The sequence below is a fragment of the Gordionus sp. m RMFG-2023 genome, chromosome 3, assembly GCF_954871325.1.
Source record: "Gordionus sp. m RMFG-2023 chromosome 3, tfGorSpeb1-WG-v2, whole genome shotgun sequence".
Taxonomy (NCBI): domain Eukaryota; kingdom Metazoa; phylum Nematomorpha; class Gordioida; order Chordodea; family Parachordodidae; genus Gordionus; species Gordionus sp. m RMFG-2023.
In genome coordinates this window covers 2,724,966-2,796,972 of record NC_088777.1, presented here as the reverse complement: position 1 = coordinate 2,796,972, position 72,007 = coordinate 2,724,966, and the positions used below count along the sequence as shown (strand labels likewise).

General features: G+C 26.9%; 2 protein-coding genes and 1 long non-coding RNA gene across 3 annotated transcripts; all 3 read right to left on the bottom strand.

Annotated features, from left to right (window-relative positions):
* Positions 1-13,911: 13,911 nt before the first annotated feature.
* LOC135927686 (torsin-1A-like) lies at positions 13,912-23,911 on the bottom strand. Its single transcript, XM_065463841.1, has 6 exons — positions 23,621-23,911; positions 23,438-23,578; positions 23,267-23,391; positions 23,047-23,222; positions 16,846-16,970; positions 13,912-15,124 (listed from the first exon to the last, which is right to left on the bottom strand). Exons 1-6 carry the CDS (start codon positions 23,868-23,870, stop codon positions 14,793-14,795), a joined length of 1,149 nt encoding a protein of 382 aa, XP_065319913.1. The 5' UTR covers positions 23,871-23,911; the 3' UTR covers positions 13,912-14,792.
* Positions 23,912-40,855: 16,944 nt separating this feature from the next.
* Positions 40,856-49,731, bottom strand: LOC135927590 (torsin-1A-like). Its single transcript, XM_065463676.1, has 6 exons — positions 49,498-49,731; positions 49,315-49,455; positions 49,149-49,273; positions 48,929-49,104; positions 43,649-43,773; positions 40,856-41,972 (listed from the first exon to the last, which is right to left on the bottom strand). Exons 1-6 carry the CDS (start codon positions 49,691-49,693, stop codon positions 41,671-41,673), a joined length of 1,065 nt encoding a protein of 354 aa, XP_065319748.1. The 5' UTR covers positions 49,694-49,731; the 3' UTR covers positions 40,856-41,670.
* A 2,485-nt stretch (positions 49,732-52,216) lies between these two features.
* On the bottom strand, positions 52,217-52,429 carry LOC135926325 (uncharacterized). Its single transcript, XR_010571836.1, has 3 exons — positions 52,393-52,429; positions 52,305-52,344; positions 52,217-52,256 (listed from the first exon to the last, which is right to left on the bottom strand). It is a non-coding gene; the product is annotated as an uncharacterized LOC135926325 (long non-coding RNA).
* Positions 52,430-72,007: the final 19,578 nt, after the last annotated feature.

Sequence of the window (72,007 nt, the reverse complement as noted above, 5' to 3'; positions counted from 1 at the left end):
TATAGAAATTTGCTTTCTGTCTATTGGGAAAGTTTTTCGATGTTTTCCCATAAACTTAAAAACGTAATACGTAACACCAAACCCATAAAATAAGATAGCAAATCCTGGTAATATTAAAACTATTATCACCCTAATTAAATCATAGGTAACTGACCAGGGTAGGATAACTCCCTTAACGCAGAAATTTTTGCCATTAATATTTCTATAGTTAATGCGATTTGATGTGCCACTAAAATTCTCATAGTAATTCAAGGGGTTATATTTATTCAGTGAAATTGCACTACACTCGATAACATCGTACCAGAAATAGCTAGAAAAAGATAAAACATTTGATATTAATATTAAAATCAAAGGCATAAGTTTCACAAAAGTACTCCTCCAATTCCTAGTGTTTATGCCTACCAGATGACCAAGATTGGCCATAATTTTATCGCTCATATTGGAATTACATATTTCTTTATGCCGGAATGGTTTGTGGAGGTTCATAAATCGATCCCGTAAAAGCAAGCAAAGAATTAGGATAGATGCGCTAAAAAATCCATTTATTATTGCAAGGGTACAGCCAGTGTAAAAGTAAAGCCATGCATAGTTGGGTGAATACTCAGTATTGCTAATAAATTTTCTGATATTTTCGCCAATTCTACAAGCGTCGCAAAGAGATATTGTCAAATTGATCCAAGCTATGTAAGTCAGGTAGTAATAGTAAAGATCACTATAAGTTATTCGTCGACGTTTTCTAATGCATTTCGTAACGTATAACCCTATTCCATTGCCCATAATCCCTAAAAATAAAAGGACAGGCATTATCGTAATATTTATTATAGTTGATACATTCCATATTAAAGTCCGATTCGAAGTGCCATTTTTTACGGGACATAATTTTATTAATTCCCTGTCATTTAATATAATTATGTTGCCATTAGAAGAATTTGGCATCAGAAAATGGAATTGTAAATATTGAGTTTTTTTAAAAAAATTTGATTTAGGTAAATAAAGAAATTTCTTAATATTTCTAATCAATGTATAAACACAGATATAATTTATTACTCTTAAAGAAATAACACGCCTATGATAAAAAATAAAGGAAGGAAAGAGAGTGAAATTATAATTTAATATATTATAAATGTATATCAATTAGTGATAATTAATTTAGTTTATTTTATTTTTTTAAACTATTACTTGCTTATATATAAAATATAATTTATAAATATAATTTCTCACGTCTCTGCTTGAATATTATAGGGTTCTAACTTCTAACTTTCATATCATTTTTTATTTAATCCCCTTCATCTACATACCTATTTAACAACCTCGTCAAATATCAAGCTCAAGTAGGAATAAAAATTTTTTTTAAAAATACCAATAAAAACTTATTCAAAGTGTCAGTATACAAAACAATAATATATATCGATAATTTCTTTTTTTTAAAACAATTTTTTATATTACTGTTTAAATGTTCTGTCTCTCTAGTTAAGTTTAGTTCAGTCAAATCCTTTCAACCTGGTCCACTTTAGTCCGGTTCATTTCTTTCAGTCTGATCCTTACAAGGAATTATGGCATTAAATGTCTTATTTAGAAACTTATTATTTTTCGGCCTCTTCCTTTTATTCATGCTCAGGTTACAGTCATCCTAATTCTATTCTCTCAAACATAAATGATAAAAATAGTGAGATGTTATGGTTTAATAAAATAAATATGATAATGAAAAATCAATCCAGACAGATTTTTAATCCTTTTTTTTAAAAAAAAGTAACTTATTTTATCCCATTATTAGCTGTTCTGAAGAGAAAACTAAACATTTAGCAGTATTTTACAAATAACTTTATTCTAGGTTGAATATAATTCTAATTTGAAGAATATATATATAAAAAGTAGATTCGTCTACAAAATAGTATCAAGAATATTTGATTTTAAATTTAAAAAAAAGAAGATAATTCACATTTATCCAATGCGATGCTAGGTAATGGGAGATAGTTAATTATAAGTTGGGACTAAGACCTCATTTAAGGTAAACGCGTTATGTTCAAGAATTACGTTATTTAATGCACGTATGAACCAAAAATAAAGAATTTTCCATGGAAACTGCCAGCAATGCAGTATTTAGTAATTGGATCAGTTTCAAATCGGTTATAAGTCAAATCAGAATATTTTTAAAATTTTAATTGGGATAATGTTTTACACGTATTTATTAGATATATAAAACAAAAAGGAACATTTTTCAATTGATATTGGTCAATCGAATATTTAGTAAGTGGTCGGAATTTGAGCTCGGCAATTGGTCAAATCACATTGTTTTAAAGATATTTCTTTATTATAATGCTTAATACCTAAATAAATGCATAAAAAAAACAAAAATAAAAAGATTTTGATCAATAACTCCAATAATATGTAACTTACAAGTTTTCTATTATTTTACGATTCTATGCCCACTCATAAATTAAATATCAAAGAAACCTATCATTTCTATTTAATTTTTTAGGTATATCACATGTATTTTGCACCAATATATGAAATAAACGCTAGCTAATAATCATTCAGGTTTCCTAATATGTTATTTTTATATTTATGCATTTAACGCCCTCTTATGGATAAATATTTGTTATAATTTTAACGTTTAAAAAAAATAAAATTTAAGTTGTAATTTTTTACAAAAAAAAAGTTGTTACCATCATAGGCTATAGAGCATATTATTATAGACATTTTTATTTATCAGATTATCCATAGTTATGACATCATTTTTTTTTAATTAGATTATGACTCTTTATTTATCAGATTATAAAATAAAAAATCTATCTTAAATAATCCTTTTCAAATTATTTCAACTCCCATTAAAAATATTAGTCTCCCATTCCTATCTCTAAAAATGGGTTAATCCTAACTAAATTTTTTTAAGAAAAAATATTAGCAGAACATGTTTCTTAAATTTTTGATGGCTTTATTGTGAGATTACAAATTATAAAAAAACGAACCCTTTCAAATTTTATTAGCGTTATTTAATATTAAGTTAAATATGAAATATATTTTCATTAGTTTATATTTATATAAAATATAATGAATTACTTGTATATACATTAATATAAAAGCATGGTAATAATTTATTCCAAACAAGTATAAGAAATTTATTTATAAAAAGTAAGTAGTCATATAGTTGATATTCCTATATTATATAGAATTAGTTGCAAAAAACTAGGTAAAATTCCACTTTTACAGACATATTTGACAGTTAGAGAATATATTACAGTTAATATTTTTACAAATTTTACTAATCAATGAATATAGCAACTATTAGCGTTTAATTATTTAACGCCATCTATTTAATTTAAATAAAAAATGATATTAAAAATTATTCATATTATTCATCCCACATTGTCTTTAAAAGATATTTTCTGACGTCCTTATCAATATTTTATAGTTTTCTGTAAAATATATAATTCGCTATATTGGTAAAAATTACTTAATTGTCATATGATAATTGATAAAATTATGTATACTGTAAATCTACGACATATAATATTCCCCTGGTTGTATTGTGCTTTAATTTTTTTATTTATATGATTTAATTTTATCATTAGTTTTATAATTATATTTTACTTTTATTAAGATAAATAAATTAAAATTACTCACTTTATAAAAAATTATATTTGATATATTATGTTATTTAGTATTTTATGGATCAATTATTAATAATTAAAATACATTACACTTTTGTCTTAAGACTTATCTTTGGCTTACATTCCATTTATTAAAAAACATCTTTGGTTCACTTTATATATATAAATGCTTTTTTCCAAAAATGTATAAATTTATGATGTATAGTTTTATAAAAAAATGTCAACTTTTACATTCTTTCTTTCAAATTATTGTTTAAGATATATGTATACATTATTGAGGGTCAGGGAGTGGGGGGAGGACTAAGGGGGATATTTTTTATTAGCTTAAAATGATATTCACAAAAAGTGATAAATTTCTGAGGGGGGGGGGGCCCTGGCAACGTCTATGGCTATAATAAACAAAGAAAAATATTTTATTATTTTATTTTTATATATAAAAAAAAATGTAAAAAAAAAATTTAATTTGTTTTTTTTTAAAAAAGAATAATTTTTGAAATCAACAAATCTTTTGCATTTTATAAACAACATCCCTAATTAAGTTTTTACTTTTTATTATTTTTATTGAGTAGTGAAGGAGTAGAATTTATAATATTTAAATATCTATAATAATAATATTATATAATCAAAGAAACTTAAGAAAAAAATTTTCACTAAATTTCTCCCGCAATTCATCATACTTACCCCGTTTTCTTTAAAAGTCTTTGTTAGGTAATTTTTTTAAAAAAAAATTAATGAATTTAGGGTTAAATGATAAGGGGGAACAGAAGAGATAATGTTTCTTTTACTTTATATCAGAGACCTGCAAAGGTATCATTTACACGGCCGGGCCCGGCCCGTAAAAAAATTTATTCGGCCCGGCCCGGAATTGTTTTTAAAAAATATTTTACGGCCGGGCCCGAGTAAAAATTTAGGCCCGGCCCGGATTTTTAAAAAATAATAAATTATATTCGACCTGGTGGTGTATACGAAAATTCCCCTATTCGATATTTTACAGTATTTTTCGGCGAGAATTATCTATAAGAATATTATATGTTTTATCTTTTTGGAAACCAATTCTCAAGCTACCGGCCTCACACTTAACATAAATAAAACTGAATTATGTTCAAATTTAAAAGGCTATAAAATCATTGCTCCTGATGGTTTAACCTTTAATGCTACCCATTAAATGATTTCCTTCATAACATTTTTAAAAGCTTTCACAGCATAGAGCACATTCTATGCCACCTACCGGTACACCAAAGTTTATTTATAATACGCAAATGCCTATATATACCAAAATATTTGCACATTTCCCAAACATCATTTTTTTTAAAAATCAACGAATTATATCAAAAATTCATGATAAATTTTAAATATTTCTAGAAAAAATTTTAAACATAAACTTAAACCCATTCAATTGGTCACTCGCCCCGTTACCTTCTAAATTAAGCAGTTTAGACTTTTTATAAATCAATTTTTTATCCTTATCATTATTATTATCATCCATCCAGATTATAAAATATTTCTGTGATTTCAGGCTTCATATGCCCTACCCATCGTATATTAGACGACGCAATTAGTGAAGGTCAACGGTCCAGTCCTATCGGTCTTAGACCGGGACCGGACCGATTGTTGGACCGATCTTTTTGTTGAGGACCGTGGTCCGGACCGGTCTTTTATTAATATTTAAGTTTACTTTACTATTCAATTAATATAATTTTTTTGTATATTTTATTTTATGATATTTTTCTAGAGCAGTTATTTTAGATTTTGTTAATTTTTTTTTTACAATATGAAAACCATAAGTTTGTCCAAGAAACATTTTACTTTCTAATAAAAAACATAGAATATGTGTTCACTGTAATACCAAATTTAACATATCGTCAGCAACAAGTAACAAAATAATTGTTTATAATTTTTTAAGCAATAAATTAATCAAAATAAGTAGTATTATTATTAAAATATTTTGGTTATTATTTATATATCTATTTTTTCTTAAGAAACTGTCAATAATTCATTGTCAAAATAATTTAACCTTATTCTTAATAAAATAATTAGGTACCTTAAGCAGACATTTGATAAAACATAAAATTTATACTTCTAATAATGAAAATGAAAATATCTCAAAAACACAATCTACTCTTAATTTAAATATGCCCTCCACAAGTACAAAATCACTTTCTTCAATACCATTGGATAAATTCCAAACAGATCATATGAACCAAATCATTATAAAATGGGTAATAATGGACTCTCTGCCAATGAAGACTTTGAAAGATCAGGTCTTCATAATTTAATCAAATATTTAAACTCAATTGCTACAATTTGGTCAAAAAACAAAGTTAAAAATTTTTATACAGCTGATTTTGAGAAACTAAGAAATTCTCTAAAAGATATTTTAAATAAAAATAATTCTTTAATAAGCTTTACCACAGATATGTGGAGCAATATAAATAAAATTCCATTTATAGCCATTACTGCACATTATATTGATTCTTCTTTTACATTAAAAAATATTTTACTTGATATAAATCATATCCCATTTCCTCATACTTCTGAAGAAATATCCTTAGCTATAAAAGAAGTAATTGATGTATATCAATTGGAGGAGAATATACTGGCCTGTACTACAGATAATGCCAATAACATCCTAAAAAGCATGGATATTTTGCAGAATATATATAAGGAACAAAAATTTAAAGGCTTTAGATGCTGTGCCCATATTCTAAACCTAATATCTCAGGAAGGTTTATCATATATTACAACTTAGAAAAGTGTAGAGACATAGCCTTTTCTATAAATAAATCACCCAAAATAAATCAAGCATATGTACAAATATGTGAAAATAAGGGTATTACAAAATTTAAAATCCCTTATGATATCCCTATTAGATGGAATAGCTCCTATTTAATGATGAACACAATTTATGAGGTGTTTACATTTTTATCCAATTATTTTTAAAAAATATTTAATTTTTAGAACATGGATACTATAGAAGAAGTACTTTTTTTTGAATTACAAACAATTTAAAGGGGGTATCTTTACTGAGTGTAAAAAAGAAGACCTTAAAGAGGCTGTAGATTTTCTAAGGCCCTTCTATAAACCACACTTGATTTATCAGGATCCAAATATCCTACAGTTGGGATTTCCATGTTATATATGGAGAATATTAATAATGAAATTTTAAATAATATAAAAAAGGATAATAACAATACAGAAAAGAAATTCTTAATAACATGCTGGTTAAAATGCAGAAATATCTCAAAGAATTATTTTGCTATGAATCATATGTCTCAACATTATTGGATCCGAGATTAAAACAAGTTTACATGCCTAATACTCTTAATAGAATTGAGTATATGACCAAATTTTCAAAATATTTAAGGAAAATAAAAAATAAAAAATACAGGAATAACGGATTCTCAGGTATATTTTAAATATTTATTTATTAAATCCTAATTTTCAAACATTTATGCCAGGAGGAAATCAATGAATTTAGTTTTTTAGAAAGAATTTTATCCCAAAAAAGAAATTCAGAAGGGGATTATATATCTGCAGAAATCATTGAAGAAAATATATCAGAACTTTCACACCTATTTGAATGAACCTCTTGTTTCATTTAAGGATGACATATTAGTATGGTGGAAAGCCAATAGTGAAAGGTCTTTTATATTTTTTAAATAGTCAATATAATTTATTATATAGATTTCCAGTCCTCTCATTAGTAGCTAGAAATTTTTTAGCAATTCAAGCAACATCTGTCCTCTGTGAACAAATATTTTCGAAAGCAGGAGATCTTGTCACTAAAAAAAGGAATAGGCTTTCAAACAAAACAATACAAGCTTTGATGTGTATGGGCTCTTGGTTAAATAATGGAATAGATCTACCGCCTCCATTAAGTCCCTCTTCTAATTCCTCCAAGGAAGTTCTACAAACAAAGACATTAGCATTTATTTAAATTAAATATTTGTATTAATTATTATATTATTCATATTATTTTATATTATATAATACTCTTATATTTAATAAAATGATAAAACAAATTAAATAAGGTTGAAAAAAATATGTTTTTTAAACAAATAAAAAGACCGGTCCTGGACCGGTCTTTTTATTTAAGACCACGGTCTGGATCGATCTTTTTTTAAGGACCGTGGTCCGGTCCGGTCCGAGGGTATCGGTTTAGTCCGAACCAAAGACCGGACCGTGACCTTCACTAGACGCAATTAACAAATGTAAGGCTAAATTAACATTCATATACCATCAATCATTACACAGACTACACCTTTAATTTAGAAATATCTAAACCGATATATCAGTCAATCCACTTTAGATTGCATTCCAACTCCTTCAATTATCTGACAGACTTGGTGGTCATGTTTAGAGTCACTCAATAGTCGTGACCTTGGTAATCTGTTATCAGACAAACAACTAAGAGTAGCAATTGGGTTTCGTTTAGGTTGTGAAATTGTTTAGCCTCATGCTTGCATCAAATGCAAATTACCCGTCTAAACCTAAATTGTATATTTAGTCAAGGGCGACACCAACGCCACACAGTAATAAACTAGATAATAAATCGAGATTTAACATCCGCCCACATTCGAAACCACCTTAAACCCACAAATTAATCTCAACTATATGGCTTAAGACCTGATGGTATGACAACCATACCTTGAGCCCTCGGAATTTCACTAATATGGGACTATATTTATTTTGATCTTATATTGAAATAAAAAGTTATAAATTTTTAAAAAAAATCTCAAAAATAATTTCTGATTCCGACTGGGTAGGGCCTAATATTTTTTTTTTAAATTTGAGCTGAGAATTTTTTTTTAAAATAGGGCAAATCTATTTATCATGGCCGTTCATTTTTGTTATCTTATCATAGTGAGCGGATAATATAAAACACTTATATTTTTCCCTAACAATTATTTACAAAATATAAAGTTCTAATAAAATTTTTAAATAAAATTAATATCTATTGGCTCTAAGCCCAGCCTGGATTTATGGCCGGGTCGGGCCTGGCTGTTTATTTTAAAACCAAATATTTGGAATGGCCATTATTAGCTATAAAAATCAAAAATAAATAAAATATATTTTGAAAAAATCTGGACAGGGCCTGAAATATGTTTTAAGAAAAGGCCGGGCTTGACAGTAAAAAAATTTTGAAAAAATATCCGGGCCGGGCCGGGCAAAATGGTACCTCTGAAAGTCTCTATTGAAACTAACTTTTTTTAAAAAATAAGATTTCCGGTTATATCATAAAAATTTATAGGTTGTCGTAGATCAATGAGGTGGGAAAGCCATATTTTGTTTATTTTAAAAAAAAACTTTTAGGCTGCCAAAATTTTGTGTTTACCTTTTATATATCCTTAACCTAATTTACTGGAACATTTTTAATATTTTAATTTTTATTTATTTTTTATAAATAAAAATGAATTATATAAATAAACAAAATGTGGGGGCCCTAGATCCCTTATGATTTATTATCGATTCTAAGATTGTATATATTCTGATAGATTAGCTCCCCTGACACTTCTAAGCTAATGGCGATAATAAACCACTACCCTCTCCTCCAGCCGCCTCCTATTCCTATCTCATTTTACGACCCTCTTAGTTGAATTCTGACCTTGCTTGGTTACCCATGTTATAATTTTGCTAAAAATAAATATTAATTAATCATGTCCTTTGTTACTCTTCCATTAAAGAACATTATCTTCTATATTCCCCAACATGATTTTAGATGCAAAGGATGCCAAAGCTTTTCATTAGAATTATATATCCCAATTATTTAATAATAAACTACTACCTCTCATACCTCCCCCCCCCCCTCCCATTAATGCTTTATTAGCAAGATTGACACAAAATGGAAAGTAATTAATATTATCGTAATACATTTAATTCAATTTTATTTGCATATTTTACAAAGTTACTGATTATAATAATGGTCATATCAATTTTTAATATAATTAATTTTTTTATTGACTATATCAAATTGTATCTAAAGTAGCCCGACATATAAATTGGTGTGCATATATAATTTAAGAAATAACTAAATCATCTTTTTTGTACAATGAGCGATATCACCTGTATTCGCATCGGTAAAATCAGCGTTAGAGGTCCCATTGCAATAAATTGGCGCACATAATACAAGTGTCGCATTGCAAGTTCCTATATTTTCTTTGGAACAGGGATCTTTACAGTCGCTAGGCTCCGAATAATTATTATCACAAAATCGTGCGGTGAATGTTTCTATCTGGATATTATTAATTTCTTGATATCCACTGTGGCCAGCTATATAAATATAAAAGTTTATATTAATAAAGATTAAATTAATTGGGAAGTTGATTATATTGGATATACACTGTGTTCCAATTGAAATTATGCCATTCTTGTTTTTAGCAATATAATGTCAATTCTAAGGATAATTTAAATAAATTCTTTATAGATTGAAGAGTGGAGTAAATTATCAATAGTTTATTCAAATTTCATGAATTCGATTAAAAGGGTAGAAGTAGAAGGTTATATATTATATTCAAAATTGGGTACACAAATTCGAACTTTCCAACATGTCAAAAATTGATTTTTTAAAATTTATTATCAAACTTTACATTTAAGCAGACGATAATAAAAAAAAATGGTTTTTGAATAAAGATAAATTGAGTTTAATTAAAATATTAAGACAAGAAAAACGTTACAGAGCCAAAAGATTTTTGAAAGAATTTCCTATCAGAAACTGGTTCATCATTTGACTATAAAAACTTAAAATGGTAGGTTGGTAGTAATAGACCATGCACAGTGTGTACTATGGAAAATATTGATTATGTTGAAATGAAGCTATCTTATTGAGTCAAGACTACCGACCTGCCACGTTAACCCAAAGAAACTGATATTTCAACTTCAGTGCATAAATTATCCACTAAGAGCTGCAGCTGAAACTTCTTCGAAGATATACCCTCAGAGGTTAGTTCATTTTATATGGTTGACAGATGAAAAGCTGTTTAAAGCAACTCAACCATTAAATCTGAGAAATGATAAGGTCTACGACAGCCATGGCTCAAAATTACAAAAAGAAATAAAACCCGAATAAATTATGTAAAATATAATATACATCCCCAATGTTTATTTAGAAAAAAAAGGTATTTATAATTTAATATAGAATATATAAACAAAAATAAATATCTTACGTATTATTGCATTCTGAATGCTGTAGTTGATAATCATCACCTTAAAATTAAACAAAAAATATTTTGAGTATGTTAAATTTATATTTTTAAAAAATATAAATATATTTTATAAAAATTTAAGTGGCTTACTAATGAAAGAATTGCGAAAAACGTACAAGTCATACGGGACATTTTTACAAAGTAATTCAACTTTTAAATTGTTTAAAATTATAATTAATTTATTTTTAAAATAAAATGAATATAATATTTTTAAATAAAAATTATATTTTTTTCCTTATATTTATATAATAGTTAATTTGCTTTTTTTTTCATTTCGGAGAATTTTTTAATTTTATATTTAAATACGTAAAAAAATTTCAAAGAAATCTTTTTATTTTTATATTTAAAAAATAAATATATTTTATTTACTTAATTAATAATGTATTTAACTATACTCGACTTAAATAAATATTTTGTTTAACGAAAAATAAATTTAAAATCATTGAAATAATATATAAATAAATGTTTAAGAAAATATCCATTTTCTAGGAACCCATGCGTAGAGAAATAAAATAACAATGGATATTTTTGAATGAGGCGCAAAGAGGTATACTAAGTTCTCTTTCTCAAAGATAATAAAGATATATAGCCTCCATTAATATATTAACTTTCGAAGAAGTCAAAGTATTTTCTTTTAAAAGTAAGAGCATATGGTTTATCAATCATCTAAGCTAAATGTCCAGTCTTATTTTACTTTCCATAAGTATACAGTAATGGATTATGAATATAACAATATATATACTCCATCAATTAAGGATAGTTGACCAATGAAAATTAAAGGAGAAGACCTGGAAAATATAAATCTTTCGGTATGCATGATAATTTTTATCGTTCTTTCATTAGTAAATGAGGAGTCAGTATCAGCACATAATTCATCTTCAAAAATAGGAGCCGGTAATAATTAGAAAGCTTATATTGATTTTCGAAAACTATTTTATAGTTAATATTGGTAGTTATGCTATCTTCAGTCTAGGCTATCTCCTTGGGCAAACGGTGTAAAAAACTTTTATAGGGATAAGAAATCATAGCCAGGAAATACGAAAATTAGAATAGGCAACGATATTAAATTTAAACAGAAAAAATATTTGTATCTATGACTTGCATCAGGGTTAGTCCTTTCTGCACCCTGCATCATAATTACTAAAATATTTTATGGTGGTTTGGAATTTTTTCAAACTTAAATATATCAAGAAATAATGTTGGAAGGAGTTTAGCGCACTACAGATAAAAGACCAGCTGTTTGGGCAAATTTAAATCTACTTGCAAGCTATTTGAAAAATTGTTTTTCATATTTATTTTCTTTGAAGATTTTTTTAAATAATGAAATATTATCCTGGTTTTTCCTAACAGATTCACCGAATAGTCAAATATCTCTTCCTCCCTTCCTGATGTTTTTCTAGGGAATCATTTTTTTTGTACAAATAATTTTAACTACAAGATATCTAATAATAAAAAATTCAGCTGTGCTTTTAAGGTTTTTGAGGATTCAATTCTGTCTGAGATGATTAAAAATTTAAAAAAAACTATTTGAAAGGGCTTGTCCAATTATAAAAATTTAAAAAAATGCTGGAATATTAACTAAAAATGCTATTCTTTGTATATATTACGCCAATTTATGGATATTAAATCACTTTTGTAAAAGTGTAATAATTCATTATCGACCATTCCTAAATATGAAATATTATCATGCTTCTTTATCCTTATATTTAAAATTTTATTAATTGTCCTTGGAATATTATTTTAGACATTGAAAATATTATTACATGCACTAATATGACGAAAGACTGTTTTAAGAACGATACCTTTTGTTTGAAAAACTTTGTAGAGTTCATGCATAAAATTTATCTCCTCGGTATAAATAAATTTTTATAAATTTAACCTTATCTAACATACTTATTATTTAATTTTTTTTTATTCAATAACAATAAATCATAGAAATTATTACAAAGGTTGGTCAAAGCAACAATTTTATCTTCTGAAATTAATGAGTTTTAACTCAAAATATGGATTAGTATTGAAATAAAAGCATTTCAACAGGTAATAGTTTGACCAAAAAATTATCATTAATAAGCTCAGTAATTTGATGTTGAAAAGCCAACCCAACCGGAACGATGTTATTGATGTGAGACAGAACTGATCCTACTCCATGTTGAGAAATGTCAAGCAGCTAGAATTTTAGGATTATAAATGAATTTTTTTAAAATAATTTATTATTTATTCTCTGTCATTTCCATGACACATTCTTCCTTAAAAGCTTATACGAGGGAGCGGCGATATTGTAAAAATTGTTTATAAATTTATGATAATAATTAATTATTACCGACAAAAACTTGCAATTCCTTGGCGCCTTTTGGTAAAGGTGTAACTGCAAATTTAAGGTAGGTCTCTTTAAAATATTGTTCTTCGATTTTTTAAATTTGTTTAATATAATTGGTAAACTAGTCATAATTTTTTTAAAAATGTGACGACTTCAAATTACTTTTTAAGGTAATTTTACATTTTTAATCTCGATAAATACATTTTAATATTTATTTATATTATATAATTAATGTTTAAAGAAGGAAAGGGTAGTAAAGGACTCTGCGCCCATGTTTTAAAATTTTAATAAGTTATTAGTATAGTTGGGTAATAACTAAATGTTGGCTCAATCTTCAAGCGCCTACCGGAGAAAATCCATTAAAAATAAGGCGTATTAATTTACAATATTTTAATCCAAAGCTATTTTTTAAAAAAAAACCCCGAGGCTAAAATGATAGTTTTCGGCTAAAAATATAGTAATCACCCAACTATAGTTATTAAAAATTATAATTTTTAGCCGTTTTATCAGGGCCCATAAAATGAACTAAACCTAGTTAATGGCAGAAAAAACCTTAACTATCACTTCGGTCTTCGTTTTCTCCAAAAGGGGAGCTAAGAGATAGTTGGGGAAAAAATAAACTCGCACTCCAAGAACCTTTTTTAGGCTGATATCTGTAAATAAAGCTGAATTGATGGATTATCTAACTATTAATTTCCAGAGAGCAAACAACCTTAGACTTTTTAATGGGTTAAGAATTATATTTTATTAATTATTTTTTTTAAAAAAAGGTATAATTTTATATGACTATTGAGCAAAAGTAACATGATAATATATTTTGTAACTATATAAAAATATACGCTATTAAAAAAAAATAATACAATAATTGAGATATCATCTGCGCTTAATTTATAAAATATTGTGAAACACATTTAAATCTTTCGATATTATTAATTAATATTTTTTTTTAAAAAAAACAAATATATAATTTCTAAAATTAAATAATTAGAGTTTGATTAGTAAAATAAAATCAGCTGTAAAAAAAATTAATAGTTTTAAAATTGTCACTCTAATTTCTTCTTACATAAAATTAAAATAATTGATATTAAAGCATGGTCGATTTTATGATGTTTTCGATGGATGGGCCAATAGGAAATTTAGATAACATTTGAATACAGTAAAAACGAAAGGATATTTTTTGTATCGTGAAATAATTTTGGTTAAAAAAAATGTATTACTTTACTTATGAGTATATAAATATTTTTTCCGGTAAATTTGACCAAAAAATATTTTTCATCGCTATAGTTGTTGTTAAACGGCTCGTTTTGAGCCGGTATTTCAAAACGCCCAACTCAATATTTTAGCCAGAAAATTATTGTCTGTATGCCTAAGACCTTTGTTCCTTCCATGAGTAAAATCTTCAGGCATGCGTAATATTTTTCTAGATGAAATATTAAGTTAGCCGTTTTTTAAAAATCGGCTCAAAACAAGCCTTTTAACAAAACTATTGCTGGCCATTATTGGCCGTATACATGTATAACAATAACTAAAAAATTGAAAAAAACTTTGTGCTAAGGTTGGGGGTGGGTGTTGATTATTGTCGTATGCCTTAATAATGGTTACTTAATTGTTTATAATTCAAATCCTTAAAATGTTTCCAAAATCCAAAAGCATCATCCTAAATTATAACTCTCGAATTGAGCTGTGTTCCCTGCCTAACAACCTATCTTCCAGTCCCATGTACAGTAAGTCCAATTTTTGGGGGATCCTCTTGCACCCGGAGGTAGAGTAGATGGACAGGTTAGGCGGGTAATAAGTTAATTCGTTGGCAACGGACTCGATTAGCTGTTCAATCTCTTCCGGTTTCGCCCGGTTGAATGTGTACCTTCGGCCCGCCGTTTTTCGATCGAGGGCGTCGCGAACGCAAAGTTTAACGTGAGACCGCTCAAGGGGTAGGAATGGTACGTAAAGGTCAATCAGGTAGTGGTCGATAAGCGAACTTCGTTGTAGTCCACCTTTGAAAAAAATACGGATAATCCATTAAGATTAAAAGGAGGCGAAAATAATTAATATACTAAGAGAAGGGAAGGAGATAGATAAGTATAAAGGCAATATTTTGACTATTAATACGTGATGCGGGACGGGGAAATAGTTACAAACTAAGAAAATATTTTAAATTTATCATGATACTTTTAGAGCCAAAACCTAGACAAACATTAGGTCTTTGACCATATCTAATATATACCAAATCAAGTAGCCAACACCGGCCTTGGCCCATAAGTAGCTTTCTTTTATTATATCCAGGTTTAAACAATTTCTCGGCATTAGACTATATACATATTATCAAATCGATTCTCAATATCAATATAGCGTAAAACTATTCCATACCAAAGTTTACATCTGAGTAAGGTTTGGCAATCAAGTCCCATTTTCGAAAAAAAAACTACCTCTAACTCTAAGTATTAGAGATTAAACATATATTTAATAAATTTCTGTATATTTATGTCAGGAAATGTCGACAAGATTTAATTTATATATAACCCACAAAGTGTTAATTGTAATCCACGCGTCAAAAAAATGTAGTAAAGGATTTAACGTGTGTTTTATATTTTACGAGCAAGAGCGCTTGCTATTTAAAGTTTATTTCGATATCACTGAAAACAAGTAGACGGGATCTGAAGCGGATAGTTGTATTTAATGAATAAAGATTTTATTTTTTAGATGTCTAAAAACTTCATAAAGTACAAGTCATTTCAAAATGAAAGTAGATAGACTATAGCATGAAAGCTTTTGAAGGAAACAGGTTAAAAATATAAATTTATGTATTCCGATTTTTTTAGATTTTCCAATGAGAATAAACACAAAAATGTATGAATACTTTGGCGTTTCAAAATTCGTCTAAAATAACTGTTTTAAGAATTCCTTTCGCGAACTTGGTCACGTGATGTTGAAGAAGAATTTGTGAGCCAAGTTTGGGGCAGGTAGTGTTATCGGATGAGTAAGGGCAGCGTTAACTAGCAAAAGTTTGAAAAAAATCATGTGGAGAAAGCAAGGTGAGGTATGCATTAGTGGCGTCGTCTCGACGTATTATTCGGGATCGAATTAGCGGGTAGAATGAATGTGGTGGGAATCGCGAGGATATGGTTACGAAAGAACGAATCATGATAGGGGGAGGTTCGAAAATGAAAGATGGAGATCGCGAGCTAAAACTTGAACCGAGTGCGGTTCGCAGATAAAATGGATGCTTGAAATAAAGGAAAGGGGTAAAGACCGAGCGAGATAGGAAAGCGAATTGTCGCGCGCCATAAATATTTGGCCAACGAAATTCAAATTTTATCAAGAACAATTTATTTTAATCGCTTCCAATTGAAAAATGGGGGACGGGTGGCAGGTCCACTGTCGGTTCCCAAACTTTGTATCCAATGGGGCTTCGTGACCATTTAAAATAAATAAGTAACTCGAATCAGTGCAAAAACATTCAAAAATAAAGGACCAATAAATAACGGGTTAGGTATTAGTATCGGGGGCAAAAGCAATAAGCACGCATTTGAATATTTTATATTTCCGGCAGAGTCCAGTTTTTAACATCTGCAGAGCTCTGGTTGGTATATAATTTATGTAAATGATTAAAAAAAAATTTAACTTAACCTTTTTGTAATACATATTTTGTTCAATTAGGCGTTATTATATAAAAGTTTTTTAAGGGTAAAAATTAGATTCAAACATTTTCATTTACCCTTTTGATTGAAGGCCTTTTGGCTGATGATATCGCTAAAATGTTCCCGCGTCATTGATTCACGACTTTTGCCCTTATCCCAAAATTCGAGAGCGATTTTCGATATCTCGTTCCCTCCTACATTGCTAGAGCAAAAATTTAATAAGCTTTTTTTAAAAATAGTCGTGAATAGAATTTTTTTATATTTTATCATATTTTTAAAAAACATTCAAAGTTATTTGAAATAACAAGTTAAATTTAATAATTATAAAATAGTATATATATCAATGACATATATAATACCTAGTGACTATTCATTCAATAATATGCATTTTTTAGCGTCGTTAAAAGCAAATCAGCTGGACCCCTCACTATTTGGTAACACATATATTAATTATTCTCATGTTAAAAACTATGATAACGTACTTCCTTATTATCTCGATGATCCAGTAATTCTTTATAAAGTTTTCACCAGATATAGGAATAAATTAGGCTCTCGTTTAAAATTTTAATGATTAGTGTAACCAAGATGGCGTCTCCAGTTGATTTGCATTGATGTAAATTTTAATGAATGAATCGTCAGTCTAGGTATTATATATGTCATTGTTATATATATATAGACAAGAATTGTTTTGACCAACTATTTCTAGATATAAAAGAATTTACAAAAAAATGGATAATGGAGGCCGGTTGAGCCTCATAATATATTTTTTTAAAAAACAACTAACTTCACCCAGAGAACCGATAATGCGAACCTAATTCGAAAGGGCAAACTTAGAGGAATTTAACACTGGATCTATCCTAACTTTCGCAAAGATAAGAAGTGGGCGCGGACCGTGAAATTACGCGTGACCCACCGTGTGGCGTGAATGTGAAGAAATTTTAAATTATTAGGTGTGACGGGCCTTTCCAAAATTTTCCCCGTGCGTGAGTGGGCGTGAACACAAATTTCCATAAATCACGGAAATTTTAATTTTTAAAATTGTTTTTTATTAATATAAATTTGCAAATTTATAATTTTAAAAAATATATATTTTATTTATTATTTAATATAATTTAGTTTTTGTTGTGAATTTGTACGTTTAAGTTATATATTTATACATATATATATATAATTTATATATGAAATGTCAGTTAACTTTCACGTTATATCTATTTATACATATATATAATTTTATATACAAAATGTCAATCAAAGAAGTTTAAAAGGATTTGTTTTTTTCCTTTTGGATAAATTATTATTAAAATAATAAAAATTATTTTTCCACAAAGACAATAATAATTTATCCAAAAGGAAAAAACAAATCCTTTTAAACTTCTTTGATTGGCATTTTGTATATAAAATTATATATATGTATAAATAGATATAACGTGAAAGTTAACTGACATTTCATATATAAATTATATATATATATGTATAAATATATAACTTAAACGTACAAATTCACAACACGCCCACCCTTCAAAAACCACGTGTTACATTATCCAAAAATATTTTTCAATTTAATTTATAATATTTAATTCATGTTCATATAATCTTTCCCCATCATTTCTCATCATTTATTGGATATCATTGGCTCTATCTACAATCTTTAAAATATCTATTGTTTGTATAGTACAAATTGGTTTTGTTGTGTCATAATGTAAATTTTCTGTTATGATTGTACAGACTATAGTCCTGTTTATTGATTGCTCGTGTAGAATGATGTCCGTGTCTGCTCTTGGAAAGTGTAACATGTCTGTAACAGCGGCAGGTATTTCATTAGCCTTCGGTTCTCCCCATGTTATGATTTTATCTAAACGTTGTAATTTTCCATCAATCCCAAATGCACCTGGCCACATGTTAACTTCTTCTTTTATCCGTAGCATTTGCGTTCCGTTTGACATCTGGATTAAATAGTATTGTGCTAGAGTATTAAGATCATTAGCTAAACACGAAATTCCTAAACATAGCTTCCTAAATCTATTATGGCTGGAATACTTTGTGAAATTAGGTGGTATCTCTTAACTCCTCCAACTTCTATTTGGATTTGATCTAGAATTGATTTCCCACTAAACATTTGAACCTCATGTTTTTCATCACATTTCACATTCACACATGTCTGAACTTTCCCGGTTCCAAATAAAAAACAACCATTGCTCCAATCACGTCCTGTAATATCACTATTTATTTTACAAATGTAATAATTATTCTTCCACAAAGACAATAATAATTTATCCAAAAGGAAAAAACAAATCCTTTTAAACTTCTTTGATTGACATTTTGTATATAAAATTATATATATGTATAAATAGATATAACGTGAAAGTTAACTGACATTTCATATATAAATTATATATATATATGTATAAATATATAACTTAAACGTACAAATTCACAACACGCCCACCCTTCAAAAACCACGTGTTACATTATCCAAAAATATTTTTCAATTTAATTTATAATATTTAATTCATGTTCATATAATCTTTCCCCATCATTTCTATTCTCATCATTTATTGGATATCATTGGCTCTATCTACAATCTTTAAAGTATCTATTGTTTGTATAGTACAAATTGGTTTTGTTGTGTCATAATGTAAATTTTCTGTTATGATTGTACAGACTATAGTCCTGTTTATTGATTGCTCGTGTAGAATGATGTCCGTGTCTGCTCTTGGAAAGTGTAACATGTCTGTAACAGCGGCAGGTATTTCATTAGCCTGATTATATGAACATGAATTAAATATTATAAATTAAATTGAAAAATATTTTTGGATAATGTAACACGTGGTTTTTGAAGGGTGGGCGTGTTGTGAATTTGTACGTTTAAGTTATATATTTATACATATATATATATAATTTATATATGAAATGTCAGTTAACTTTCACGTTATATCTATTTATACATATATATAATTTTATATACAAAATGTCAATCAAAGAAGTTTAAAAGGATTTGTTTTTTCCTTTTGGATAAATTATTATTGTCTTTGTGGAAGAATAATTATTACATTTGTAAAATAAATAGTGATATTACAGGACGTGATTGGAGCAATGGTTGTTTTTTATTTGGAACCGGGAAAGTTCAGACATGTGTGAATGTGAAATGTGATGAAAAACATGAGGTTCAAATGTTTAGTGGGAAATCAATTCTAGATCAAATCCAAATAGAAGTTGGAGGAGTTAAGAGATACCACCTAATTTCACAAAGTATTCCAGCCATAATAGATTTAGGAAGCTATGGACGTTTAGGAATTTCGTGTTTAGCTAATGATCTTAATACTCTAGCACAATACTATTTAATCCAGATGTCAAACGGAATGCAAATGCTACGGATAAAAGAAGAAGTTAACATGTGGCCAGGTGCATTTGGGATTGATGGAAAATTACAACGTTTAGATAAAATCATAACATGGGGAGAACCGAAGGCTAATGAAATACCTGCCGCTGTTACAGACATGTTACACTTTCCAAGAGCAGACACGGACATCATTCTACACGAGCAATCAATAAACAGGACTATAGTCTGTACAATCATAACAGAAAATTTACATTATGACACAACAAAACCAATTTGTACTATACAAACAATAGATACTTTAAAGATTGTAGATAGAGCCAATGATATCCAATAAATGATGAGAATAGAAATGATGGGGAAAGATTATATGAACATGAATTAAATATTATAAATTAAATTGAAAAATATTTTTGGATAATGTAACACGTGGTTTTTGAAGGGTGGGCGTGTTGTGAATTTGTACGTTTAAGTTATATATTTATACATATATATATATAATTTATATATGAAATGTCAGTTAACTTTCAATTAAAAATTATTCTTCCACAAAGACAATAATAATTTATCCAAAAGGAAAAAACAAATCCTTTTAAACTTCTTTGATTGACATTTTGTATATAAAATTATATATATGTATAAATAGATATAACGTGAAAGTTAACTGACATTTCATATATAAATTATATATATATATGTATAAATATATAACTTAAACGTACAAATTCACAACACGCCCACCCTTCAAAAACCACGTGTTACATTATCCAAAAATATTTTTCAATTTAATTTATAATATTTAATTCAGTTTTTTTAAAAAAAAGGATTAGTTTTTGAAAACAAAAAATCTTTCGAATTTTATAAACAACATCCGAGTGAACCTATTTTTACTTTTGCTAGCTTTTTCTTTTAAAATTTACATATTCAAATCAAATTTATCAACAAGCTTATTTACATGTATATAGTGCAGCTAACAGCAAACTAGGCTACACTCTTAAACAAGATGTGATAACTAGATGGAACTCTGTATAAATCATGATACAGAGTTTCTTAAAATCATATTCCAAAATTCAGGTGTACTTGCTTAGCAAGCAAGAATTAAATCGACTAGCCACTGTTGATATTACCATCTTACGGCAGTTAGAATTTTTTTTATCAATATTTAAAGAATGCTCGGAAAATCTGAGTGCCGATTCTCATCCCACAATAAATGAAGTTTATCTGTGGAGACAAAAATTATTACAGTTTTGTCAACCCTCTGAAGGGGATACAACAATAATAGAAGCCTTAAAAATCAGGACTGGATGTCTTTTAAAAGAAAGATTCATCATGCAGCCCCTACATAAAGTAGGCTTAATTTTGGATCCCAATCTCAAAAGCCTTAAGTTTTTATCAGAAGAAGAAAAAAACGATATATATAAAACTACCATAAAAATGCTAAATGTCATAAAATATGATATGTATAAGTCAATGCCAAAGCCAACTATTAGCTGTCATAATTCGTCCTACACTCACAAGAAACCTAATATTCTAAATGAAACATTTAGAGAATTTCTAGATGATACTGATGAACCCTCACCATCTATCGAAGAAAGCTGCGAGGATGAACTTAAAAGATTCATCGCTCAGAAGACAAATAATAATGATAGTATTTTGAAGTTTTGGAAGCATGAAAATTCGTTTCCCTTTTTGAAAAAATTAAGCGAGTAAAATATTATCCGCCCCTGCTAGTTCGGCATCTAGTGAAAGATTGTTTTCTGTAGCCAATCGCTTGTTGGAGGAAAGGCGTACTCAATTAAAATTGAAAGCATATCTGGAGCAAATAAAAATTTAATTAATAAAGTTTTAAAAGATGGGAAACACTATCTCAAATTATAAATCAGATCTAGTAGTAGAAATATTACCTTTTCTTTTAATATTTTAAGAAACAGTTAAAATTCTATATACGGCCCATCTTAAACTTGGCATCATTTTTTAGAAGTGAAATTGAAACAAATTTAATAGTAAATGATAATGATAGCTAAGAAATCATTTCCCTAAAAGAAAATATGCTGTAAAATCTTGAGTTACAATTTCGTGGCTAATTTATTATAACACAGAGTATGATGATATTAGAGTAGTAAAAAAAGCGAATGAATCAAGAGGATATTTTAAATTCAAATTATTTGTCAAAATTAGCAATAAACATTAAACTATGATTCCACTTTAAATAATTTAGAATAAGAATGTCATAATCTTTTTGGAAAACGCCAATAACAATTCTAGAGAGAAAAGAAGATAGAACTTCCTAATTTATCCATGATATCTAAAAAAAAATTCTTTGTGCTTCAGCATATGACACACTTAGCGAAAGAGTTTTCTCTACCACCAAATTGACTGAATTTATGGAGATCATCATTATGTCCAGAAAATTTATATAAAATTATTTTTATATATGATAATTATAAAAACAAAATTTAGAATTTGTGATAAGTTTTCTCAATAAAGATATAAAAATATACTGAGATATCTGTAGTGTAGTGTATATTTTAATTTAATTTTTCTTAAAAAAATTAATTAGCATATAAAAAAAATGATGCTGTCTAAGTTGACAGTGGCTAAAAATCGGCACACTGCTGGCTGCCAATTGGATTTTGAAACTAATGCCACCTACATTTGTTTGATTGGCATATATGTTTAGGTATTGTTCTACTATTAAAAAGTTCAAGATGATTAGTTGTATGTAGTGATGATACAAAATCACTTCTTGCACACTATTTTAAAAATTGCTAACTCTATGTTTTAGGCAAAAAAATATTGCCTAAATATCGTTGAATATGTGTTTTACAAACCACAAATTTTTTTCTAAAATTATTACCTTAACCAATTATTGTATATATCATTTATTATGATATAATAACACTTTTGTTTTTAAAAAATAAAATTTATATATGATAAAAACCTGATAAATATAAAGATATTTTTCCTAAAATCTATTCCATCAACTAATGTATGGTATTTCAAAAATGGTTTAAAAGCATCTGTTAGATCATATGACATGAAATCCATTTCATCTATAATAAATAATTGATGAGGACATCTTGTTGTATTTCCTTTTATCCAGTTTCTAACTTGATCCTAAAAAATTTGCTTTTATTCAATACATCTACACATATTAATACAATATATAATCGTGTCAGTGATTCATGAGCAAAATGAAAAGATGCAATCCATAAATGAACATATTTACTATTCATACCTAATTTATATAAGCTTTTAGCAATTAGTTGGCTGGTGTATGTTTTTCCTTGTACATAAAAAATATACAAATATATATGTATTTAAAAATTTACCACATCCAGTCCATCCATGGATAGATATTACTAAAGGCTTTTCTGGATTTTTATTGATAATATGCGAATAAATTGCTTTATATAATAAGTCAATCGCAATGTGTTGCCCATATATTTTTGTTTTTAAATCATTATGTAGTTCTATTGATAAGATAATATAATAAATTTAATAATAATTATCACCAGCTGTACTATGTGGTATCCATTTTTCATTACAGCATTCATAGTTATTTGTCAAACACTTTAATTTATCAATACCATGATAAACTATGGAGGATGTGGCAATAAGAGCTCTAAACATTGCCACAATACTTGATAAGGGTTCAAAGGCATTTGCATTTGAAATAGAATGCAAAAATAAAATAAAATAAAATTTCATAAATAATAAATGTATCACAAAGAAAACTAACGAACATATGTCTCTACCTGGCATATGGTAATATCTGTCAACTTACAAACTGATCCCTTTTAATTTTTTCAAGAGTATATTTAGATTAGAGATATGTAAAACCCAGCCTGCCAGAAAGCTAGGCTTGCGGACTGGAACGGACAAATTTAAAAAAAATATTATAACAGGTTCGGCCAAGCAAAAATTTAAACCAATCGAGCTCTATAAATCCTATAAGAATCTTTTGGGCCTGGCAACAGTGGCGTCGCTAAGGCGGGGGGGGGGGCGCAGGGGCTCGAACCCCCTGAAAAATTTAAATAGCCCTCTGAAGCACAAAAATTTTTTTTTTAATATCTCCTTAATATCCCCTTGAACTTAAATAAATTTTTTTGATTGCCCACTGAATGATTTCTTTTATAATTCCATTAAGTAATATATAAATATAATTTTATTATTTAGAAATTAATAGGACTAAATTTTTATCAAATGAATATTATTTTAATTATTAGATTTGATTAATAAATATAAATTATATTTTCACTATATCAGCTTGCAATCAAATTCTGTATTAAAAATATAATATCAATAACTAACTAAAAATTAATTTAGCTTTAACAGTTAAAGTTTAATTGACTTTTATTATTTAAATTATTATTGAACCCTAATTAAATAAATATAATCATATATTATTTGAAAATTAACAAATTTAATATTGTAATTATCCGAGTTCAAAATGAGTAATCAAGTGTATATTTATTTTGAAATTTTATTATCATACCTTAAATATATTTTCAAGGTCCAAATAAATAAAAAGTAAGTAGACATATAGTTTATAATCCTTTACTATATACAGTTGTTTATAAAATATTAGATATATTGCCATTTTTTAGACGTATTTGACAGTTATATAATATATTAAAGTCAATCTATAGATATAATCCTCAAAAAATGTCAATCAAATTTAGCCAATAGTTTTCTTTTAAATATTATTTGTCCAATCAAAATGATTATAGCAAATTTGATCAATGGTAATCAACGTGAAAACTAAATCATTCATTCACAAATCACTTCCATAAAAACCATATTACTATCACCATATCATTACAAAAAAAATCATCCCAGGTTTTATAATTTTTAAATATGATTATTTCAAGATCATTTCCTATATTTATAATTAATAGCAATCCCATTTAGATGCCCCCTATCCAGAAATTATACCATTGTTAGATGATAAAGCCCAGGTTATATATATTTTAAATATAATTATTTTAATAAATCAAGATCATTTTCTATATTTATAATTAATAGCAATCTCATTTAGATGCCCCCCTATCCAGAAATTATACCATTGTTAGATGATAAAGCCCAGGTTATATATATTTTAAATATAATTATTTTAATAAATCAAGACATTTTCTATATTTATAATTAATAGCAATCTCATTTAGATGCCCCCTATCCAGAAATTATGTCATTGTTAGATAATGAAGCCCAGGTTTTATAATTTTTAACTATATTTTTTTTTAAATGTGAATGAAACGTAATATTTTAAAATTTATAAGTTTTATAGTTTGTCTGTAGAATGTTAATTAAATTTCTCTTCAAAATATAGCAAATGGAAAATATACCCAATAGTTTTATTTTTGATAACTCAGAAGAAATATCTAGAAATTTATCAACAAATAAAGAGGTTTATAATTTAAATAATATTTAATAATGTCTTTAAAGGGTAAAGATAATCATATTGTTATTCAATTAGAGTTAATTTATACAGATGAAGTAATCAGTTTATCTATACATTTTAAATTATACAGTTGCCAAACAAAGCTAAATTAACTCCTTTATCTCAATATAAAAATGAAGAAGATATTATTTCATTATATAATGAAAAGAATCTTAATGATCCCTTTCATTTTTTTAAATGTAGAATGACTAAAAATATGATTTATAATTCAATTTGGCCCACTACAACCAAGCAAGGAAATTAAACATCCTCTTCAAAAACGAAACCACATTGAGCTAAGAAAAGAAAACTTCTTCACTATTGCTAAACCATCTTCCTTACCAACAACAGTAAATTCTATTTTATAATTTCATTTACACGTTTTATTTCAGGTTATTTACGGCAAACTACGAGCAAGGAAATTACAACATCATCTTCAAAAACGAAACTACATTGAGCAAAGAAAAGAGAACTTCTTCACCATCGCTAAACCATCTTCTTCACCAACAACAGTAAATTCTATTTTATAATTTCAATTTACACTTTTTTTTTCACGTTATTTACGGCAAACTACGAGCAAGGAAATTACAACATCATCTTCAAAAACGAAACCACATTGAGCAAAGAAAAGAGAACTTCTTCACCATCGCTAAACCATCTTCTTCACCAACAACAGTAAATTCTATTTTATAATTTCAATTTACACTTTTTTTTCACGTTATTTACGGCAAACTACGAGCAAGGAAATTACAACATCATCTTCAAAAACGAAACCACATTGAGCAAAGAAAAGAGAACTTCTTCACCATCACTTACAACAAAGAAACTTTACATACCGCAGCGATCTTCCTCACTCACATACGGCAAACTACGAGCCATGGCAAAACATTAACAAATAATAATCCTCAAAAAACGTCAATCAAATTTAGCCAATAGTGTTCTTTTAAAAAAAATTTGTCTAATAAAAATGATTATAGGCTAATAGGTCCAAAAATTTATAACACATTTTACCATCTTCATAAGGTTATAGAAAACGTTAATGAAGGTTAAATTTTTCATAGATTATATAGTTAACTACAGATAAAATTGGCTTAAAGATATTTAATCAAACTGGGTAGAATAAAGGAGAGTTTTAATGTCATAGTATGTCTAGGAATTTAGGGGTAAAACATTTTTGTTAAGTATACTTTGATAAACATTTTTATTATAATTTTGTTAAAACTTAAATGTGTCCAAAGTATTGTTATTAATTTTCAAAATTTTAAGGATTTTTAAAACATTTTGGATGCAGCTTAAAATAAAATTTTAGTTAATTATTCAATAAATTTTTTGAATTTAAAGAAAAGTTATTTAGATAGGTTTTATATGAAACTCATGTGTATATTTAATAGTTCCTTTCTAAAATAATCATTTTTATTATTATTCCAAAACTGGAGATAGATTAGATACCAAATTTTATTTTTATAATTTTAAGTATTGAATAATAATTAACTAAAATTTTATTTTAAGCTGCGTCCAAAATGTTTTAAAAAAATCCTTAAAATTTTCACAAATTAATAACATTTTGCATCAATATTTACTTTTAACCATATATATTGTTTGACATATTGTAGATCCTTATTTTCCAGCACCTTTTAATGTTACGATCTGAGTTATTGTAATATATTTATTGTATGGTTTAAGATAAAATTGATAGATATTCCAAGAAAAATTGCAGAGATTATTAGCATAATATTTTGAAGGAATAAATAAAGAATTAAATAATTTTGTAAAAATTGTCCACTTACTAATACTTCAACTACCATTAAATAATTCAATCTATTATAATATAGTGTTGTATATTTTTTCATAACTTCATAATTGTAGAATGTATTAACTTATTATAACATTTTTGATGGAATGTATAACATTTTTGTTTTACTTATATATAATTTGACTATGATTTGTAGTTAACCTATTATTTGATAACTTATAATATCTTTTTATTTTTTCTATTGTAATTTAATATCAATTTCTTAAATTTAATTTTATAATTTGTAACTAAATAATAAATCATTTGGAAAGGTGATGGTTTGTTTAAAATTTAAATTAGGATGAACATATTTTCAGCATGGTACTTTAGTATGTATTCATGAATTTCATATAATGAGAGGTAAATCAGATATTTCCCCCTTCATTTGATGATAATTTTGAAAAATTTTCCCAATTAATATATACATATATTAGACAGATTTAATTCTTATAAACCCCTTACTATTTTTCAGGATCCAAGGAAAAAATTAATTATTCTGAGTTTTCCTGGGCATGGTAAATATTCTTCACAATTAACTTGGACTTGGACATAGCTTGCTAAACATTTTTCAAAAAATTTATTAATTTTAAATATGGGCTAGAAATTGGCCTGAAAAATTTTTGAAGACATGGCCAGGCCTGATCACAAACCAAGGCCCATGCAACTTTCATATTCTGATTGTATTTTTAAATGCATTGTGACTTTTTATATATTTTATTTCAGTTCTCAACTACCAAAATTATTATGGTCTTTGGCAGGTTTAAGAAAATTTTATAAGTGCGTGTATCTGGCTTAAGAATTTTTTTAATATTAGGCATAGGTGTAATATTTAACACAATTTATATGGACCTCAGGTAAAAGCTAATTTAAATATTATTTTTATTCAAATAACGGTATTTACTCTTAGTCTAAATGGGTTGGCCTTGGTCTGGTGGTGAGCTGGGTTAAGTTAGAATAAAAAATAGATATGGTTTTTAGTGATTTACCTATCTCCAGGTTTAGAAAAAATTTTTGAAAATTACTATGGGTTGGCCAGGCTTGAGAAAATTTTTTATAAAATTATTATAAGTTAGTCTGGGCTTGGAAAATATTTTTATAAATTATATTGGGCTGGGCTTGGGGAAAATTATTATGAGCTTGGACGTTTGATAATTTTTTTATTATTAACTATAGGTCAGACATTGGCCTAAAACAAGTTATTTTGCAGGTCTGGGCTCGGCCTGATCAAAAAACCAGGGCCCATGAAAATCTGATTTTTATTGTATTTTTAAATTCATTATGATTATTTAAATGTTTTATTTCAGTTCTCAACTACCAAAATTATTATGATCTTTCATTGGGCTTGGAAGAATTTTTCAAAATTATTATGGCTTTTTACTTTTCCTGGGAATTTTTTTTAATATTAAATATTAGGTATAAGTGATCAGTAATATTTAATAAAAATATTGGTATTATCAAGTAAAAGCTTTAAATTTATTCTTACTCAAGCAATAGTATTTACACTTAGTTTTAATGGAAACCCGGCCTGAAGAGGGCAGGAGGTAAAAAGAATAAAAATTGGATATTATTTTCAAATAACAGGTAACATCTAGCATAAAAGTAAGAAAAAAATTCCATTCCCCGTCATTTTTGACGGGCTATCTACTAGTATTATAATAAATTTTACTAAGAAATGGTTTTGATAATAAATGGTAAGCGGAAAAAAATCCCCGGTTCCCCGGAAAAAAAATCCCCAGTAAAATAATTCTCGGGAAAAAATCTCCAGGAAAAAAATTCCCCAGAAAATAATTCCCAGGTAAATAATTCTCCGGAAAAAAAAATCCCCGGAATAAAATTCCCCTGGAAAATAATTCCCCGGAAAAAATTTACCCACTATATATTGAATTGCTAAACTGCATTGCTAAAAGGCAATCAATCATAATCAATTATAAATCAATCAAAAATTTATTACGTATATTATTTTAATGATAATTTTTTAAAATATATTTAAATCATTTTTTTATTATAAATGAAGAATACTGATTAAATGATATAGTATATAATTTTTATTTTTATTTATTATTATTAGTAAGAAATTTATTTTTCTAGCTTATTAAAACAAATATACATTTTATTCAATTTTAAAAATTAACAAATATATATCCGTAAGAGGGCGTTATATGTTTTAATATGTAACATTTTAGGAAACCGGAATGATGATTGGATAGCACTTTTATTATATTTGGTGATGTTTAATTTATGAGTAGGTTTAGAATAGTAAAACATTGGAAATTTTCTAAAGTAAATATGGCTGGCGTTATTTATCAAAATCTCTTCATTTTTGTTTTATACGTGTATATTTACGTGCTAAGCATTATCCTAAAAAATATTTTGAAAATAATTTGATTTGATCGATTGTTGAGTTCAAAACCGACCACTTATTAAATATTCGATTGATCAAATTTGCTATTAAGATTAATTGAAAAGTGTTGATTTTTGTTTTATGTATCTATAAATAGGTATAAAACATAATTCCAAAAAATATTTTAAAAATATCGTGATTTGACCCGAAAATCGACCGAATGACCAAATACTGCATTGCTGGCGTTATCCATGGAAAAATCTTCATTTTTGTATTATACGCGTATATATATACGTGCTAAGCATTATCCTAAAAAATATTTTGAAAATAATTGGATTTGACTGATTGCCGAGCTCAAAACCCCACTTACTAAATATTCGATTGATAAAATTTACTAGTAATATGATTTGAAAAATGTTCATTTTTTGTTTTATATATCTATAATTACGAGTAAAACATATACGAGTCGGTTATCCGCCAAACCACGATATTTTTAAGATATTTTTTGGGATTATGTTTTATATGTATTTATAGATATATAAAACAAAAATTAACAATTTTCAAATTATATTACTAGTAAATTTGAATCTAGGAAAATAATTCCCCGGAAAAAAAATCCCGTGACCCGAATCTGCTCTGCACTATTTAGGGTAAAGCCATTTTAGCGATATTTGTTCTCATATAACCTTTATGAAAATTTGTTTTAGATATTTATATTAACAAATTTTTATGTGCCGGTTTCTAATGTCTTTTTTTTTATAAAAAACAATTGCCAAATATTTTAAATAAATTTTTATAACCTCTAGAAAAAATTGAATTTGGCGATATTTTGAAACAATATTTAGATGTATTGTAAGTTTGGTTAATTAAGTTAATTGCTTCCCTAGTAGCAACATTTGGTAGCTGGATATCTATACCTTATTTTTTCCCTGCCCATGCTTTGATTTTAAATTAGAATAAATTAGTGTTTTTAAATGGATCGATTTGAGCCGATTTTTAAAAACGGCTAACTCAATATTTTAGGCAAAAAAATATTGCCTAAGTCTTGAGGCTTCGCTAATAGATGTTTGAATCTTTATGCTATCTATATTGTCTCCAACCCCAATAACCAAGGTAAACAAGGAGGAAAGTGCATCAAAATGATATAGGAATATAACTTATGGGAGTGTATCACTCCTCACTGTAATAATTTGAAGTGTAAATCACATCACCCCTCTTAACAAAACCTTCAGTCTTGGGTAATATTTTTTTGGCTAAAATATTGAGTTAGCCGTTTAACAACACTAGATTAACAAATATTTTTAAAGTGAAAATGCCACTTATTAATTTTTTTTTTAAAATTTATATAGTTTGTTCACTTTTCATCTAAATAAACAAATTTCTATATAAAAAATATTAGTTTTGCAGGAATCCAAACTTATTCGGTGCTGGCAGATATTACTTGTGAAATTGTATGGAATAAAAGAAAAGGTTATAAAATTGACAAAATGAAAACTAAATGAAAAAATATTTTTGAAAAAAAATTTATATAACATAGACAAAATTATTAACTTAAAAATTATTCATTTGTATAAAATTTGTGCAAAATTAATCAAAGTGACAAAAGCCTAGTTCAAAAACTCCTTCCCATAGTTCTGTTATCTAGGTTTTAATAACCTTTTTATAATACATTAATAATAACATCCCGATACAAACTCACCAAATCCTTTTTTTTGGAGCACGTCTAATAGCTTTATCCAAGTCAGATGAGGACACCCGTCTCATTGAAGTAGGTACCCTTTTCAAAAGATTAACAGCTAAAATCATATTCTAAATTATAAAACACGACACGTAGCTGTCAACATTTTAAACTAATCAAGTAGCCTTCGGGATTAATCGCCACCAATAGCCTATATCGTACCTCTTTTTTAAAATTATTCCATGAAACTTTCCCCTGTTACTCAAAATTTATTGAATCCTATATGGCTTTCAGAGGTCTTTGACATATAAACCTTTTAAGATTCTGTCCCAAGAAGGCGTTCAACAAGGGGAATCCATTAAGACCTCTTTTATTTGCTTTGGAATCCATCATCTCATTTATCAAATTAAACAAAATTTAAACCTAGACCTTAATCAGTGGTATTTAGACGATAGGTGTGTCTATGGCCCCTCAACTAATGTATTTAACACTTAAAATACTTGGAACCAATTCCCAAGCTACTGGCCTCACACTTAACATAAATAAAACTGAATTATGTTCAAATTTAAAAGGCAATAAAATCATTGCTCCTGATGTTTTAACCTTTAATGGCACCCATTAGATGATTTCCTTCATAACATTTTTAAAAGCTTTCACAGCATAGAGCACATTTTATGCTACCTACCGGCACACCGAAGTTTATTTATAATACGCAAATGCCTACATATACCAAAATATTTGCATATTTCTCAAACATCATCCTTTTTTAAAAAATCAACGAATTTAAATATCAAAAATTCAGGATAAATTTAAAATATTTCTAGAAAAAATTAACATACACTTAAACCCATTCAATTGGTCACTCGCCCCGTTACCTTATAAATTAAGCAGTTTAGTCTTTTTACCACTCAATCTTTATCCTTATCATTATTATTATCATCCAGATTAACAAATAATTCTGTGATTTCAGTCTTCATATGCCCTACCCATCGTTTATCAGATGACGAAATTAACAAATGTAAGGCTAAATTAACATTCATATACCATCAATCATTACACGTACTACACCTTTAATTTAGAAATATCCAAACCGATATATCAGTCAATCCACCTTTAGATTGCATTCAACTCCTTCAATCATCTGACAGACTTGGTGGTCATGGTTAGAATCACTCAGTAGTCGTGACCTTGGTAATCTGTTATCAGACAAACAACTAAGAGTAGCAATTGGGTTAGGTTTAGGTTGTGAAATTGTTCAGCCTCATGCTTGCATCAAATGCAAATTACCCGTCTATTCGAAAGGTAGGCCATAACCTAAATTGTATGTTTAGTCAAGGGCGACACACGCCACACAGTAATATACTAGATAATAAATCGAGATTTAACATCCGCCCACATTCGAAATTTACTCGAACCCACAAATTAATCTCAAGTATATGCCTTAAGACCTGATGGTATGACAACCATACCTTGAGCCCTCGGAATTTAACTAATATGGGACTATATTTATTTTGATCTTATATTGATATAAAAAGTTTTTAAATTTTTAAAAAAAAATCAAAAATAATTTCGGTTCGGACTGGGTAGGGCCTAATATTTTTTTTTAAATAAGGCAAATCTATTTATCATGGCCATTAATTTTTGTTATCTTATCATAGTGAGCGGATAATATAAAACACTTATATTTTTCTCTAACAATTATTTACAAAATATAAAGTTCTAATAAAATTTTTAAATAAAATTAATATCTATTGGCTCTAAGCCCAGCCTGGATTTAAGGCCGGGTCGGGCCTGGCCGTTTATTTTAAAACCAAATATTTGGAATGGCCATTATTAGCTATAAAAATCAAAAATAAATAAAATATATTTTGAAAAAATCTGGACAGGGCCTGAAATATGTTTTAAGAAAAGGCCGGGCTTGACAGTAAAAAAATTTTGAAAAAATATCCGGGCCGGGCCGGGCAAAATGGTACCTCTGAAAGTCTCTATTGAAACTAACTTTTTTTAAAAAATAAGATTTCCGGTTATATCATAAAAATTTATAGGTTGTCGTAGATCAATGAGGTGGGAAAGCCATATTTTGTTTATTTTAAAAAAAAACTTTTAGGCTGCCAAAATTTTGTGTTTACCTTTTATATATCCTTAACCTAATTTACTGGAACATTTTTAATATTTTAATTTTTATTTATTTTTTATAAATAAAAATGAATTATATAAATAAACAAAATGTGGGGGCCCTAGATCCCTTATGATTTATTATCGATTCTAAGATTGTATATATTCTGATAGATTAGCTCCCCTGACACTTCTAAGCTAATGGCGATAATAAACCACTACCCTCTCCTCCAGCCGCCTCCTATTCCTATCTCATTTTACGACCCTCTTAGTTGAATTCTGACCTTGCTTGGTTACCCATGTTATAATTTTGCTAAAAATAAATATTAATTAATCATGTCCTTTGTTACTCTTCCATTAAAGAACATTATCTTCTATATTCCCCAACATGATTTTAGATGCAAAGGATGCCAAAGCTTTTCATTAGAATTATATATCCCAATTATTTAATAATAAACTACTACCTCTCATACCTCCCCCCCCCCCTCCCATTAATGCTTTATTAGCAAGATTGACACAAAATGGAAAGTAATTAATATTATCGTAATACATTTAATTCAATTTTATTTGCATATTTTACAAAGTTACTGATTATAATAATGGTCATATCAATTTTTAATATAATTAATTTTTTATCGACTATTTCAAATTGTATCTAAAGTACCCCGACATATAAATTGGTGTGTATATATATAATATAAGATATAACTAAATCATCTTTTTTGTACAATGAGCGATATCACCTGTATTCGCATCGGTAAAATCAGCGTTAGAGGTCCCATTGCAATAAATTGGCGCACATAATACAAGTGTCGCATTGCAAGTTCCTATATTTTCTTTGGAACAGGGATCTTTACAGTCGCTAGGCTCCGAATAATTATTATCACAAAATCGTGCGGTGAATGTTTCTATCTGGATATTATTAATTTCTTGATATCCACTGTGGCCAGCTATATAAATATAAAAGTTTATATTAATAAAGATTGAATTAATTGGGAAGTTGATTATATTGGATATACACTGTGTTCCAATTGAAATTATGCCATTCTTGTTTTTAGCAATATAATGTCATTTCTAAGGATAATTTAAATAAATTCTTTATAGATTGAAGAGTGGAGTAAATTATCAATAGTTTATTCAAATTTCATGAATTCGATCAACAGGGTAGAAGTAGAAGGTTTATATTCAAAATTGGGTACACAAATTCGAACTTTCCAACATGTCAAAAATTGATTTTTTTAAATTTATTATCAAACTTTACATTTAAGCAGACGATAATAAAAAAAAATGGTTTTTGAATAAAGATATTGAATTAAATTAAAATATTAAGACAAGAAAAACGTTACAGAGCCAAAAGATTTTTGAAAGACCATCCCCAATGTTTATTTAGAAAAAAAAGGTATATATAATTTAATATAGAATATATAAACAAAAATAAATATCTTACGATGCATCGAGCGGGCTCCCTAAAATTAAACCAAAAAATATTTTGAGTATATTAAATTTATATTTTATTTTATAAAAATTTAAGTGGCTTACTAATGAAAGAATTGCGAAAAACGTACAAGTCATACGGGACATTTTTACAAAGTAATTCAACTTTTAAATTGTTTAAAATTATAATTAATTTATTTTTAAAATAAAATGAATATAATATTTTTAAATAAAAATTATTATTTTTTTCCTTATATTTATATAATAGTTAATTTGCTTTTTTTTCATTTCGGAGAATTTTTTTAATATTATATTAAAATACGTAATAAAATTTCAAAGAAATCTTTTGATTTTTATATTTAAAAAATAAATATATTTTATTTACTTAATTAATAATGTATTTAACTATACTTTATATTACGACTTAAATAAATATTTTGTTTAACGAAAAATAAATTTAAAATCATTGAAATAATATATAAATATATGTTTAAGAAAATATCCATTTTCTAGGAACCCATGCGTAGAGAAATAAAATGACAATGGATATTTTTGAACGAGGCGCAAAGAGGTATACCAAGTTCTATTTCTCAAAGATAATAAAGATATATAGCCTCCCTTAATATATTAACTTTCGAAGAAGTCAAGATATTTTCTTTTAAAAGTAACAATATATGGTTTATCACTCATTGAAGATAAACCCAACCTTATTTGACTTTACATAAGGATACAGTAATGGATTATGAATATAACAATATATATACTCCATCAATTAGGGTAGTTGACCAAAGAAAATCAAATGAGAAGATCTGGAAAATATAAATCCTTCGGTATGCATGATAATTTTAATCGATCTTTCATAATTGAGGAGTCAGTATCAGCACATAATTCATCTTCAAAAATTTTTCGAAAACTATTTTATAGTTAATATTGGTAGTTATGCTATCTTCCGTCTAAGCTATCTCCCTTTTTTGGGCAAACTTTTATAGGGATAAGAATTCATAGCCAGGAAAAATACGAAAATTAGAATTGGCAACGATATTAAATTTACACAGAAAAAATATTTGCATCTATGACTTGCATCAGGATTAGTCCTTTCTGCACCCTGCATCATAATTACTAAAATATTTTATGGTGGTTTGGAATTTTTTCAAACTTAAATATATCAAGAAATAATTTTCCATTTCTAGAGCAGTGGCAAGGCCCTGGAAATTTTTATAGATGTGATGAAATTATTTCTTATTTTGCTAAATTTAGAGAGAATTTTGTTTTTCTTCTAAATTTAAAGATATATTTATAAAAAAATGTATATCCTCAAGTTGGTAGGAGTTTAGCGCACTACAGATAAAAGACCAACTGTTTGGACAAATTTAATTCTACTTGCAAGTGTAACATTTTGGTATGTTATGGAGACTGAATATGTCCATAGAACATAATGTTTCGGTCTACAAATGTAGGGGTTGAGAGAATTTAGAGCATAAAATAAATAGTATAAATAAATTACTAATACTTTATTAATTAATATAAATACTAATTTCATAATCATAATTAAAATAAGAAATTAAAATAAGAAATTAAAATTAAAATTAGAATTTAAAATAAGAAATTAAAATTAAGTTCGTAAAATCATAATCTAATCATCATCTTTCGCATCATAATTTTTCCATTATATATCCTTTTTCTTTAATCAACATTTGCATAGTCTCAATTTGTATCGAAATTTAATTCTTTTTTCTTGAGTAGATTTGAATATTTTTCGGCTTCGTAATTTTGTTTAACAGTAATTTGCCTGTCTGGCGTTTTTCTTAATCTAGTAAATTTGCATGTTACCACAATTACAACAGCAAGCTATTTGAAAAATTGTTTTTCATATTTATTTTCTTTGCGAAGATTTTTTTAAATAATGAAATATTATCCTGGTTTTTCCTAACAGATTCACCGAATAGTCAAATATCTCTTCCTCCCTTCCTGATGTTTTTCTAGGGAATCATTTTTTTTGTACAAATAACTTTAACTACAAGATATTTAATAATAAAAAATTCAGCTGTGCTTTTTAAGTTTTTGAGGATTCAAATTCTGTCTGAGATCGTAAAAAATTTAAAAAAAAACTATTTGAAAGGACTTGTACAATTATAAAAATTTAAAAAAGTATAACCTGAAATAATAACTAAAAATGCTATTCTTTGTTAATATTACGCCAATTTATGGATATTAAATCACTTTTGTAAAAGTGTAATTACCGGAAGACGATAATCAACCTCCCCCGTTGATACGTCCGAATGCTAGCGCTGCCTCAGACACGCCGTCTTTCTTGTCCGAGGACTCCGGGATTCCCTAGTGGTGGACACCTAGTCCACTATCCGCCTCCTTACCCTCAAGCACCTCCGTGAGCGACGACTCGGCTATGTCTATCATCGTGGAATTAGATAACTCTATCTATAGTACGGATGATTCTGGTGTGCCCCAGGTGGGTTCCACTGCTGCTCCCGATTTTACCGGCATCCTGGCTGGCATCAATCGCCCTGGTATTCGTGGAATCTTCACAGACGCGCAGCTGGATGCCCTCCCAACCCTGAATATTAGCACCGTGAGGCTCTCCGAGGGACCCCTCATGTCCGGCTTAATTAGAAGAGTCGCTAGACGCGGTTTTCAACCCCGACTGGACCACCTCAAGATCAACAATAATAATAACAACTTTTTCCGTCACACCGGTCCAGTCGGGGTCCATAGGAAGTATCGAGACATAATAAGACAGCTCCTAGATGCGGATATCATCGAGCCCTCTGACTCCCCATCGCAGATATGCTCCCCGCTTTACGTCATACCCAAATCCGACGGATCGCCCAGGGTTATCAGCGACTTCTCCCAAGTCTTCAAGAAATTCCTCCATTATCCCTTCAAGCTTAAATCAATACCATTAATGTCCACCAAATTGGACCAAGCCAAATATGCTTGCAAAATCGACATCCGTTCGGCTTTCTTTTCTATTTCCCTCGCGAGAAGTGTCCGAAAATTCTTCGGAATAAGATTCGATAACTCCAATTACGCATATAAAGTCCTGCCGCTGGGCGCTTCCTTTAGTCCCTACTGCTTACAATCCATTATATTGGACGCTTGCGCAAAAACTGTCAGGAGAGCTAATTACAATGTCTACCTGGATGACATCTTAATTTATGGCGAAAACGAGTTTGATGTCAAATGGCCGACACGATCCCTTCGATGTACATGGTGGGGTCTACAAATAGCCCCCGAAAAGTCAGTTCTCGACCCAACGGACAAGATCACTTACCTGGGCATACCCATCGATCTCACACCAAAAACCATCCAGGCTGATACTGCTACTAGAAGGCGCCTCGAAAAATGTCTATCGATATTCCGCAGACATTCTTACCAGCACCTGGAGCTGGGACGCGACCTAGCTGCTAAAGTCCTCGGAGTGGTCAACCAATACGCTTATACGATCACCGGCATGTCGAGGTTATTTTCCGTTACTATATCACTATGAACAACTCCTCGCTCACGCCGGTCACTGATACTTACCTAGCTTTTCGGAAAGCAAGCATTATAATAGAGACCATGAAAGAGCCACTAGCACTCCGATATTATGCTAACACCCCTGTCTACACGGATGCTTCCAACTCCCATATCGGCATTTGCTTTTGGGATTCAGAATTTAAGTCAATATTCTATAATGAAGCTTGTCTACTATTTAACGTTCCATCCCATGCCATTGCCCACATCAACGCCAAAGAAGTTCTAGCTGTAGGAATGGGTGAAATCTTAGCCCTGAGCAGTGGACAACGCCCCATGATATTCACCGACTCCACGGTCACATATTATTCCTTCAAAAAAGGAGGCTCGCGATCCCCATCGATAGAGATAGTTATTACACAAATACTACAGAAGATCGGCCTCGTGAACTTTACTAGCTTATCCCAGAATATCCAATGGATTCCATTGAAGGATAATCCTGACCCTCTCGGACATGGATGGCTCAACGAGAACACCTAGATTTATTCGGTGACCAAATTCTCACGGGCCAAATTACTCTTCAACAAGAAGAAACCTCCCTATTCGGTGAGGAATCCTCCATCAGTACCCCCTCGATCATCTCAAATGTTCCTAGCATGGACACTATGATAACCTATCACTGGGACGATATATCAATTAACTCATTAGACCTGCTAACCAATTAAATCAAAATATCATCAAAACAATATAAGCCTCAGAACGAATCCTCTCTTCTTTATTATTTATTTATATAAATACCTTATTATATCAGCTTAATATCCATTATTGTTTTCCTTTATATTTGTGATATAAAATTTTGATTTAATAAAGCCTTAAGGATGCCAAAGCCATAAAGGCCAAGGCATCCAGTTACATCCAACTTTTCCGAAAATAGGGGAAAGTTGAAAGGATGTAACGGCGAAGCCGTCATTATCGACCATTCCTAAATATGAAATATTATCATGCTTCTTTATCCTTATATTTAAAATTTTATTAATTGTCCTTGGAATATTATTTTAAACATTGAAATAATTATTATTACATGCACTAATATGACGAAAGACTGTTTTAAGAACGATACCTTTTGTTTGAAAAACTTTGTAGAGTTCATGCATAAAATTTATCTCCTCGGTATAAATAAATTTTTATAAATTTAACCTTATCTAACATACTTATTATTTAATTATTTTTACCCAATAACAATAAAATCATAGAAATTATAACAAAGGTTGGTCAAAGCAACAATTTTATCTTCTATGAGTTTTAACCCAAAATATGGATTAGTATTGAAATAAAAGCATTTTAACAGGTAATAGTTTGACCAAAAATTATAATTAATAAGCTCAGTATTTTAATGTTGAAAAGCCAACCCAACCGGATTAGTCACAATGTTATTGTTGTGAGACAGAACTGATCCTACTCCATGTTGAGAAATGTTAAGCAGCTAGAATTTTAGGATTATAATGTTTTTTTTTAAATAATTTATTATTTATTCTCTGTCCATTTCCATGACACATTCTTCCTTAAAAGCTTATACGAGGGAGCGGCGATAGTGTAAAAATTGTTTATAAATTTATAATAATTAATTATTATTGACAAAAACTTGTAATTCCTTGACGCCTTTTGGTAAAGGTGTAACTGCAAATTCAAGGAAGGTCTCTTTAAAATTTTATTGTTCTTCGATTTTTTAAATTTGTTTAATATAATTGGTAAACTAGTCATAATTTTTTTAAAAATGTGACGACTTCAAATTACTTTTTAAGGTAATTTTACATTAATAATCTCAATAAATACATTTTAATATTTATTTATTACATCATATAATTAATGTTTAAAGAAGGAAAGGGTAGTAAAGGACTCTGCGCCCATGTTTTAAAATTTTAATAAGTTATTAGTGTAGTTGGGTAATGGCTAAATTTTGGCTCAATCTTCAATCGGCTGCCGTAAAAAATCCATTAAAAATAAGGCGTTTTAATTTACAATAGTTTACCCAAAGCTATTTTTATTAAAAAAACCTCGAGGCTAAAATGATAGTTTTCGGCTAAAAATATATTAATCACCCAACTATAGTTATTAAAAATTATAATTTTTAGCCGTTTTATCAGGGCCCATAAAATGAACTAAACCTAGTTAATGGCAGAAAAAACCTTAACTATCACTTCGGTCTTCGTTTTCTCCAAAAGGGGAGCTAAGAGATAGTTGGGGAAAAAATAAACTCGCACTCCAAGAACCTTTTTTAGGCTGATATCTGTAAATAAAGCTGAATTGATGGATTATCTAACTATTAATTTCCAGAGAGCAAACAACCTTAGGCTTTTTAATGGGTTAAGAATTATATTTTATTAATTATTTAAAAAAAGGTATAATTTTATATGACTATTGAGCAAAAGTAACATGATAATATATTTTGTAACTATATAAAAATATCTATTAAAAAAAATAATACATATTATCTGCAGTTAATTTATAAAATACTGTGTAACACATTTAAATCTTTCGATATTATTAATTAATATTTTTATAAAAAAAACAAATATATAATTTCTAAAATTAAATAATTAGAGTTTGATTAGTAAAATAAAATCAGCTGTAAAAAAAATTAATAGTTTTAAAATTGTCACTCTAATTTCTTCTTACATAAAATTAAAATAATTGATATTAAAGCATGGTCGATTTTATGATGTTTTCGATGGATGGGCCAATAGGAAATTTAGATAACATTTGAATACAGTAAAAACGAAAGGATATTTTTTGTATCGTGAAATAATTTTGGTTAAAAAAAATGTATTACTTTACTTATGAGTATATAAATATTTTTTCCGGTAAATTTGACCAAAAAATATTTTTCATCGCTATAGTTGTTGTTAAACGGCTCGTTTTGAGTCGGTATTTCAAAACGCCCAACTCAATATTTTAGCCAGAAAATTATTGTCTGTATGCCTAAGACCTTTGTTCCTTCCATGAGTAAAATCTTCAGGCATGCGTAATATTTTTCTAGATGAAATATTAAGTTAGCCGTTTTTTAAAAATCGGCTCAAAACAAGCCTTTTAACAAAACCATTGCTGGCCATTATTGGCCGTATACATGTATAACAATAGCTAAAATAATTAAAAAAAACTTTTTGCTAAGGCAGGGGGTGGGTGCTGATTATTGTCGTATGCCTTAATAATGGTTACTTAATTGTTTATAATTCAAATCCTTAAAATGTTTCCAAAATCCAAAAGCATCATCCTAAATTATAACTCTCGATTTCAATTTTTCTTCCAGTCCAGTCCCATGTACAGAAAGTCCAATTTTTGGGGGATCCTCTTGCACCCGGAGGTAGAGTAGATGGACAGGTTAGGCGGGTAATAAGTTAATTCGTTGGCAACGGACTCGATTAGCTGTTCAATCTGTTCCGGTTTCGCCGAGTTGAATGTGCCCCTTCGGCCCGCCGTTTTTCGATCGAGGGCGTCGCGAACGCAAAGTTTAACGTGAGACCGCTCTAGGGGTAGGAATGGTACGTAAAGGTCAATCAGGTAGTGGTCGATAAGCGAACTTCGTTGTAGTCCACCTTTGAAAAAAATACGGATAATCCATTAAGATTAAAAGGAGGCGAAAATAATTAATATACTAAGAGAAGGGAAGGAGATAGACAAGTATAAAGGCAATATTTTGACTATTAATACGTGATACGTGACGGGGAAATAATTACAAACTAAGAAAATATTTTAAATTTATCATGATACTTTTAGAGCCAAAACCTAGACAAACATTAGGTCTTTGACCATATCTAATATATACCAAATCAAGTAGCCAACACCGGCCTTGGCCCATAAGTAGCTTTCTTTTATTATATCCAGGTTTATACAATTTCTCGGCATTAGACTATATATAGATTATCAAATCGATTCTCAAATTCTCAATATCAATATAGCGTAAAACAATTCCATACCGAAGTTTATATGAGTAAGGTTTGGCAATCAAGTCCCATTTACTTGATTTTAGTTATAATCTTTGGTTAACCAAAATAAAATGTTTAATTCGAAAAAAAAACTACCTCTAACTCTAAGTATTAGAGAATAAACATATATTTAATAAATTTCTGTATATTTATGTCAGGAAATGTCGACACGCTATAAAGTGTTAATTGTAATCCACGCGTCAAAAAAATGTAGTAAAGGATTTAACGTGTGTTTTATATTTTACGAGCAAGAGCTATTTCGATATCACTGAAAACACAGTAGACGGGATCTGAAGCGGATAGTTGTATATTTCAAAATGAAAGTAGATAGACTATAGCATGAAAGCATAGAAAGGTATTTGAAGGAAACAGGTTGAAAATAAAAATTCATATATTCCGATTTTTTTAAATTTTCTAATGAGAATACACACAAAAATAAATGAATACTTTTGCTTTACAAAATTCGTCTAAAATAACTGTTTTAAGAATTCCTTTCACGAACTTAGTCACGTGATGTTGAAGAAGAATTTGTGAGCCAAGTTCGGTGCAGGTAGTGTTATCGGATGAGTAAGGGCAGCGTTAACTAGCAAAAGTTTGAAAAAAATCATGTGGAGAAAGTTAGGTGAGGTATGCATTAGCGGCGCCATCTCAACGTATTATTTGGGATCGAATTAGCGGGTAGAATGAATGTGGTGGGAATCGCGAGGATATGGTTACGAAAGAACGAATCATGATAGGGGGAGGTTCGAAAATGAAAGATGGAGATCGCGAGCTATGAACTGAGTGCGATTCGCAGATAAAATGGATGCTTGAAATAAAGGAAAGGGGTAAAGACCGAGCGAGATAGGAAAGCTAATTGTGGCGCGCCATCAATATTTGGCTAACAAAATTCAAATTTTATCAAGAACAATTTATTTTAATTGCTTCATTGAAAAATGGTAGAGGGGTGTCGGGCCCACTGTCGGTTCCCAAATTTTGGATCCAATGGGGCTTCGTGACCAAAGTAACTCGAATCAGTGCAAAAGCATTCAAAAATAAAGGACCAATAGATAACGGGTTAGGTATTAGTTTCGGGGGCAAAAGCAATAAGCACGCATTTGAATATTTTATATTTCCGACAGAGTCCAGTTTTTAACATCTGCAGAGCTCTGGTTGCTATATAATTTATATAAATGATTAAAAAAAATAACTTAATAACCTTTTTGTAATCCATATTTTGTTCAATTAGGCGTTATTATATAAAAGTTTTTTAAGGGTAAAAATTAGATACAAACATTTTTATTTACCCTTTTGATTGAAGGCCTTTTGGCTGATGATATCGTTAAAATGTTCCCGCGTCATTGATTCACGACTTTTGCCCTTATCCCAAAATTCGAGAGCGATTTTCGATATCTCGTTCCCTCCTACATTGCTAGAGCAAAAATTTAATAAGCTTTTTTTAAAAATAGTCGTGAATAGAATGTTTTTATATTTTATCATATTTTTAAAAAACATTCAAAGTTATTTGAAATAACAAGTTAAATTTAATAATTATAAAATAGTATATATATCAATGACATATATAATACCTAGTGACTATTCATTCAATAATATGCATTTTTTAGCGTCGTTAAAAGCAAATTAGCTGGACCCCTCACTATTTGGTAACACATATATTAATTATTCTCATGTTAAAAACTATGATAACGTACTTCCTTATTATCTCGATGATCCAGTAATTCTTTATAAAGTTTTCACCAGATATAGGAATAAATTAGGCTCTCGTTTAAAATTTTAATAATGATTAGTGTAACCAAGATGGCGTCTCCAGCTGATTTGCATTGATGTAACTTTTAATGAATGAATCGTTAGTCTAGGTATTATATATGTCATTGTTATATATATAGACAAGAATTGTTTTGACGAACTATTTCTAGATATAAAAGAGAAGTAATACAAAAAATTTAAAGATTATTGAAGGTTGTCAGATTTGGACGACAGTAAATTGCTATTTTTGAATAAAAAGGGGACCAAATGTGATCTATGTATGGACGAGCTCACGTTATTGAACGACACCCGTAAATGCGTTTAAATCTAGAAACACGAGAGTGTTACAGCATTTTCAAAATAGGATAGATTCTAAGGGTGTACCGATGCCAGGAGGCCAATACAATATCATATCCGATTTTGTATTCTGCAAACATGCTAATCCTCTCAATTTTTAACGCACAACATCCAGTGTCGCAAAATTGTTCCATTTGCGTCGATTTTTTTTTAAAAAAAACGACTAGCTTACCATTTTACCCAGTAAAAAATATTAAGCAAGCCCGAAGAATTGGCTCATAGATGGCACAAAGGTTTGGACATCCTTTAGCGAAATCTCGCGGTTTATTGTAATATCTTTTTTTGGTAAAAATATTGAGTTAGCCGTTTCTAAAAAATAGGCTCAAATGAGGCGATTTTTCATCATATAGCTTACATACATACATCTACTCATCTCACATACTTTTTAATGGTATAAATGAAATAATTTAACTATACCATAACATAAATCATTTAGATACATTATTAAATGATCAGTTATAGTTTCTTCTTATTCTTTATTATGTATATGGTCCCGCAGTCGTGGGGTTTGTTTTGATAAGTTTCTTCCATCTTGATCGAGTAAGGGCCATGTCCGGATTTATCTTCTTAGTCATCATAACTTTGTCTACTTGCCCTTTCCACGTAACACAAGGTCGTCCTCTTCCTCTCTTCCCCGGCACCTCCATGTCCAATACTTTTCGATTTACATCATTCATCTCCCTTCTTAGTATATGACCATACCACCTTAACCGATTTTCGTTTATCAAGTCCGCCATAGGTTTAATACCCATTTTTGCTCTGAGACATTCATTCGTCATATGGTCAAGTTTAGTATACCCCAAGCTCCAAGGAACTTATGAATATTGCTTATGACATGGATATCCTTCCCGATATTGAGCCAAACATAAGTATGGTCGAACTCTTTCAGGAGGATGAAGTTAGGACGGAAATGAACAAGATGCAAAAAGGAAAAGTTAATGGCCCAGATGGAATTTCTATGGAAGCATGGGTCGTATGCCGAGAAGAAGGAGTCAAGACCATGACGAACCTCTTTAACAAGTTATTGGGAGAAGAACGAATTCCTAATCATTGGAGAGCAAGCATGATTATACCCTTATTCAAAGGCAAAGGAGACCCTCAGGAGTGTGGTAATTACAGAGGTATCAAGCTAACTTGTCCATTCCTTGAAACTAATGTAAAGGATCTTAGTAACAAGGCTGAAGAACGAGGTGGAAATATCGGCTAAACAATTTGAATTTGTGGCCGGAAAATCCACAATCGATCCGATCTTCGCACTAAGACAAATGATGGATAAATATGGAGAAAAGAAAAGAAATCTACATATGGTCTTTATTGACTTGAAGAAAGCTTATGACACGATCCCTCGCGATTTAATATGGTGGTGCTTGAGAAAACAAAATATCCCATTTAAAGTAACCAAAAGTAGACAGGTTTACATACCTAGAATCGATGCTACATCAAGAGGGAGGTTGCACAAAAGAAGTCAATGCACGGATCCAAAAAGGATGGCTTAAATGGCGAAGTATATCCGGTGTAATATTCGACAAGAAGATGCCAATATGGTTGGAAAAGCAAAGCTACAAATCCATTGTAAGACCGGTGTTACTCTATGGAAATGAAACATGGGCATTAAACGCTACGGAAGAAAAGTTATTACAAACCACGGAGATGAGAATGATACGGTGGAGCTTGGGGTATACTAAACTCGACCATAGAAAATAGGTTAAGGTGGTATGGTCATATAATAAGAAGGGAGACGAATGATGTAAATCGAAAAGTGGACATGGAGGTGCCGGGGAAAAGAGGAAGAGGACGACCTAGTGTTAAGTGGAAAGGTCAAGTAGAAGATAAATCCGAACATGGCCCTTACTCGACCAAGATGTAAAAAACTTATCAAAACAAACCTATAGTTTGTATTTGTGAATCTTTTTTTATTTGATAAATCACTTTATTTATAATAATAATATTCCAGTATATTTACAAGATGCAAAAATATTATCAAATTTGAAATATATATTTTTTAAAAAGATTAAAAAGCCATTTTATAGGATCGGATCGGAAAATTTTTATATTATTGGTCAACATCACCAATTCTTTAGAATTTTACAAGGCAGATTGTAATAGGAATTTAATACAAGAATATTTGGTCAGATTTTTCAATATTCAGTTACAAAAGGAATTGATTTTTTTTATTGAATAAATAAATAATTTTAAGTGTAAAAAAAATTATATGGGTAATTACATTTTTTTCAATTACTTTTTTTCTGATGCTGAAATTTGATCCTAAATCCTTGAAGGATAATGAAAGCTTACCAAAGGAGGTTAAGGTAGTAGATATTATTGGGATAAGATGCAATCTTCTGATATTTCTGAATATTTGTAAATTTTATGTTGTTCTTTTTGCTCAAGTAGGTTTGGAGTTTGATTGGATAAAACTAAAGAATCTATAAAAGAATAGTCCCAAACAAGAAATTGGCCCTGTTCTATGGGATCAGGATGATTCCATCAGGTTGCTTTCCATCAGATCTAAAAGGTCCTGATGGTTCAAGATAGTGGGTATTTTGCAATGCTCACTGGACCAAGGAATTGCATTGGGTGTGCCTGAGGTTCGCCTTTTGCATGATCTGCAATGTAAACTCTGTCTTCCTTTGCAGTCTATGTGGATTCCGCAGCCACGAGGAAAGGCTATAGTACAATTTAGACAGATTCCTATAGCGTGGGTTAGTTCATTGTTGGTTAGTTAAAATTGAAGATTTATGGAAGTAATAACTTCAAAAATTTATGTCCGGATCCAATAAGTAAAGAAGTGAAGAGAGAATGATCTGTTGGGAGCATGCTGGATAAGCCAAGTATGCTCGAACTGACCTATTCCAATTGGATTCGGGTGATGGGGCATCATCAATGCATGTCCTCCATATCAGGTTAGCATCATCTAAGGAAAAGGTTTAATTAGGTGAATATGAACAACACTAATGGTCGGGGGTTTACATAATTTCTCTTGGATGCTCTTAAATACCTTTTGTTGAAAATCTTATAAAAAAATAAGAGAAATTATTATTGCTTTAAAACTGCAGATATTGAATTTGAGTTAGATGCAGATCAAAGAAAATGGCAAAGTACAATAGATCTAACAACAGATATGCTAAATATTAATTACTCTGATCTATACTCTGAAACCCTTTTTCAATTGCTATTCCAGTGTTGATAATAATGCCATAGATATGAAAACGTCAAAATTAAATATCCCAACCAGATGACATAATATATTAATTATACTTGAAAGCATATCTGGAGCAAATAAAAATTTGATTACACTATCTCAAATTATAAATCAGATCTAGCAGTAGAAATATTACCTTTTCTTTTAATATTTTAAGAGTTATACAGCCCATCTTAAACTTGGCATCACTTTTTATAAGTGAAATTGAAACAAATTTAATAGCTAAGAAATCATTTCCCTAAAAGAAAATATGCTGTAAAATCTTGAGTTACAATTTCCAATTTGTGATCTGCAAGTAATAATATATATAGGTAAATTCGTTTATTTAATTTTTTTTTCAAGAAATAATCTACATTTGGTTTCTATTGTAGACCAAAGATTTCAAAAAATTGTACAAAATTATTCAGTGGCTAATTTATTATAACACAGAGTATGATGATATTTAGAGTAGTAAATAAAGCGATTATATTAAATTCAAATTATTTGTCAAAATTAGCAATTAAACATTAAACTATGATTCCACTTTAAATGATTTAGAATCTCATATTCTTTTTGGAAAACGCCAAACAATTCTAAAGAGAGGATATAACTTCCTAATTTATCCATATCTAAAAAAAAATTCTTTGTGCTTCAGCAAATGACAGACTTAGCGAAAGTAGTTTCTCTACCGCCAAATTGACTGATTTTATGGAGATTATCATTATGTCCAGAAAATTTATATAAAATTATTTTTATATATGATAATTATAAAAACAAAATTTAGAATTTGTGATAAGTTTTCTCAATAAAGATATAAAAATATACTGAGATATCTGTAGTGTAGTGTATATTTTAATTTAATTTTTCTTAAAAAAATTAATTAGCATATAAAAAAACATATGTTATAAATAAATTTATAACAGTGATCATATGATGCTGTCTTAAGTTGACAGTGGCTAAAAATCGGACTGCTGGCTGCCAATTGGATTTTTGAAACTAATGCCACCTACATTTATATGTCTAGGTATGTTCTATTATTAAAAAGTTTGAGATGATTAGTTGTATTTAGTGATGATACAAAGTCACTTTTTGCGCACTATTTTAAAAATTGCTAACTCTATGTTTTAGGCAAAAAAATATTGCCTAAATATTGTTGAATATGTGTTTTACAAACCACAAATTTTTTTCTAAAATTATTACCTTAACCAATTATTGTATATTTCATTTTTTATAATATAACATTTTTGTTTTTAAAAAAAAAAAATTTATATAAGATATAAACCTGATAAATATATAGATATTTTTCCTAAAATCTATTCCATCAACTAATGGATGGTAATCTAAAAATGGTTTAATAGCATCGGTTAGATCAGATGACATGAAATCCATTTCATCTATAATAAATAATTGATGAGGACACCTTGTTGTATTTCCTTTTATCCAGTTTCTAATTTGATCCTAAAAAATATGCTTTTATTCAATAAATTTAGACATATTAATACAATATATAATTGTGTCAGTGATTCATGAGCAAAATGAAGAGATGCAATCCATAAATGAACATATTTACTATTCATACCTAATTTATATAAGCTTTTAGCAATTAGTTGGCTGGTGTATGTTTTTCCTTGTACATAAAAAATATAATATATGTATTTAAAAATTTACCATTTCCAGTCCATCCATGGATAGATATTACTAAAGGTTTCTCTGGATTTTTATTGATAATATGCGAATAAATTGCTTTATATACTAAGTCAATCGCAATGTGTTGCCCATATATTTTTGTTTTTAAATCATTATGTAGTTCTATTGATAAGAAAATATAATGAATTTAATAATAATTATCACCAGCTGTACTATGTGGTATCCATTTTTCATTACAGCATTCATAGTTATTAGTCAAGCACTTTAATTTATCAATACTATGATAAACTATTGAGGATGTGGCAATAAGAGCTCCAGACATTGCCACAACACTTGATATGGGTTCAAACGCATTTGAATTTGAAATAAAATGCAAAAATAAAATAAAATAAAATTTCATGAAAATAGGTTCGATACTCTTAAAAATATCAAAAAGACAAATAAGCTAAAATGGCTGTCAAAATGGCCCCTATAAGTTTGAAGCGAGAGATTTATATCAGACATTTACAGATTAGATAATTTTTTCTATTTTATTTAATGGAGTTCCTAATAGGAAAAGAGATTAACATATTCCCAATAGTTATTAAAAATCTAGAAAAAAATTAAAATATGAATAAATCTGATATTTATAGGAATAATAAGTATAAATCTCTACGATAAAAATTTTATTAATGGAGTTCCTAGTAGGAAAAGAGATTAACATATTCCCATTAATCATTAATGAGTAAATCTGATATTTATAGGAATAATAAGTATAAATCTCTACGATAAAAATCTTATTAATGGAGTTCCTAGTAGGAAAAGAGATTAACATATTACCATTAATCATTAGAAATCTAAAAATATTTTAATTAAATATTTATTATGTTAATAATATTAATTATTATATTATAATTAAATCATATTAAATATTATAATTATATATTACTAAAATTTATAATTATTTATTACTAAAATTTATAATAATACAATTTATATATTTTTATTTATATTAAATTAATTTAATTACTTTAAATATTATATTAATAATATATTATGTTAAATATTACAATTTATTAAAATTTATATTAATACAATTTATATATTTTTCTTTATATAAAATTAATTTAATTACTTTAAATATTATATTAATAATTTATTATGTTAAATATTACAATTATATATTTATTAAAATTTATATTAAATGATTTTATTTTTAATTATATAATTATATTAAATATTTAATTAAGGTATTTATTAAAATTTATAATGATATTAATTTAATATTAATAAAATTTTTATCGTAGAAATTTATACTTATTATTCCTATCAATATCAGATTTACTCATATTTTAATTCTTTTTAGATTTCTATTGATTAATGGGAATATGTTAATCTCTTTTCCTACTCCCATTAATAAAATTTTAATCGTAGAGATTTATACTTATTATTCCTATAAATATCAGATTTACTCATATTTTAATTTTTTTCTAGATTTCTAATGATTAATGGGAATATGTTAATTTCTTTTCCTACTAGGAACTCCATTAATAAAATTTTTATCGTAGAGATTTATACTTATTATTCCTATAAATATCAGATTTACTCATATTTTAATTTTTTTCTAGATTTTTAATGATTAATGGGAATATGTTAATCTCTTTTCCTACTAGGAACCCATTAGTAAAATTTTTATCGTAAAGATTTATACTTATTATTCCTATAAATATCAGATTTACTCATATTTTAATTTTTTTTTCTAGATTTCTAATGATTAATGGGAATATGTTAATCTCTTTTCCTACTAAGAACTCCATTAATAAAATTTTTATTATAGGGATTTATACTTGTTATCCCTATAAATATGAGATTTATATTGTTAGAGGTTTCTAGTCACTTATCTTACTAGGAAATCTATTTATCATACGTATTTATTCATTCTGATTACTTAGATATTACTTAAAGATATTGTTAAAAGGCTCGATTTGAATCAAGTTTTTAAAAACGGATAACTCAAATTTTCGCTAGCAAAATATTGACTAAGCCTCGAGATTTAGCTAATAGATGCCAAACCTTTATGCTACCTCTGAGCAAGGTCTGCTGGCTTGCCTAATATTTTTTCGGATAAAATATTGAGTTAGCTGTATTTAAAAATCGGCTCAAATCGAGCCGTTTAACAACATTACTTATAAATAATATGATATTATAAATAAGCATGCATGTTGTAATAATGAAATATAAGACTAACAATTTTATTATTACTTTTGCAATTATATCAATAGTATATATAAATATTATTATTGTGATTGATAAATATAAAATGATTGCAATTGTATAATAATGCTATATAAAATAATGATTGCAATTTATATATCAATAGTTTATAAATTTATATTTATTGAGACTATATATTGATGAAAGTATATAAAATAAAGATTGCAATATATCAATATTAAAATTATATTTATTAAGACTGTATATTGATGGTGGTAAAAATTTGTATATATTGCAATTGAATATTAATTGTATATAAAATGATTACAATTTGTATATCTATAGGTGGTATATAAAATAATGATCAATTTGTATTTCAATAGTAATATATAAAATAAGGGTAATTACTTTTTGCATATCAATATTATATAAAATGGTGTAAATTTGGTATAAAAAGCTTAAAAAATGAAAATTTTGACAGCATGATCATAATATTAATAAAGAGTGATGTGAATTTTTAGGTAAAAACCTAATAATTAATAAATATCTATGTATGCATATAATAGTTTTCTCTATTTTGAGAATATAAATAATTATTAGAAAATAGTAGATTTTTATTAAATTTAGATTTTATAAATTTATATTGGGCATTTTGCTTTAAAAAAATTAATTGATTTATTGAATAATCTTTAATGGCTATAAAAGATTATAGAAGCATATTTTAAATTTACCTTGATTGGTTGGAGTTCCTGAATGGATTATAAATGAGGCTAAGATTAAAATTTCCAGGTTAACAAGATAGTATATTTTAAATTTACCTTGATTAGTTGGAGTTCCTGAATGGAATATCAAGTGATGCTAAGATTAAAATTTCCAGGTTAACAAGATAGCATATTTTAAATTTACTTTGATTGGTTGGAGTTCCTGAATGGATTATATTGAGTGATACTAAGATTAAAATTTCCAGGTTAACAGGATAGCATATAAAAATTTGTTTATTTAAATTTGTCGAATAATTTATAATTTTAAAATAGTTCGGAATATAGTCACCACAGTAAGTTTTTTATCATAAAATTAAACTATTTTACTAATTGGATAAACTCTATTTAAAATATATTTTCTATATTAATATTAACATTCATAACGGTTGATTGTCAAACTAACATGAAATTCACACGAGCTTTTAAAATATCATTATAGAAAAATTTCGCTTTGAAATTAAAGTTATTTATCAATCATCAATAGAAAATATAACAGAAGGTTGGGTTAAAAATAATTCTAAAAAGATATAAGAGACCAAATTTAAAATATAATGTAAAAATTTATGTAGAAATCATTAAAAATATTGGGAAAGGGGATGACTCCAAAGAAGTAAATGCGGTTGGAGCAACAATTCTTCAAAAACTTTTTTGTCGGAAGAAAGACCAATTATAATATATTTAAGTAAAGTTTATAATTTTTAAATTTAACTAGAAATGGATAAAATCTTTTATTAAAAATTTGGCTTGAATAATTTTAAAAGTGTATATTAAAAAAAAATTTGTTCTTACTTTGATCTTTCACAACATCAAATATTAACAAAAATAAATAAAATTTTGAAACGAAAGTTTGTTTAATCAAGTTTTCTATGAAGATTAAACAATTTTAGGATAATTAATTTATGATACTGTTTATGTTAAACATACGTATGCAGCTGCGATCAGTGGCGTCGCTAGGGGGGGAGCGCAGGGGCTTGAGTCCCCTAAAAAATTTGAATAGCCTTGTGGAGCAAAAAATTTTTTTTAATGGCTCTTTAATATCCCCTTGAACTAAAAATAAATTTTTTTGATTTCCCACTGAATGATTTATAATTCTGTTAAGTAATATATAGATATAATTTTATTATTTAGAAATTAATAAGACTATTTAAATTTTTATTAAATGAATATTATTTTAATTTTTAGATTAGATTAATACATATAAATTATATTTTAACTATGTCAGCTTGCAATAAAATTCTGTATTTAAAATATAATATCAATAACTCACTAAATATTAATAAGTTAAAGTTTAATTGACTTTTATTATTTAAATAATTATTTAACCCTAATTAAATAAATATAATCATATATAATTTAAAAATAAACAAATTTAATATTGTAATTAGCCGAGTTCAAAATGAGTAATCAAGTGTATATTTATTTTGAAATTTTATTATCAGACCTTAAATATATCTTCAAGGTCCAAATAAGTATAAAAGATTTCTTTATAAAAAGTAAGTAGACATATAGTTTATGATCCTTTACTATATACAGTGGTTTATATAATATTAGATATTATGCCACTTTTATAGACATATTTGACAGATATAATATATTACAGTCAATATTAAATTTTACTAATAAATGGTTTTGATAATAAATATAATAACAAATTGCATTCAAGTTTTTAACGCCATCATTAAGTTAAAATTAATTTTAAAAATTAAACATTTTATTATTCATCCTGCAATAGATGTAATAAATTTGATATCTTTTCTTCTCATTTTTTACGTGTTTTTAGGAAAGCTATTTTTTTCTTTTTCGAAACAGTCTTGAGTTAAATTTTTAAAACAAGTATATTTTTGATATTATTACAAACTACTATTATTTCAAAATATAATTTACAAAGGTGGTGCAACAATATATAAAATCATAATTGTTTCATCATATCCTTCTGGTCCTTATTTTATAGTTAGAAAATGTTTCATTTCTAAAATAGCATTGCGGTGTAAATAACTCCAGGTTTCAATATATTTGCATAATTATTTCAAAGATTTTTTGTGTTTTTATTTTATCAATTTATCCAACATAATAAATTCTGATATTAGTTTACATTATGAGTGTCATGGCTATTACTGCAAATTAATCAGCATCTATTATTTGTGTTGCTATGTAATTTAAGATTATTACTATAACGGCTAAGAGCATATAATTGCATATTTTAGATAAACAATAATAGTCAACTGTGTAGTCGTTTATATAGCATTTAAAATAGAATATAATCTTTTAGAAATTTAATATCTCACTAATTTTCTCGATTACTTATCTAGCTTCCATCATGTCATCTAAGAGGAAGCTCTAACCACCATGGTCGTTTATACTCTCTCCTTCAAAAATTGTTGATTTGGTTTAGGCCTATAAATATTTCCTTATTAGTCCATTCTATAAAACATTATCTAAAATGGTTACAGAGAATTATACTAGTTTGATAACCATTTGTCAATGTAAGTTGCTAAGATTTATATTATCGCATTATGTGATTTTTTATATGCCTGTTTATTTTGTATGCATAATATAATAAATGACAATATATGAAAATCTGAATAATTATTCAGAGTTAACAAATTATAAAAAAGTATAATATATTAATATAATGCCCGGCATAAAATTGTTTTAGTTAAGCCCCCTGAGATTGTGAAGGCTAGCGACGCCCCTGCCTGGCAATTTATACATAAAAAATCAGATAGGAACTTGCAAATCTCTGATTTGAGGAGGAAAGTTATAATAATGTAACCCCCCTTTAACTTCTCCCAAACCTATTAGTATTTTTATGGAAAATCAGCTTGATTAAGAACCTCCAAATTTCTATAATATTATGTATGATAATTTTTTTTGGTAAAAATTAATTTCAAAACCCTTATTTGACTTATTATTTTTTTTAATTAATATTTATTTATATTTGAAATATAATCTGATAATAAATAACTATTGCTATGCGTCGTTGATAAATCGTTCAAAACTTCGTTTTTAAATAGTTTCAAACTAAGTATATTTCAGACACCTTAATTACACACTATTTTGTAAATTAAAAGTTAATCCTAACCCATATATGCTTTTTAAGAGATCGATCAGATGAAATTAAGACTTATCCTTAAATGAATTTCATTTATTTGACTTTGTTCATATCTTTAATATGCAAAATTATCTAGCCAACCCATTAAATATTCCTTTTAATTTAAACAAAATGTAAATAATTTTTGGTATAAAATCATTTACTGACTAATGGGTCTAAATAACTTATTCATATGAGAACACTTTTTCCTATTTATTTTATATCAAAATAAAATAGAATTAAATAAAGAAATAAAAAAACATGAAAAGAAGCTTTTAGATAATGCCACAGTGGATTGATTTAGAGTGTGACACACATTTCTCGTAATTAAGAAAATTCCTATATGGATCATTCTAAATCTTGAAGCCGGACTTTGTGACCGAGAGCATAGATTGTGTTATAACCTTGGGATGATGAATGTTTCTATATTTATTCATTTTCTACTCTAACAAAAGAATTGGAGCTAAAGGATTGTGCAAAAGCGATCAACGCTTGGGCATTCTCAAGCTAGCGGGATTCAGTTTCTCCATGGAATCATTATCATTCTATTAGGCCCAATATTGTTTCCGAAATTAAGTCCTATAGATTCCAAATTTGAAGGAATATTGACTGAGAGGAGATATTTATTTCAAATGTCCCTATGGAGTTCTTTTTAAATAAAACAAAACATTCCATTATAAAAGAGGTTGGTGTTTTAATAAATATTATTGGTTAAAAATAATCAGAATTTAGTAGGTCCTCTAGATTTTATGTAAAAATGGAGATCTTAGATATAGATAACAGTATCTTATTAAAAATAATAAAAGATATAAAATAGAAGATATAAGATACATGTATTTTTCCTACATGAGACTATCTATAATAAAATACTTTTTATAAAATGATTATTATCTATTAAATTAGGATATATATATATATATAAAATAAATATATAATTTTTTTTTTAATTAGAGAAAAGATATATTTATTTGAAATTTATATATATAAATTAATAAAGCTCATTTAATATCATTATTGATAATTTACAATGAATGATAGAATCGTTTAAATTATCATATTTAAACATGCGCTTACGCAGGAGTTTTGGGGGAATAATTTTAGATAATATTTTATTTAAAAAATTAAGTTCATAAATTTATAAGGACTAATGACTATTTCTAAAACACAAATTAATATTAAAGTAAATCATAAAAATAACGCATATAACCAGAAATGAAAAAATGGTAAAGAACATGAATTATGGATTGCCAAGTCGAGGAAATAAGCAGCTTTTTATAAATGCATTAAGTCTAATGTTGTAAATAAACGGATTCTAATTGAGAAGGAATTTGTTTTTACTGAAAAAAAAGATGAACACCATTCTTTTTATTTTTAATGGATCTCAGAAAATCTTCTTATTTTTATTCACTGAAAATTAAATATTAATTTATATTAACTCAAATTTTTTTTAGAAAAAAGAGTTATTTTTTAATCTTCTATTTCCTTTATCACATTTGAATTTTTTTACCCAGTCAGTATTTCTGTCATATAGTATAGTTTATTTATTAAATATTTTTATTTATAGATACCGTAAACATGGATGTATCATCATCTGATTCTGAATTAACATTACCATGTTGCAAATATAATAACAGTAACATATATTTAATAAACAAATTATACCCTTACCAATTGTAAAATGTGTCCAAAAAGTATAATAACAGTTTCAAAATTTTAAATTATTTAAAGAGGCACTTGATTGTAATATTTATTATTTTATATAATATAACTATATGTAGCCAATTAATAATTTATCATAGATTGTTGTATTTCATAGGTTTTATTAAATTATTATGATTATAATAGACACATAAAATATCAAAATTTTAAAAATTATGTATAGATATAAAATATTTAATAGTGATCTTTATCTTTTAGAATTTATCAGCGAAGTAACATCATATGTTTTAAAGTCAACTAAATAATATTAATTAATTCCAATTTTTTTTTTAAAAAATATGTTCCTTGATAGATTTTATATAAGCAATCTTTCTTTCTTTCTTAGCTGAGAATTTTTATTCAGTTGTCGAATTCTGACACATAATTGTTATTAAATTATTATGATTATTATAATAGATATATAAAGTAAATATCAGCGTATGACACCCGGGCTTCTATAGGTGTGCACCTACCCCCTCTAAGGAAAATTCCTTGCTACGCCACTGATAACACCTTATTTAGGATTTCACTTCTAACCCAAACATTGATCCAATTTTATTACAACTGAAATTTAAAAATTAGAAAGTACCATGATTTTTCTGATTTTCACTTTATTCCAATAGTTATTTCTAACAATCCCTTGGCCCCCTAGGCTATCATTTCTTTTTAAAGATTTTAGGTAAAAATAAAAATTAATGGTGATCATAGATCCTCTTTTAAAATATCGCAATCGACTCAAATCGTCGTGTTTCTATATATATTTTTTTAAAAAAAATATAGTTCATATTTGTGTCTTTTTTTAAATTTGTTTTTACTTAATTTTTATCTACATGTTTTAATATATAGTGATATATATTGTGCTATTTTTAAATATATATAAAAAAAGGATATTACTAGACTATAATATATAAAATTGTATTAAAATAAATATGTTAAAAAACATGTATATATAATAAACAATTTTTTTAAAAAAAAGACAAAAATAGAAAAACTACAAAAAAAATTTAAAAAAATATTTGTAAGGGGTAAAATACCCAAAAGAGGCCCTATTAGAGATCCTAGGAAACTTAAATAATAATAAAAAAAGATTTCTCCAAATAATGGGGATCGTAGATCCTCTTTGCCGTGTTCCTGAAGAAATAATTGTTATATATATATATGAAGGGTTTCAATCAAAAAAAATAATTAAATTTAAATATGAACAATATTAAATTTAAAAAAAAATATGAACAATATAAAAATTTAAAAAAATTAAAATATATTAAAAAAAGTTTTATTGTATATAATATCTTTAAAAATGGTTGATCATTATATAAACTAAAAATATAAATAAATATTCTTTTTGCCTCCGCCAAAAAAAAAATAAAATAGGGCTGAAGATATATGGTAGATCCATTTTATTTTGAATTATTATGCTAGACTCTCACAAGAGGCAAGTATTTAGTTTTTAAAAATATAAATAAGAAAGTTTTTACTAAATTATTTAAGTTTAATAAAAAAAATATAGTATGATAATTCAAAAACTACTGTTATGAAAAATAGCCTTGGGATTGGGTGGCGCAAAAAAAATTGTAACTTTTCAAAAAATTGCTCTTTAAAGAGAATGATTTCATCATTTAAATCAAAATTCGATGGTAATTTTATAGAAACTATATCTAAGTTTTCTTCATATTCACAGAAATTTCACCCGAGATTAGTTAAGTCGTTACGCAGATAAATATATCTTCTTTTAAAATAAGTTAATAATAATTAAAATTTATATCAATTGATTAATGCCTTAAAGAATGATTATTATATTAAGTTTTATCAAAATAACAAGTTATGGGGATCGCGAATTATGAGATATATGGAGATATTTAAGTGTTCTGAGATAAAATATGCTACGAGAAATATCTAAAAATAATAATAATAAGAAGAAAAAAGATAATTTTTATTTAAAAAAAAATACGTTTTAAAATAATGGAAAGTATAAATTTGTTAGAATAGAACGAAAATTACAGAATTAAAAAGAGAATTGTTGCTATATTATTTTTATAATTAGAAGAAAAAAAAATGCAGTTGCTGGTTTTAATTTTTTTTTAGATTTTTTAAAAAAAAATTAGACTATATGTTTATTACCATTTTTTTAGGCTTAATATTTCATTATAAAAGAAAAGGTACTATAACCTTTCATCCTTTCTATTTCTAATACTAACTCTATAAACAAAACTATCTTAGAAATTCAATTATTTTATTTTAAGGTACGAACGATAAAAAAAATTACATTTAAAAGAGTATTATATCGATTATCAACTCTATAAACTAAAAAAAACCTACCTTAGCATTTCAATAATAAGTTACGAACTTAGAAATTACAATTGTAAATTATATTTTTATTACTAACTTCTATAAATAAAACGAACCTATCTTAGAAGTTTATTAATAAGGCTTTAAGCTACGAACCTTAAAAACATTAAAGCTAAATATTTTTAAATTTTATTTAAATAAAAAAAAATATAATAACTTTATTTTTCATAATTTAATTTTTACTCATAAAAAAAATTTAAAAATGAATAAATTTATTGCTATTCTATCAGCTCTCATTTTAATTCTTGAGATTGAGCATATTAAAAGTAATCAATAACCATTATATTTTAACATTTAGATCTGTTATAATTTATTAGATCAAGAAACCGGTTCAGGAAGTAATTAGTTTTTGATTTTATATATATACAAACATTTTTATTCAAACATTAATATATATTTTGTTTAATAGTTGATCATTCTGTGGATAAAGGTATATTAACTTAAAAATATGTTTTATTTTTCGAAATATATCCTTACATTTTAAAAAACTAATTTTTATATAATTCTGGAGAAACAAACTACATTAATTTTATCGAGATAACAGAACTATGTAGATCTCACTTTATATTTTCTCAGAAATTCAGTAAATTATTTGTTCTATTTAAATACTTCAATTCTTGTGTAACGATTTTTTTAAATTTAAAAAATAATAAGTTGATAAATTAATTAAAAAGTACATACCTAATTCATAAAAGGTACATGATATAATGAATATTCTAAAATGAAAATTCATATAGTAAAATTTTGCAAAAATACCCGCATTTTGATAGTTATATTGAAAATTTACTAATATTTTTTATTATTAATATCGGTTTTATTAAGTTTATCATCTTAAAATATAGGATTCATCATATTTAGTATAAATTAAAAAAAATTAGCAATATTATTTTAATTTTTATTAAATATGATCCTAAATTTGTATTTTCAAATATTTTATATTATATGTTATTTATATTTTTTTTCAAATTGATATTATGAGTAATACCAAGAAAGTTGCTTTTAAATATTTGGCTAACTTTTTCTAAGATAAAACTGTTTTGGCAAAGATTCGTATGCAGAATTATTTTTTAAGAATAGAAGACAGAGTCCAAATATGGTGAGAGTGGAAGTAAAAACTGAAGAGATCCATTTTTTTTATTTAATTCTTTCAAAATTATAAATATCTTTTTTAGTACCAAATATACAAATTTGTAACGGTAAGTTATTTTAATTTATTTTCAATTACTTGATATAAAAAATATTAAAATGTTAAATAATTTTAATAGGATACGAATGTGAAAAAAGAAGTATTATCTATATATTATAAATGTTTACATTTATTCAATCGATATAATTTTAGTTTTAGACGGCAATAATATAAAAATAACAAAAAAAGGTTATAAATTATTATCCAAGTTATGATTTGTAAAATTCTATACTCATTGAAGTATATAAAATAATAATATTACCATGTTGATATATATTTTCTCACTGTTTAAAAAAAAATATATCATATATAGTTCCTTACAAAACTGAACAAAGTGAGTATTTCAAGAATAAGAAAAAGAATTATGATTATAATGTTTATATATAGGTGGCTTATATCAATCGACCCATTTAATCGTATTCTCATGTATTATTATTTTATAGATTATTATTTGGTATATAATATTTATCTTTTTTTAAAATTATCTTAAGCTTCACATTTTGAGATGGGAATAAGTAAAATTAGAATATACTTAATTTTAATTTAACAAATAATTGAATGATCTAGATTTAAAAAATGAAGTCCTTACTATTAACATAGGTATTCAAATTTCTGAAAATTAATTTTATAGCATAAATATTAATAAAAGAACAAGAAAATAGACCTATAGGTAAAATTTGATGATTATATATAACCAAATTATACATTAACATATTACATGCAGTCGTTAAAATAATTATATTATTAATATGAATTGGAGAAAAGTCATATCGGAAACCCAGCTTAGAGATTCGAGATCTAAGTCTAAAAAATTTTTTATAGTCTGGCCGGAGCTATTTTATTAATTTTTTTTTCTTTTTAGCTTTCACCTTTTCTGTAAGCTCCTCCAATATATTTCTCCACGTTATATTATTAAAGCCATCTCTTTTTATCTAATTTATAATTCTTCTTATTGGCTATAACTTTATGGCCGCATTTAAGTTTTGGCCTTCCTCTTTTACGTTGCCCATCACAACTCTCAACCTTATTGCCTATATAGTTCATAGGCCTTCTCATTGTGTACCCATACCACCTAAGTCTGTTCACCATTATCTTAGTCTTAATAGGCAGTACAATTAAACTTCATAGTATTCTTGTACTTAGCACCTTATCCTTTCTTGATACCCCAGCAATTCTCAGCATTCTCATCTCCATAGTTTGTAGACTTCTCTCGTCTGATTCTTTGGTTGGCCATGTTTCCGAAATATATAGAATAGTTGATTGTACTATGGAACTGTAAATTTTTCCCTTTAATTTATGTGGGATTCTTTTGGCACTGCAGATAAAGATCTCCGCTTTAACCACCCTTGATTAATTTTACTCTTTATCTTTTTCTCTATTGTGCCGTTTGTTTGTAAAGTGGAGCCCAAATATTTGTTGCTTTAAATGGCCGATATCTGCCATTCATTTATATCAATGTTCTCTGTTTCATCTCCCCCTATCACCATATATTCCGCCTATTTACTTTTAGTCCTTGCTTTTCTAGGATATCCAACTCACTAATCTTTTCATTTCATCCTTGGATTCGGCAAGTATCACACTATCATCTGCAAATATCATATTCCACAGAACTGTTAGAGGTATAGACTGTGATAATATATCTATTACTGTAATGAAGAGAAGTGGGCTAAAAGCCGATCCTTGATGAACTCTTGACTATTGTGAAGCCTGCTGAACTGTTGTGCTACGGACTATTGTTGTATGGCCTATATACATATCCTGTATTATTCTCATATATTTTTCGGGAATCTTTTTGTGGCATAGTGCCCACCAGATAAGTTTTCTTGGGATTCTATTAAAGGACTTTTCTAGATCGAGAAAGACCATGTGTAGCTTTTTGTTCTTTTCCCTGTATTTTTCTCTCATTTGCCTAATTGCGTGGATTGCATCAGTCGTTGATCTTCCAGACATAAAGCCAAACTGAGTCTCTCCTATTTCGATTATGTCTCTTAACTTTTTTTCTCTTATTTTTTGGTAGAGTTTAAGACAGTGTGACATTAGTTTTATACCTCTGTAATTTTGACAATTGTGTGGATTCCCTTTATTTTTGATAGGAACTAGATAGTTCTGCCTCCATTTTTGAGGAATCTTATTGTTTCCTAGTATTTTATTGTATAGATTTGTGAGGAAATGTACTCCATCATCACTAGTTCTTTAAGACTGTCTATTGGAATATCAGGACCTCTAGTTTTGTTGTTTTTCATATGCTTGAGGCATGTGATCATTTTCTTGTTTCGTTATTGATTGATGGGGAGTGTTTATCTAGATATAGTATATATTTTTTTATTTAATTTAATATATTATGTTCTTCCAGTTGATTTAATGAAAAGATAGTCATTACTAATTGAAGAGATAGATATAATGTTTAACGGATATTAATCTAACATCCCATCTTTGAAAGAAATTGTGAAAAACCTCAGTTATGACCTTCCAATTATTTAATATTAATCAGAGTTTAAAAAATCTTAAAATATTTTTTAATGAAACCCAAAAATATTTTTTAAAAAATTTGCCATTTCATCAGGAAAATATTTTAAGCATAAAAATCAAAAAAAATTTTCAGATTAGTATTTTAGGTAGCAAAAATCTTGTTAGAATATATTCTCAAGAAAGTTTTACTATATATAAAATAGCTGCATTCCTATGTAACTATATTACTTACTCTGATCTCATTGTAAGCTTTCTTTTGTTTTTTTTTTAAATTCATTATTATTTTACCAGCCGTATTGTTTTTTAAAATTGATATATGTTTTTTTATACTTATTTATTTTAAATAGTTTACATGTTTTTTATATTTAAATATAGTTTTATACATGTTATTTGTATATATATATTTACTTCTAAAAAAATAAATAAAAATTCCTTCTTATTAAAAATAAAAGATTTTAATTTAAAATATTTTTCATTTATATATTTTCTTTTGTTAATTATTATTTATTATGCTTCTAAATATATTCAAAAGGTAGATTTCTATTTTATCTATATTAAATTGAATTGATAAAAATGATCATCTCGTTGGATGAAACTACCCATGAATCTAATGTAATTACTCTAATGAATAGCAATAGATACTCTTTGCCTCAAAGAGACACCTTCCTTAGGTTCGCCACTTAGTTTACGAATATAAAAACCAAGTTGGCTTAAAAAAGGATAAAGCGCATTTCCCAAAAATTTCTAAGGTATTAGATATTTTTGAAATGAATATGTAGATTTCGAAATTTCTGAATATTTCACAATTTTTAATTGCTCCTTCAAGTATGTTCGTATGATTGGAAGGAGACAACGGATCAATGCATGAATTATCCCTACCAGGAAGAGGCCCTTCTTTGAAGAAATCTGAGAGATCTTATCTGTACGTTTCTCATGTGATCTAAAAAAATCTGGCGTTTCTAGAATGGATGGAATTTGAGCTAATTTCCAAGCTCTTAGGATGATCGAATTTCGTAAATTTTGATCAACAATACGATCTTTACAAAAACGGCAATATGGACTATGCCTTCAATTTCCATCAAAGTTAGAATTATAATCGGAACAAGTACTGGGGTTAGGTTAGACAATTTAAAAAATACCCATGGCGTGATTGAGCTCATATTGGTTTAGTTGTAATTGTAAATTAATCAAGGGTATAATTTAAGAAACTTATGGCAAGATTCATTAAGAAGAGAACAAAAGACGGTCAGATGATTGTATTTTGGGCAGGAATGATCCAACGCAGCTTGCAATTAAAAATTTACATAATATCGGTAACAATGAATATACACATATCAATTGAAAATATACTCTTAAATAATATACATATCCAAAAAAATTTATATGAGATATATTTTTAAAAAATAAACCCTATTATAAATCAAAAACTATTTAAAAATTACCGTATGACTCAAATAACCATGTTTAGAAATACAGTCGGATCTAAAAATTTCGACAGATATTCTTTGCTATCCATTAATTTTTGAAAATAAGGATGTCGTGTTTAGGTTTATTAAAAAATAATTAAATTGATTTTCAAACAAATTATACTTGTTTTTTAGGTACATATTCATTATTAAATTATGCTCTTTTTAGAGCCTTAGATACTTATAATATATATTTTATTTAGTAATATTATATATTTTTACATACTGTTTTAATATTTTAGCGTTTTGTCATTTATAGACCATATTTTTTAAATAAAATCCATATAAAATTTTTTTTTTAAAATAATTCCTTAACCCAAAAAATAAATGTTTGAAATTTAATAAAAATTAATATTTGTATCTTAATGTTTAAAAAGGGAAAAAGAGAAAATGTATTAATTAAAGTTATATTTTTCAGTTTATATATTTCATTTTCTTAATTTCTAATTAAATTATTATCAACTTTTCACGTTTGTAATAAATGAGTTGTAAGTTGATTAAATTTTGATTATATAATTTTATCTAAGACTAACTTTGATATGACTTACTAAAATAAAAAGAATAGATATTTTCTCATTTAGTTGCATGATAAATTTGTAAGTAAATACCAAAGAAAGGATCGATATGATGAGCCATAGCCTTTTGTAACGTAAATGAGGATCGGAAAAAGTTTTACCTTTCAACATTTTTTATTCGTTATCACGTTTTAAACACAGTTTTTTTTGGAATAGCTTAATTTTGTATATTAGTTTACAAATAATAATAATGTGTTATATTTAATAGATCATTCAGCACTCATACTTAAAAAAAGTAGATTAATTTAAGCCATATTCATTTGAAACAAAACAATTATTATAAATATTGATATCGAACATTAAAATAAATTTCTTTACATTCTTATTTATATAAATATTTTTTAAAAATTTACTTTAAATTTAGTTTCGGGCATGAAATTTCTAGGTAATTTTTTTTATTATAAAGTATGAATAAATTTGGCCAAATAAATGTCTTCAAATTTACCTTGTACTGAACAACGTTCGTTATTAACATTTTTGAATGCAATTTCTTAAGCAAGGAATAAAAAAAATTTCAACTCAGCTTCTTTTCAAATTTTGTTCTAATTGTGATATATTTATAATAAATAAATGCAATTATCTTAGTGGTCATAATTTTTGAGTCAACAGATTTTCATAAATGTTATTTCGAAGTTATATTTAGGAATAATTGTTGTATATTTATTTTGTTCTTTTTTCCAATATTTTTTAACTATCGTTATTTTTTATGGATAAGATATCATATTCAATCCCATTTATAAATAATAAAAAAATTATTGCTAATTTAAAACTTCAGATTGACACATTCCTTAAATACGCTTATGGTCTTTAAATGTTTTCTATTAAATCATTGGGCATTTTAAAATAATAAAAAATCCATTTAAAAAATAAATAATTTTATATCCAAAATCTAATTATATATTTCCATATTAATCGTATTTATCAAATATAGGAAAAATAAATGGGACCCTCATAGTATATCTAGGTAATCGTAATTAGATTAATATAATAAAAATATTTTTATAATAATATAATCCTATTTATAAATTAATTTTATTCGATTCTTTAAAAAAAAAGAATTAAATAATTTATGATAATTAATAATTTATATATATTTATCACAATATGTCAATTTAAAAAATAATCACATTTGTTAGTATATCTTTTAAGGATAAATAATAATATATTTAAAATATAAATAAATATATAGTAAATTAATATAATATTGAGCATATGATTATATGAATTGTGAGTTTTCATAGTGCCCATCAGTTTTTCTTCTTCCATCTGAATATTCCTCTCCTGTTCTTAATTGTTTTTCATATTTTCCATAAAGTATACAAACGATCATTAATAACATATAAATGTTTTAAAAAAATATAAAATGATATTTGCATTATAATATAAAATTAATTAAATGAGAGTTTAAGTTTATAATATTACAAAAAAAACATGAAAAAAAATAATGTACTAAAAAGGCAAAAAATAAACAAAGATAAATAAATATTTGTTTAACTATTAAAATAATAGAAATAATAAAAATACACAAAGTATATATCAGAGTTAGGCAGGTTCTCCGAAAAAAGAATCCAGATACAGATTCTTTGTGAAAATATGAATCATAGATACAGATACTAGTAACTTTTTTAAAATATCAAAAGATAAAAGATACTTGTATCTTTCGCTTAATTAGTAACTTAAATGCAAGATACTTTTAAATTATCATTATCAAATAAATTAGGATAGTTTATAAAATACAGTTTTTTATATTTGTGAAGAACATAATTACGCATATAATAAGATATTTACAATAATTAATAAAATATTTAATGATGAGTTAATTATAATAATCAGGCATTTTTATATTAGTATTAGCCCATTTTTGGCATAGATTGAGGATGGTGACTAGTATTTTTAATGAAATTTGAAATATTAATTTGCAAAAGATAATTTAAAATAAATTCATTATTATATAAGATAATCAATTTTTTCAAATAATTTATTATTAGACTTTTGCCTTTTCGGCGTACATAATATATGTATTGAAATATTTTTTCCTTAATGGAAGGATAATAATTAAGCATTTATAATGTGGTACTATAGGGCTTCTTTTATTATTAAATTTTGATCATCAGACTCAATCCATAAGTTATTAAAATATAGATTAGATATAGATGTCTAAAAAGTTTTATTATATTCAAATCATAGGAAAATATCTTCCTAAAATCTTTTGCCCTTACCATCTTAGGCAGCTTTTAATAAAGGTAGAAAATATTGTAAACTTAAATTTTTAAAATAATCTATGCCCCTTTTAACCACACATAAATAATATATTTTAATATGTATAACAATATTTACAGGGTTTCCCATTCAAAAAAGGAAAAGTCTCAATCAAAAAAGGAAAAGTTTCAATCATAAAAGGAAAAGGTCCGATCAAAAAAGGAAAAGTATCAATCATAAAAGGAAAAGGTTCAAGCAAAAAAGGAAAAGGGATAAACAAAAAAGGAAAAGTGTCAATCAAAAAATGAAAATTCCAAAAAAGAAAGCAAAGGTGTCAAACAAAAAAGGAAAATAGTAATTTTTTTAAATTTTTTGTCAATTTTTATATATTTTTGTTATTCCTTCTTAATTTATTTCCAAATTTTTACGATTTATTTTCTTACTGTATCTTTTCTTATTTCTAACTTTTTGCCATTATCCTTACTTTTATTTTTCTTACTATATCTTCTCCCTATTTTTCTTCTCATTTTTGATAATTCTTTTGTATTTTTAAAAATAATTTATATATTTAGGTCCATTTTTCTAACAATTCTTTACGTTTTTTTTCAACATACATACAATATTCATTTTATGATTTTTTCATTGTAATCTTTTACATACATTTTTAACTTTTCAATCTCTTTAAGTCATATTTAATCTTTATTTTTTTGAGAATTTCTCAATTTTATTCTTCTCATTTTTGATAATTATTTTTTAAAATTTTATAATTTTGGCAGACAATATAATTATAATTGCTAAATTAAATTAATCGTTTGGTTATAATGAACTTTTTAAAATTAAATAAGTTTGAAATGTAATACCAAACGATATGTAAATTAATAAAATATAATCATTTTTAAATTCTTACTTTTAAAATTATCAAAAATAAAAAAAAAATGGAGAAATGCTCAAAAAAAGAAAGATTAAAAATGACGAGATTGAAAAGGTTTAAAATGTATGTAAAAGATTACAAATATTGTATGTATGATGAAAAAAAAACGTAAAGAATTGTTAAAAAAATGGTCTAAATTATTTTTAAGAATACAAAAGAATTATCAAAAATGAGAAGAAAAATAAATTGGGAGAAGATATAGTAAGAAAAATAAAAGTAAAGATAATGGCAAAAAGTTAGAAATAAATTGAGAAAAAATTCAGTAAGAAAAAAAATGTAAAGAAATCGCAAAAATTTAAAAATAAATAAGAATGAATAACAAAAATAAATAAAAATTTAAGAAAAATTGACAAAAAATTTAAAAAAATTACGAATTTCCTTTTTTGAATGGGAATTTTCCTTTTTTGATTAACATTTTTCCTTTCCTATTGGGAATTTGCCTTTTTTGATTGACACTTTTCTATTTTTGTTTGACACTTTTTCTTTTTGATTGACACTTTTCCTTTTTTGTTTGGGCCTTTTCCTTTTTTGATCGAACCTTTTCCTTTTATGATTGACACTTTTCCTTTTTTTGATCGGACCTTTTCCTTTTATGATTGAAACTTTTCCTTTTTTATTGGAACTTTTCCTTTTTTGAATGGGAAACCCTGTATATTTATTTTATCATTTTTTTGTTTATACAGGTTTTACATCTAGCCTGTACATTGTCTTTTATAACTTTATTTTAAAAAATTTCCATATAAGATTTTAAGATTAGGACTATCCAGGGGAACTTACTTCCATAATTTAAATTTTACTACCTTCTTCTTCACTAAGTGTTAATCATCCTACAAATTAAAAAATATTGTATAAAATTGGTAATGATATTCTATCGTGTTACATTTATATATAAAATATAATCTTTAGTTATTTCGTTTTGGTGTTTTTTTTATCTATCTACCTTAATATGAGTTGTACATTTTCCAGCTAATTTTGATTGTCAATATATTTAAAATAACGGAAAAAATAAGGAAATTAATATATGATTCTTGAAGAAATATATATATACTATGATATATAAAATTTTAAACTTGAATATTAAAAATAACCTGTATCTTTTGTCAAGAAAATGAAAAAGATTCTTTTCAGATTAAAGGATCATAGATACAGATACTAGTATCTTATTAAAAATGTTAAATATATACTGAATACAAGATACAAAAGTATCTTTTGTTTTATATCTTAAATACAAGTGCTATACTGCCCAACGGTATATATAGTTATATGATAATAAAATCTTCCACAAGAAAGGTTATAATCATTGGGTTTTGACGATTTCTACTTTTTCACTGAGTCTTTTGAATGCGAAATGCTGTACAAATTCGATATTATTGTGACAGGAATATTTAGTTATTTACTACATGCCCAGATATAGTTATATTATGATCTCATAATATTAGTACTGTAAACGTTATTTGAAAAAAGAAAGTCGTTACTCGTTCCGTTTAAAAAAGTAACGTTACAGTTATTCGCTAAAAAACGATACTAGCTATTCAAAAAAAATAACACGTTATTTAAAAAAATACTAAATATTTGTTGATTTTGTGTTTTTATATCCTTAAAATAGCTTCAATTTATTATTTATGTTACAACGCAACATAAATATTTCATTTAAAATTTTTTATTTTCTAAAGTAGGGGGGGGGGGAGGTGGAAAAATATTTGGGGGTCTTTAGGGGAACAAGACTTTTTTGGGGGCCAGATTTGGGAGCTAAAATATTCCGCCCCCTTGTGGCTACGGCTCTGTGATCATTCCATCCTCTAGCATAGTACCTTCGCGAGACTGATTTCTCATAGGAAGAAGTTAGAAAAGCCACTCTTACATTTTATTGTGATTTCGTCGAACTGGATGGAAATCGTTCTGTATTTAGTTAGTACATTACTTCTATTAATTTCCAATAGGATGTAATTCTATTTATGTATGAATGGCGATAGAAAACCAAATATATAATAAAAAAATTAATTTCCCATATTTTTTAGGAAAAAACTATAGTAAAGAGTAACGTTTTGCATTATCATCACTCAAAAAACGTGTTACTCGTTACATTTTGAAAAAAGTAACAAAATGGCGTTACTCTTCCTCGAAAAATATTTATTATTAAAGACGCTACTTTCATAGATGTTATTTTACAGTACTCATACATAATATCAATAAGAAAATAGAAAACAAAATACTATACTTTTATTTCTGTTCAGGAAAAACGGAAATATATCGTGGACCAGGTATATAATAATTTAAATTATAAGGTGCTTAATCAATTTAATAATGTTATAGTAGTAACACCTTCTATCAGTATTATATCTCAAGGTACAAAAATATAAATAACCATCTATTAACAGCTGAATAAAAATATTTTAGACTCTAAACCATACTTTATACAGCATAATGGTATTTAAACAATATTATATTTTTATATTTCATTAAATATCACCAATTCACAATGAACCTATGTGTGTTTACTAAGAACAAGAAGAAGAAATTTATATTAAGGCATTATAATATATCAATTTAATAAATCTAGATGTATTCTTTATTGAATTTGCAGTTCGATTTTAATATTTGTTTGTTTCTTAGCATTTTTTGTTCGGAATTTTATTAATACTGCTTTCTGAACATGTCATCATTATTTAGTATAGGATAGAAACTATTAAATATTATACATTTTTACATAATAAAGAACATAAATTTGAACATAATTTATTAAATAATATTGTCCTCTAATCATTATATACAAATGATCATAATAACTATGATTAAGGATCATATATATAATAATGTTTTCTTGTATTACCGTCTTGTAACTTATGTGAATGAGAGTTGTTTTTATATTTATTTGAATAAGTTAAATTCGTATTCCTGACCTTAGGATTAATTATTTTTTAATAAAAAAATTATATTCCCAGGAATTCAATGGTTGAAAGGTAAACATTTTTTATTTATATAAATAAGCTAAGATTCTGCAATTTTTAAACTTTTAATATTTTTTATATTATATATATTAAATTTTTATTTATTTAAAAAATCATATTAAAAATAATTATTTATAATTTAACATAACATATATAAAAATGAAAATTTATCCTATCTATTAATATTATTTATAATTATAAAAAAGGGGGGGGGGTGAGAGTGAGGAAGTGTACAATTAAGATCACATATTTGATCTCTAAAAAGCACTAATTATAAAAAATTTATATTTTTTCTATGGCTTCCAATGCTTGGATTTCGGATTTTATGAGGCAATATTAAAAAAAAAAGCATTAAGAGAAAATTGTTCATGGTAATGACTATTGAGGTAAGAGTTGTTTAATGTTTGCTATTATATTTTTTGTTTCAACTAGAGTAAATGTGCCAATATTAACATTTGTAGTAAAAGTGGTAACGCAATAATGTATGTTGAGAGATTTATTTATGACCCATGGAATAGTTGAGAGGTTATCTGTCATAAGCCATCATGATAATAGGTTTCTACTATAAGATATTGAGGATTCGAGCCTTATTAGGAACAGGCTGAAATTGATGATTCTGACTTTTGATAAATTGATCACTAAATTTAGCATAAGTTTTTTTAATGTTTTTATTAGGCAACCCTTCCAAATGCTACCTATTTTATCAATATTTTGAAAGTGCTAGATGTTTTGAAGAGAAAATTCGGATAATATAAATGAGGAATTTGAAATTAACGGTAAAAAAAACGTTTTTGTTAATTATAATATCAGGAAACACTGTATACATTAAAACATTATTTTACCACATAGTA

Coding starts and splice junctions, on each gene's coding strand:
- LOC135927686 (XM_065463841.1), bottom strand. CDS start 23,870: ATGCCAGGTAGAGACATATGTTCGTTAGTTTTCTTTGTGATACATTTA. Junction 23,223..23,266: donor CACTGACACGATTATATATT/GTATTAATATGT, acceptor CAAATTTTTTAG/GATCAAGTTAGAAACTGGAT. Junction 15,125..16,845: donor AAAGGCCTTCAATCAAAAGG/GTAAATGAAAAT, acceptor TTTTTTTCAAAG/GTGGACTACAACGAAGTTCG.
- LOC135927590 (XM_065463676.1), bottom strand. CDS start 49,693: ATGAAATTTTATTTTATTTTATTTTTGCATTTTATTTCAAATTCAAAT. Junction 49,456..49,497: donor GATACCACATAGTACAGCTG/GTGATAATTATT, acceptor TCTTATCAATAG/AACTACATAATGATTTAAAA. Junction 49,105..49,148: donor CACTGACACAATTATATATT/GTATTAATATGT, acceptor CATATTTTTTAG/GATCAAATTAGAAACTGGAT.